Source organism: Cylas formicarius, unplaced genomic scaffold (assembly GCF_029955315.1).
Source record: "Cylas formicarius isolate icCylForm1 unplaced genomic scaffold, icCylForm1.1 PGA_scaffold_10__41_contigs__length_53128322, whole genome shotgun sequence".
NCBI classification, from domain to species: domain Eukaryota; kingdom Metazoa; phylum Arthropoda; class Insecta; order Coleoptera; family Brentidae; genus Cylas; species Cylas formicarius.
The window spans coordinates 49,982,196-50,054,284 of record NW_026844214.1 but is presented as its reverse complement, the minus strand read 5'-3'; the positions used below and the strand labels follow the sequence as shown (position 1 = coordinate 50,054,284).

At 33.5% G+C, this 72,089-nt stretch overlaps 3 protein-coding genes across 4 annotated transcripts in view; 1 reads left to right on the top strand and 2 right to left on the bottom strand.

Annotated features, from left to right (window-relative positions):
• Positions 1–9,151, top strand: part of LOC132704771 (ejaculatory bulb-specific protein 3-like) — a 9,323-nt gene extending 172 nt beyond the window's left edge. The window contains exons 1-2 of the mRNA XM_060675010.1: positions 1–37; positions 8,868–9,151. The exon at positions 1–37 is cut by the window's left edge and continues 172 nt beyond it. Of these exons, the coding sequence (XP_060530993.1) occupies positions 1–37; positions 8,868–9,067 (237 nt within the window). The 3' untranslated portion in view covers positions 9,068–9,151. The remainder of the gene's footprint in view (positions 38–8,867) is intronic.
• Positions 9,152–13,297: 4,146 nt separating this feature from the next.
• Positions 13,298–53,408, bottom strand: LOC132704723 (organic cation transporter protein). Of its 2 annotated transcripts, XM_060674931.1 has the most exons (7): positions 53,246–53,408; positions 42,838–42,949; positions 42,420–42,632; positions 30,946–31,264; positions 14,244–14,439; positions 14,037–14,191; positions 13,298–13,944 (listed from the first exon to the last, which is right to left on the bottom strand). In XM_060674931.1, the coding sequence occupies exons 1-7, from the start codon at positions 53,286–53,288 to the stop codon at positions 13,765–13,767; spliced, it is 1,218 nt and encodes a 405-aa protein (XP_060530914.1). In that variant the 5' UTR covers positions 53,289–53,408; the 3' UTR covers positions 13,298–13,764. The 2 variants fall into 2 exon arrangements, with proteins under 2 accessions (XP_060530914.1, XP_060530905.1); XM_060674922.1 differs by lacking the exons at positions 13,298–13,944; positions 14,037–14,191; positions 14,244–14,439 and adding an exon at positions 23,290–26,780.
• Positions 53,409–54,858: 1,450 nt separating this feature from the next.
• LOC132704174 (uncharacterized oxidoreductase YjmC-like) lies at positions 54,859–70,936 on the bottom strand. Its single transcript, XM_060674069.1, has 6 exons — positions 70,933–70,936; positions 68,495–68,656; positions 68,263–68,451; positions 65,120–65,235; positions 60,547–60,645; positions 54,859–55,026 (listed from the first exon to the last, which is right to left on the bottom strand). Exons 1-6 carry the CDS (start codon positions 70,934–70,936, stop codon positions 54,859–54,861), a joined length of 738 nt encoding a protein of 245 aa, XP_060530052.1.
• Positions 70,937–72,089: the final 1,153 nt, after the last annotated feature.

The following is a 72,089-nucleotide window of genomic DNA, read 5'->3' as shown; positions in this document are numbered from 1 at the left end:
AGGGGCCCATGTGCACCGGACGCCGCTGAGTTGAAACGTAAGGTCGCTTTTTTTTTCAAAGTAAACCAGCCTAAACCGAAGTTTTCACAACCGACCAAGTATACCGTGCGTTTAATTTATCTAGATAACGTTCTAATTGGCTTTAACTTTTTTGTTTTTGGAGATATCGAGGTAAAAAAAAACGCAATGTGGGCTTAGTAGCCAAGTCATTTTCCAAGTGACGTATAAAACAAAACACCATCAAGTTTTTGACATATAAGCCTACATCATATTTTTTAAATAGAAAGCTCTGTATATTATATATCGGTTTAATAATTTTTTATATTTTTGACAACAACAATAATCATTTACAAATTAAAACAGTAAAAATGACAAGACACACTAAAGAAAAAAAAATTTTAACTATTCTAAATACTGCTGTATGTGACCAACATTTTCCTGAACACCTGTTTCATACACTCTAATTGTATGATGTCTTGTATTTAGTAACGTTTCCGGATTGTCTCTTAACCGATTGCCGAAGTTAAGTGGGAGCTGTTGGCTGACCAATCCATAGTTCCTCCGTTCCATATCCAACCCCTGGATTAAGAAAAATTTTTAACTTGCAAACATTGTGAGGAGGCGCACCGTCTTGCTGCTATATAATCAGCGCTGATATATTTAGTGGTAAATCTTGTATATTCTGATTGATTGGTACTCCTGGGTTTTTATTTCGTGTATTTGCCTAGGATTATTTAAAGACCAATATCACGTATTTTGTCTATTACAACCCCTTCTTGTAGTGAACGAACTTTCATCAGTCCATAAAATGTTTTTCAATAAATTATTATTTTCGTTATGTCTATTAAAGAAATCTAAACAAAACTGCATCTTCCTTTGACATTGTTACGCACTTGGTTTAGGAGTTTTACGTAATTTAATTGCATTATAATTATATTCTTTCAAAACTGAGTGGATCGATTCCCGAGAAATACTTGTCTCTTGATGTACTCTAGTAATAGAGGAAACTGGATGTGCCTCATAGAATCCTAATATATTTTCCTTTATTTTCTTCACTTAAAACATTATCATATCTTTTTAGCATTTAATATTTTTCAAAGAAATGTCCACAGGCTACTGTAATGTTTTTCACAAGACTTCTGGATCTCTCCTGCGTCGGTTTTTGCTTAGTTGAAATTGCTGACGTTTCGCCAATCATCCTGTTGGCTTCTTCAGAGCTTGACTGAAGAAGAAGTTTTGTAAAAATCAGCATTTAATAAATTACCGTTTTCTGCCACTGTCTTTGCCAGCCTTATACCCAGACTTATACTGACGACGAGGTGCGGTTGCACTTTTATCATTCAGAAAATATGCTTAAAGCATATCACTCCTTTCACAGATGCTAAATTCGCGAAAAACTATTTTAACAATAATGAATTGGACTATAATTAAACCACGAACGTTATTTACCAATATGTCAAACATAAACATATTTTTATTTGTCAGTCAGGGCACTCTTTGAAATTATAGACAAATTTCCTATTTCTGCCGATTTGTCAAAAACGGAAATGGAAATCGGAATAACATATTCTATTAAACACATATATAATATACATACATAAAAAATTGATATTGTTTCGTTTTATACGTCACTTGGAAAAAAACTTGGCTACTAACCCTACATTTTATTTTTTTGTTTAGCTTGAAAAAGTTACAGCCAATTAAAATGTTATCAAGATAAATTGAACGCACAGTGCTTTAAGCAAATACTTTATACATCCAGTCACACAACCGGAAGTTGCACCCCGTATATTCTTCTTCTTTTTCTTCTTCTCTGGCACTATAACTCATCGTGAGCCTTGGCTGCGTTTGCGATAACTCGCCAATATTGTTGATCCTGTGCACTGATTTCGCATTGCCTTATCCTCATTTTCTTAAGGTCTTCAGCAAGTGCATCCTTCCACCTTTTACGGGTGCGTCCTACTGACCTTTCTCCGTCTGGCCTTTCCCGAAACACGTTGTTAATAAGGCGATGCCCATCTTAGGCAGTTTTGGTTAGTTTCATACAGTTCTTCTGATTTTTCATTGTGTCTGCGTCGCTATCCATTAGTGTTTATCATCTCTATACCGGCCGTATATACTTCATAGTATCTTACGTTCTCACACCAACAATTTATTTATTTCTCTTTGATTTTGCGTCCAGGCTTCACTGCCATATGCAACTACCGGTTTAGACTTAAATAGGTGTTGTACCGCATAAAAAGATCCTTTTTTTGCTAGAATCCTTGCTACTACATTCATCTTTTCTTTGTTGTCATCTGTTATAACCCCTTCTAAATATTCGAATTCCTTAACGGCTTCGAAATTGTGATCGTTCATAGTGATATTTTGTCTGATTTGTTGTCTGGTTTTCTTTGACATTATCATATATTTGTTATTTTCTTCATTGACTTTGACTCCCATTGGTCATGCAGCGCTTTCAAATATTATTACATTTCGAAATTCCGTGTGAATTCTAAACATCTTTTGTGTTCAATTTTTTAAAAATTTATTTAAAATCTTTATTGTACACTTACAAAATGCGGAGTCTAGTCTTACGATTACTCACACTTAGCCATACCAACGGTATCGTTTTTTATTTGTTTATGAGAAAAATGTTGAATACAAAGGTTATAGAAAGAACATTTTAAAATATACAGAGTTATTCATAAATATATGGAAAACAAAACTCATATATCTTTTAACGGAACACTCTGTATACTATTACATTAGTAGATACTACCTTTTATACTCAAACGCCCAATGTAGGGTCGTTGTGGTCAATACCTAGTGTTTTCGGATTTGCCCTGTGTTTAATACTCTATTTTTTTGACACCGTTTCCGACAGTTATAATTTTATTATTCGAACAATTTTATAAAGTACTACATTCATTTGTCCTATACTTGAAGTCTTGAGTTAGATCGAATCGATCATACAGGGTGAGTCAAAATAAAAAATATGAATTTTCGTGAAAAAATCAAATAAGACACCGTATATACTAATAATAAATAATAATAAAAACGTTTATTTAATCAAATACATTAAAATTACAAAGTATAATTTTTTATCCTCTAATAAAAATGATAAAAGTGAAAATGTTTGTGTTTTGGTAGCGATCAAGTGCAAAATCGGGATGTACTGTCAAATATTTTTTTGAAGTTTGTATTTTTTATATTTTATAAAGTGTATAATATTTATAAACCATTTTTGTATTAGGTTAAGTTTGCGTAGCTGTTTTTTAAAGGCTCCACCTCATCCGAGAATTCCGTAGGTCGTCAAAGACAAATAAAGAATTTTTAATTGTTTAGTATGAAGAAATTATTTTAAATACGTTCGTCAGAAGCCCTCTTAATTTTTTAAGCTTTTTATTTTTGAAATTTGAGAAGGTGCCACGTCTCTTTTCCACGCGAGGTGGAGGAGAGACCAAAGCAATCCTACTATACTTTGCTCACTTTGCTACCGATTGAAAGCAGTAAGTATAGGGCCCAAGCAGCTCAGTTTCTCAAAATATGGGCGGGGTATACAAAAAAAATAATAAATAAATATGAGGTTGGAAACCGGGGCGCCAGCTAGGACAATACCCCAACCTATACTATAATTTAGTGGTAGTGACTAGTGTCCTTGCTCACTAGCCACCAAACAAACTCACAAAGTTAACAAAGTTCTAGGCAAATAAATAATAAATAAATTAGACAGGCACGTCAGTTTACATCTCCATATATTGGCTACTGGACCAGATTTTCAATCACAGAATATAAGCAAAATACATTAGACCAGGAGCTCCAAGTTGGGAAACTGAGTATACGTCAAATACTTAAGTATACAATAAACTCAGGAAGCTTGGTTATGATCGATCGTTTACAAATAATTATCCCAATAAAAATGTTTACCCTAACTGATGTTTTAAAAGTTCCAATTTATATTTAATAGACAGAAAATTAACCTCAACGTAAATAGAGGCTTATCTGTGATCCTCGAGTTACCAGCAACGAACGAGTGGGGCAAGCTTTAACACAGCTGTTCTGTATACTGCCTCCGGATTCACCAGTCAGTAGGATAGGCACGAATGCTAATCACTCTTGGACGAGAAAATATGCACTGCAACGTCCGGAACCGAGCTAATTTGAAGACTAGGTAATTCTTGGGTTGCAGAATTCAAAAAACGTGCCGTCCACGAAGGGAAAGAGGCCCCAAATCCAAATGAACCGGAACTAGGGAACCCGGTACCAAATGGAAAACCAAAACCAGACCAACAATCAAAAACCGGTACCAAAAGAAAATCCAAAACCTTACAAAACAAAATAATGAGTTGCGGTGATCATAATTACTTGCAACGCGTGCAATAAATTGTGAAACTTACGCCTGATGATCGTGGGTGGCGGTGAAGAGTGCCAGATGCTAAGTTGGTTAGCTTTAATCCAGCCTAAGCTGTAATGTTGGGGACGTCGAAGCAAAATACTACCAACAAAACGACGATCCGCAACTTCTATACGATTTCAATCCGGTTTGATCCTCGAAAACTACGAGATGCCACAAACTTATTCGTATTGAAATCTTGCAACCACTTTCACCGGCGAACATCGTAAAGCCAAAAAAAAGAAAGACCGATGTAGTTTCACAAAGTTCCAAAAAAAGACCAATGGACACGATGTTTGGTTCCGACATCACTATGGTCAATGGGCCAATAATGACAGGAGTTAATCAACGCAAGGAGACCAAATATTACCTGACTACTACCCGCTATTATCAATAAAAACCAATTATTACACACACTTGAACGAGATTACACAGTAACGTCTTAGGAAATCGAAGACGAACGAGGGCCAAAGGTCGAGTGCTTAACTGTACTAATGGCCGGTTGCATCCGCGTTGACAGAGGATTGAAATATAACCTCTCCAAAGACTTTCGATGGAACCATTGCACATAGGGGACGTTGCTCCTGCCCGGTTCCAAAAAATTTATAGAAATCGGTTGAAATTAGTGTCGTTTAAAGAAAATATTGTTATCTGAAGTGATAGAGACGTAGTGCCTATAAGTTTGGGAAATAGTGTTCGTCTTACGTGGATGTACATGGATTTGTGATGTGTAATTCCATAAGGTGTATGCAAATACGGTTTCCGAATGTCCTATTTTCACGCTGGTAACTAGGCCGGATGGGATCGGATATCCCGTATAAGATAATCGCTGGAGCCGTTTGAAGAATCGGTCCTCATTTTATGACAATTTATTTAGAAGTTTCCGTTTTTGTATACGTGAAAAACAAAAACCTGGAAGATGATGGATTGGTCCAGACCCTTCTCTTAAGAGGGCATTCTTTAGGAGATCTGAATAATGTTAAAAATTGTGTAAGCTGGCCGAATGATCTTATGCAGTCGTAGCCATTAGAAGTAAAGAAGAAAGAACCTCTCCAAAGAGACTTTCGAGGGAACCATTGCACATGGCGGACGTTGCTCCTGCCCGGTTCCAAAAATTTGTAGAAATCGGTCGAAATTAGTGTTGTTTAAAGAAAATATTGTTACGTATATTCGTTATCTGAAGTGTTAGAGACGTAGTGCCTATAAGTTTGGGAAATAGTGTTCGTCTTACGCGGATGTACATGGATTCGTGATGCGTAGTTCCATGAGGTGTATGTTAACACGGTTTCCGGATTTCTTGTATTCACGCTGGTAACCAGGTCGGATGGGATCGGATATCCCGGATAAGATAATTGCGGGAGCCGTTTGAAGAATCGGTCTTTATTTTATGACAATTTATTTAGCAATTGTTTCCGTTTTTGTATACGTTAAATAACCTGAAGGATGATGGATTGGTCCAGACCCTTCTCTTAAGAAGACATTCTTTAGGATATCTGAATAATGTTAAAAATTGTGTAAGCTGGCCGAATGACCTTATGCAGTTGTGGCCATTAGAAGTAAAGAAGTAAGAAAGAACCTCTCCAAAAAGCAACAAGTGTAAATAAATGAAAACCAGAGACAAGAATAGGAATTGCCGTTAGTTCGGAAATAAGAATAAATACAGGACGATCGTCTCGTGCAATCCAACCGCATTCCGCAGTAACACCCTAAATTGCAGCAAAAATGCAAGAGCTTACACTTATTTACATTTATTTTAGGGCCGACAAACCACGCCAAGCAATTAAGCAGTTACAGTGTGTTCGAACAGAATAAAGTAGTGAAGAATAATTAGCAATACCAGTATTTATGATGATTAAGACGGTGTGTAATTGTGATAATAAAACATTCGATAGGTAGTCTCCGAGCGTTATTAACCTACATATGAGAAATATAAGTCGAAGTAGCCAATGACAAATTGAACCCGTTACAAAGGGCATGTATTTAGTTTTTTCTATGTCTAAAGTGAATTTGTTATGTTGGTAGCAGTTCTTTAGCTTTATGAAATGGTCCTTTCTTTGTATCTTAAGATAGTCCCACAATTTTGATTTACAAAATAAAACTATGTCATTAATGTTCTTTTAATTTTAACAAACAAAACTACGAAAATTTGTCAAATTATGAGAAAACATATAAGACAATAAACATAAAAATAAATAGGTAAATTCTTAATTTTGGGGAAAAAGTGTTTCCTTTCTTTTCACTAATTTGGACATTTTGCCTTTCAGTGCAAACGTTAGTTGGCCATGCAAATTTTGTAGGTTGGACATAAAAAGGCAAGTTGGCCATGTAAATAAACAATTATTTAAAACCTGTCCTTTTTGTATTAGTTTTCTCAATTAATTTTTTGTTAGTAAGTTACCTTGCAACTCAACCATGAATTTTTCGATGGAACAAATGCTCGATATGATTTTGGTACTGGGATCTAGCGAGAAGAATGCGTTATTAGCTACGACAATTTACAAGCAACAGTATCCCGATAGAAGGCAGGTCTCAAAAAGAACTCTTGAAAGTCAAGACTGTAGTGTAGTGCGTGCTTAGAGTCACAAAAAACTCACATGTAAGTGTACAAAATATGTACACAAAATTAAACGCAACCTTATCATGTACAACTTGGAAATGATTATCAAATTGGACCAACATTTACGAAAGTGGTCCGATTAAATGGCCACCTAGATCTCCCGATCTAACAAAAATTGATTGTTTTCTGTGGCAATATGTTAGAGACCGGAAATATAAAACTGATTCAAAACAAAAGAGGACATGAAACAGATGGTCACTTTGAAAATTTCAGTCCTGAAATACCAGCCAATACTGGCCAATCGTAAGATCGTGTTAGAGCGTGTATCAAAATTAGTTTATAAGTGTTTTTTGTGGAACTATTAGTAATATTAATATTGAATTTTTAATGTTATCCCTAGCATAAAATACTGTTTAAATTGCTTTATTTATGTTCAAATCTCAGAGATACTAAATTATTGTTGCATTTCATTTTGTATTAACGAATGCCATTTTGTGATAATACGTTACTTTAGGTATATGGAATGCTTAATAAAACTGAAAGAGTATTAACAGGAGTAATAAATGGATGTATAATATACAGGGTGTTCCATTTGTTTTTTCACGAAAATTAATATTTTCCATTTTGACTCACCCTGCATAAAGATTCGAAATAACTTCAAGACAAGTATAGGACAAATGACCAAAAACACTCTATACCATGACAATCCTACATTGGGTGATTGCGTATAAAAGGGAGTGTCTATTAATCGTATAATATACAGGGTTTTATATTTAATAGTATATATCATTGATTTCTCGCATGTTCATAAATCAACCTGCAAAAATTTTGTCACAGTCAAACATAACAGCTCAAATCACCATTATACAGACAAAATGGCTGCATTTCGCTCTTTTATACGCAGACTTCTTAGTACGCCACTCTCAACAGAAAATTACACCAAAAAACTTAATATCAATAAATAAATTGCACTGAACAACGGCTACAATCCGTGGCTTATAGATAAAATTATAAATAAAAAACTAATCCAGACAACAGTAAACTTTATTTATCCGAAACCGAACACAGAACACGGACAACTTAAAACAATTACATACATAGGAGAACCCAGTGAAAAAGTTTCAAAAAATTTGTCAAAATGTGGTTTAAAAATTGCTTTCAGAACTAACAGCACAATAGGAAAATTAAAAAAACAAATAAATAAAACGAAATGTCAAAAGTCTGAAAAATCAGGTGTCTACAGGTTAAAGTGTGCATCTTGTCCTAAAATTTATATTGGACAAACAGATGGATCCTTCAAGAAACGCATTAACTAACATAAAAGAGCGTTTAAAAACAATAGGCTAGATCTAATTATGCTACACACTTAAACACAGTAAAACACATTTTTGGCGACAATTTTGATATTTTACATACAAAAAGTATAAAATAAAATTTATTGGAAGCCACGGAGATTAACAAAACGAGACATTCAAATGTATTGCTTAACGATAATTAGATTTAAATACCTGTCCTTTATTGAACTTAAATTCTCACAACAACATTAACTAGGGTTTTATTGTCATTTCTCGGTATATATGGTATCAGGTAGTTTGTAAATAATACACTTGTTAAAGACACAGTATTGTCGAAACAATTTTCATGTGAAAAATCTGAACTTTTAGTTCTTATTCATTTTGAAGAATAATTGCCCTATCGTAATTTTTCGCAAGTGCGAAAACTAGTAATTTTTTTAGGAAAATTTAAATATTGGAAAAGATGTAAAGGTAATAAAAAACTTGAAGAATTTTAAAATGACTTCAAAACAAAATTTTAAAATAGTGTATTCCATTAAAAAAAAATTATATCGTATTTTCACGCTTTTCTGAGCCGCCCTGTAGACTTATAGATAATTTTAAATTGTGGGCGTAAGTGTAAGGGCGTTCTGTCCTTTAGGCCTATTGCCGGATGCTTTGGAGACTGACTGTTCGAAGTGCAGCGAGGCCCAGCAGGTTGGGACGAAGAAGGTCATCAAACACTTAGCCACTAACAAAAAAGACTGGTTTTCGGAACTCGAGGACAAGTATGATCCCGACAGGACATATCTGGAAAGGCATCGCAGCGAATGGGAAGCTGAAGGGATTAAGTTCGATTAAAGGGCACGCAATTCCGGGAAATGCTATTTCTTACTATTTGTAATCAAGTTTTCAAATAAAAACCATACTTGTCGACATTATAAATATTCTTAGTTTCCTTGGACCTGCAAAAATATGTCGGTTATTAAATTTGTTCAATTCGATTCAAATATTTCTTGTGTATAAGAAATTAAAATTTCTGCAAAAAGGAATTCGCATCAGACATTACTATAAAATTAAAAAATAAAATAGAAAACAAATCGGGAAAAGTACGCAGAGTTTTAGTGTTACTCGTTTCTTTTAAAAATAGTAATGACATTTTGAGCTCCAAATATATTAAAACAGTGATAAAAGTATTATACTCCACGGGACGGAGAGCATCTTGTAAGTGGATGGAAGGTGGTAAACTATTTACAAATCTTCTGGGTTCCTTTTGTGTCGCTTCGCATTCTACTCTGTGCCTGCTTCTGCAGGATGTTTTCTAATTGAATATCAATAGTTCTGGGGGGCAATTGTCGGGACCATTTTAAAAAGAAAACTTCATATGAACGTTTATCCTAAACGTCTTAACTTTTGGGATACAGGGTGGTAAACTTTTCAAAAATAAAATATATTTTTTTAATATCTGTAATACCACTTTTTTTTAATATACCAGTGGCGGGTGTATGGAATTTCACCAGTCTATTTTGGCAGACATTTATGGTACGCCACTGATTTCTCTTATTATTCTCACAATCTCCAGTCATTTCTAAAGAATTTCTTTATTTTCTTTAATCCGATGTACAGTTTTCGCTTATAAAAAATAAAACTTCTCTGCATGGTCGTAACAATATCGCTAATATGACAGCATGTAGAGAATTATTATCATTTTTATTTCTTACTTGAGTCTGATCTGTTTTATTAAAATACTCAAAAAAAAAATCGAAGTAGAATACGAAATATGTAAACTCTGAGGCATATTTTTGAAATCTTTATAATTATTGTAGTAGGCTGTGTCTGAAAGAATTGTTAATTAAATTAATCTACTTAATTAATTAATTTTTGTCAATGGTTTATGGACAAAGTTGCGCATTATCCCATTATATTTTTTCATTGACAAGAGACTAAGACGAAAACAGTGTTTACCAAATAATAACAACATAAATTAAAATGAAAATGAAAAATAAATGTAAATTATGAGTTTGTCAATTTATCTTGATAACGTTTTGATTTGCTGTAACTTGTTTGTTTTCAGAGATATCAAGGTAAACAAAAAAATACGTAGGGTTAGTAACCGAGTTTTTTTCCAAGGGACGTAAAAAACAAAATACTATCAATTTTCTGACATATAAGCCTACAACATATTTTTTTAAATGAAATACCCCGTATATTATATATGTGTTTATTAGAATATCTTATTCCGATTACAATGATGTAATACACTTTATATTTTAGTACACTTGTTTTTGACAAATCGGCAAAAATTGAAAATTTTTATGTAATTTCAAATAAAATTAGTAACCAACGTTGATGGTTGAATTATTGTTAAAACGGTTTTTCACGAATTTAGCATCCACGAAATGAGGGATATGGTTCAAATATACTTTCTGAATAACAAAAATGCAACCGCAGTCCGAGGCTGGCAGAGAAATTTGCAGAAAATGGTTACGTATTAAATGCTAAAAATCTATGCCCGAGACATAAGGTTATAAATGAAGAAAATAAGGCAAACATATTAGGAATCTATGAAGAGCATCCAGTTTCCTCTATTACTAGAGTATATGAAGAGAGAGGTATTTCTCGGGGGTCAATCCACTCAGTTTTCAAAGAATATAAACATAACGCATTTAAATTTCGGAAAACTCAAAAACTAAGTGCAGAACAATATCAAATAATGTCAAAGAAGAATTCAGTTTTTTTTTGGACTCTTTAAAATGAGAATAATAATTTTTTGAAAAATATTTTATGGACTAATGAAAGTTCACTAACGAAAGGGTTGTAGTAGACAAAATAAGTGATCTTTAAATAATCCTAGATAAATACACGAAATAAAAACACGGGGTAACAAAAAATTAATATACGGGTGGGTCCGATATTTATAGATCAAAAGTCAACTGGAGATCATTATTTGCAAGTCTTAGAACACCAAATAGAACAATATATAGAAGATTTGCCCGTAAATATATCAGCGCTGCAAGACGGTGCCCCTCCTCACAATGTTGTGAAACTTAAAAATTTTCTTAACATAGAATATTCCAGAATAGTGAACAGAGGAACTATGGATTGGCCAGCCAACAACCCCGACTTAACTGGATTTTTTTTGGGGACTCACGTGCACAGACCTCGAGATAATGTCGCGGAACTTCGGCAAAGAATTTCAGAGGCAATCAATCGGTTAAGAGACAACCCGGAAACGTTACTAAATGCATGACATCATACAATTAGAGTGTATGAGAAATGTTTTCAGGAAAATGATGGTCACACTCACCAGTATTTAGAATAGTTAAAGAATTTTTTACTTGAGTGTGTCTTGTCATTTTTAATGTTTCTGTCCTACATTAATTTTTAATTAATTATTGTTGTTGCATTCTTTGAAATTATATAAAAATTTCCTACTTTTAGCGATTTGTCAAGTGGCAAACTGATAGGAATTAAGGAAAGACCCGGGCAAGCTGTAAGAATGAAATAAGGCCGAACAGGTGTTCGTACTTTGCTTAGAATTTAATTATTTGGGGTTTTGTTAGGAAAGATACTAAACAATATTTATTTATGTATGTATGTAATTTATGTTTAAATCTAAAATAAAATTACAAATTATTTTTAATACCTACTTAAATTACTTAAAATTATTCACATAATATACCAATGTCACTATCGCTATCATCGCTTGTTCTAATTATTATTTGTTCTATATTATTTGCAATATGGATATACGATTGTTCTGCTTTTTCTATATGTTTAACAGAATTTTCCCAACTTTATGGAGGGATGTTAAAAACTTCGGTTTCTATAAGTTTGAGGACATTGGAGTTAACACGTTAACAATGGGATTAAATATACAGTGGTAAGGAGGAAGCCTTAAAACTGTATGCCCTAGATTTTTTGCATAATTATCACAATTCCTTTTGTAGGTCCAAGCTTTGTAGAACCCCAATTAATTGCTTTTTGGTATAATCTTCGTGAAAATAAATGTCGCTTTATACATGTAGTTTTGGATTGTTGCTTTTGTGTCACATGAGGGAGGGGTCTGTCTACTGTGATAACTTGCATTATCTATTACAATTACGCCATTAGGAGGACTAGTCAATTTGGAATCCAAACATCTTTAAAGCCAGCATGCAAAATAGTTATTCTTTTGCCTCTTTTTGATGGCGCGTTTGTTTTACACTTATCAGTTGATATATCATTTATGATACCCCGTTCCGTTGTCGAACCAGGTTTCATCCAAGTAAATAATTGGCCTTTGTTGTTCTCTGTAAATCCTATTTTTTTCTAGATATTCCAGTCGTCATTTTCGAATTCTAACACATTCCATTAAAACTTGCCTTTTGTCAGTTTTTTTAAATCTAAAACCCATGTGTTGAATACATTTCCGTAAGGTAGTTCTGCCACATTTAACACCGTTTTCATCTATTTCATATAACTGGTATTTACGCCTTATTATATCTTGATTACTTTCATCTTTTCTTTCATGTCAGCATCGCTTCTTTTTTTCCTCGCTGAAATGGGATTATTCACAATTTTCCATATAGTTCATGTTGGAATTTTCGTCAATGTGGCCGTTTCTTCTAAAAATACTTGCTTGCTGGCACCACGTTCAATGAGAGTCAAATAAACATTGTTTATAACTTCCTTAGTCTCAATATAATAGTGTTTTCTACATTTGGGCGGGAGCATCTCCTGAGATACACTAGACTCGCACATATTTTGCATAATTCGCACACGATTCAACACACGCTGCATTACACACGAAATAAGAATGATTACTAATAAACTTAAACTAAGTAGTATACTAAACCAAAGAATATTAAACACAGGTAGGTATAAAATTATTTTCTATTACGGACCACAATTTTACCTGAATTTAAATTCCGAAACTGTAGGTAATAATCTTGTTGCATTGTATGTTAATGACCACCCTTGGATAATCCTATTCAAAAGCAATCGGTCACTTTCTTATATCTATGAACAGACCATGTCCTATTAAACACATATATAATAAACAGGATGTTCCGTTTAACAAAATATGATGTAGGCTTATATGTCAGAAGATTGATAATATTTTGTTTTATACGTCACTACTAACACCACATTTCGATTTTTTTGTTTAACTTGATACCTCTAAAAACAAAAAAGTTACAGCCAATTAAAATGTGAACAAGATAAATTGAATGTACGGTACGGGGTGAATAAGTACAGGTTTTTTCTTTATTTTTGAGTTGTTTCTTTATTTTTTCTGGGGGATCTTGCTTTGTGAGTTGTGTATTGTTTTTTTCTACTCCCTTCTGTAAAATATATAATTGTACATTGCCGACCTAGCGTACGAAAAGTGAATGTATTCGTGTTGTTTTGCAAAAATGCAACACGTTTTGTAAACTTTTTTAGATTGTAGGGACATTATAGATATCTTTTGCTGCCTGGGTTGTGGTTCTGCAGAGTTGAAGGCTCCAGAACCCTCGACTGCCTCAGTCTCCAATATTTTTATTTAGGCAGACCATACGTTTAAAACAATTTAACGTTTATTGCTGGTTTCCAGATATTACATAGCTTTTCATAGCTTTCACGTTTAGCAATTGTGCCAGTTTGTCGTTGCTAAGATGTTGGTCGTCGACATAGCAAATCCCACCTTGACGATCGACCATGTCCATGTGGATTCTCTCGGGATCTCCAGGAACCAATACGGGTCTGGTTAAGTCTTTCTAGAAAACAAGATTTTAGCTTTATAATTCGTTTCCAATGTTCAAGTTGTCTTCTAAATAAGGTAAATAACTATGACGACTATCTTGATTACCGGTTCCGAGCTTCGAATGAAACCCAAATAATCCCCTAATCTGCTCTCAAAATCAGCTGCAAACGCCTCAGGGTTGATGGCTATGAATACGTGACCCAGGTTGGCAGTTGCTTGGTCTTTTCCCCATCTGGGTATCAGTGGTCCGTAATTTGATCCTATAGGAAAAGCGTTAATCGTTCATCTGCATGCGAAAGAATGGTACAGTACCAGATAATATTCCCGTCAGAATTTCGATCATCATGGCCAGTGCTGTACCCTTATAACCTCCGGATTCCTCAGATCCACCTAGCGGCTGCAAGCGGCTACTTTCCATAGCTATTTTTGGGTCGACTTCGGGGTCTCCGTTCTCATTCAGAGCCCACGTGGTCGGTATTGGTTTGTTCATCCTCTCGTAGATTTCGACCTTAAATGGGACAAAGTAGAGTCGGATTGTGGCACACAGGGATTTAAAAACATAAATTTGCAGCTTTATATCCAGAAATTCTTGCTTGAAGCAAAATTAGGTGAAAACCACCGAAGTCCAAGGTTAGTTTTAAAGCTGTTCTGGTAGCTATGGAATATATACAGGGTGAATCAAAGATAGACTAATGTTCTATATCTCATTTGTTTCAAAAGTTATACGTAGTAAATACAAAAGTTATAAAGAATGTTAGGATGCACAATTTAAAATTGTTGGTGGCTCAAAAAAGAGTGATTAATAAAAAACACTTTTTTTAAAATGGAACCCCCATTTTTAAATTTAGTTTTGAATTCCTTTTAAAATTCGTCCCCTATTTTTTTAATTATAATATATACCTAAGCCTAATAGTGTTTCCAATATTATAATTTTTCTAAAAAAACTAGTATTTCCACACTTCACACATCACAAACAAATTACGATAACGCCATTATATTGGAAGGAAGCTTACTCGTATTTGATATTAGCGTTACTCAAAGATGACGTAAAAGATACATGCAACGGAATTTGGATTAGATAATACATGGTTTTCCAAATAAACCAATATATTTCTATCATTTTAAGTATAAATTTTCTATGATGGCACACCATTTTTTTTTTCTGAAAGATCTTACAAAAACCTACAACTTTTATTAAGGAAATCATATGCCTATTTCTAATACTTTGCGATTAATGTTAACTTAACAATATTTACCCTGCCTAGGCTATTGCTATTACATAACAAAATGACAAAATGACATTATCAACTTTTACTGAGTAAATCAATTCATGAAATTTATTGTAGTATCGATAAATTAAAAACAAACTAAGCATGGATTTTCCTAAAGCTGATTCAATTGATATGTTTTAAATACTGGGTGAGGCAGTGAAACTTTACAAGGCGACTTATAGACTGTCTTAATCTTCATGGTGCTAGCTTTTGCTCGTAATTATGGAAGTTACCTGCCGAGGGCAATAAAACTTGGATCCGGTAGAACATTAGAGACAAACTCTCAAAGGTTTTTTGTAATAATCGATTTTTTTTGTTTATTTAAGTGGGTGGTATAACCTTACTAAATTACAATAAGGAAAAACAATGACATTAAATACAATCGAAACTCTATATAGCGAAATTGAAGGGACTGCTTTTTTTTCCGTTATAGAGTTATAGGCACTTGAAAAATAACAATACGCATATATGTTCTATAATATTTAATTAATTTATATACATATTGTAACATCTACTTAGTAAGATTTTATATAAATATTTAAGAACTACATTTAATGTTCCAAATAATCGGCCATTTTCTTTTGATTTTTTTTAGTATGCCAATACGCATCTCGTACTTTGGCTTGTATTTTCACCATTTCTTCGAGAGAGGCATCTTCCCCACGATACATAAAAAATTTATCTAGCAGCTTAACTGAATGAATGAATGGTTGGTGGTGGTCCCAGGTCAACTTCTTCATCTTCTTCTTCCTCTTGGTGCTCGTCCTCGCCATTTATTGCTTGTTGTAATATGGCTTCCTCTGTCAAGTCTGGCGTTGTAGGCAAATTCTGATCTATCACCATAAAATCTTGCAACTCCTTACACTGCTTTATCCACTCGCTTAGTGGCTGATCTTCCAAGTCCTGTTCGCATTCTGTTTCGGTAATAAGTCGTTGAATTGTTTCTGCCGTCACCTCTTTCCAAGCTTTAATAATAAAGTTGACTGCATCTAGCATATGGCTTCCTTAGTTTTTTACTAAAACGCCTGCCGCTTCAGACTGAATGATTTTTTCTTTGCACTTCCAAATCGTGGATACAGTCGACGGTGTAAGTCCGTATCGACGTCCCACATCACTTTTCTTTTCTCCCCGTTCTATCTCCCGAATTAAAGCAACTTTATCATCTATTGATGAAATTTTCCGCTTACTCGCCATGCTCGCCGTATTCACTAAGCCAAATTAGAACTGATTGAAACAATGGTGTGCTTTTAGGATAACCAGGTTCTCGGTAATTAGGTTATTAGGGTAAGGAATTCTGAGAGGGTAAAAGAGTCTATTAATTACTTTGTTACCTGACGTGCCTTTTTTTCTTTCGTTATACAGATTGGATTAATACATAGCTTTGTATGGAGACCTAATAGACCTACAGACCTAAATTCTCTCTATATATAATAAATTCATAACTAAAACTATCTACACATAATTACACTATTCTAAATGTCTAAATTTGTTTCACGATCAGAGTCGTCATTCAGATTAATTATAATAGGATTATGGTAATGTATTTTTTTTTAATTTGAAGGTGCTTTCGTCTGACAGTTTTGAGTGGAATCAACCCATCCTTTGGATACAGTGTCGTGTGTATCGAACCATGTTTTATCAAGGTAAATTATGAATCTGTTGTCTACATTTGTATTTATATTGGATTCATCTTCTTCTAGCTTCTTTTTCGGTTAATCCGAAGTAGGAATAAATTCGCTTTGAAAAAGACAATGTATTTTTATACGATGAGTTTTATTGTTATTATTATTCCTTTCCTTCAATTCTTCACTATTAATATATCGATAATAATGGCGTTAAATTTGTTGTTGTTAATAGCTTTACCAATAACAATAGGTAATAACGTCGTTAAAGTATATTGAAGAGGGTCCGTCGAAAGTCAACCCAATAAAGATTGAGACCCTGATAAACATATACGTCGATATACAAGAGAAAGTGATCAACTGCAATATTAACAGTTTTAAGCTATTTATATTTAAAAATTTATGAACAAATATAAAATGCAATTATTTCTTGCAAGTTTATCTTAGTGGAAACACATATTGAATATTTTTTGGTTAATCTACTGCTATAGTCAAAATAACTTAAGTATTGTTTTATTTATTATTATTTTTCTATTCGAAGAAAATTTGCTCTCTCATAAATATAAAATAAATTGTTTTTTGTAAGTTTATTTTAGTGGCAATACATTTTGAAAGTAGTTTTTTTGTTAATCTACTATCATAATCAAAAAATCTTATATTGTTTTATTAGTCAAAATATAACTGCACCTATTATTGTCCTATTCGAAGGAAATTAAGATCAATTTGTTCACCTAACATTTATTAACTGTTTAAATAACAAATTCACGGTTATAACAAATTATTAAACAATAACAATTACTAATAAGAAAAACTAAGTGCCATTAAAATAATCCTAACATTATACTTCATCATCGCTGCTTTCGTCTTGTGCAGATTCGGGGCATTTGTCTTTTATGGAATTATTACTTGGTAAGTTCATGTACCAGCGATGATACTCATTGGGAAAAACTCCAGTTCGGTAAAGTGTAACTCAGTCATCCTTTTTGTTTTTGGATATTGGCAATGGTTCTGAGTAGCACTTTTTTAAATCTGATCCTTTCGGTGTACTACTGGGTCCACCCTTTACTTTTCCTCTTTTCCTCTTACATTTAGAACTTTGTATTCTTCATCGTAACTGTACCCGAACAATATTAATTTTTTTGTTCCGGAGTTGTTTGATCTTCAGACATTGTACTCTTTGACCACTTTCGTCTCGAATCGTATTTTTAATGTTGTTTTACTGAGTTCTCTAAGATTAATAAAATCGTCGTACCTCAGCTGCTAAACATTACATGCAATAGAAATTTTATTTTTTCCTCTCTTAAATCGTACTACTGTCATAATTGTTTTCCAGTAATTTAAGCAAAAGACTGGGATACCTTTTGGTACGTTCTATTGCACTATGCATCGAATCTGCTTCCATGTGTGAATGGCCTTTTTATAAAACTTGAACGATAAATAAAAAAAGGACAACTATGTATTCGGAGTTTCAGAGCAATGATATCGGGAGAACTTGGTCATTTTCCTTTGTAAGTTTTTTACATATGGACTTGAACAATGGCAAAATATCAACTTATGGAATTCATTTATAAAAAAATGAAGATATATTACGTTTTGAATATTTTACTTATACAAATTGAGTTCTAGAAAATTTAGACTTTCTCTTGTATACCGACGATATACCAGCTAGATAATTTCTTCGGTGTTTAATAGAACAACTCGATTCTAGTGGTAGCATTGAATCTGAAAAAATGGTAAACCCAACCACTAGCCATAAGGAAAAAGAATTGGAAAATTTACTTCAAGTTCAAAATAATTCCCAGGGCAGTAGCAGTAGTACCTAGCTAATGTGGTACAACGCACTCTATCGTTAATCGTGAATATCATCCCTTCGATATGGAACTACACCAAGAACTTCTAGACCGCGATTTTGAACCAATGGTAAACTTCTCTATGGTTATAAATGAAGCGTTAGAGGCCGATCCAATTTTTCTGGCTAAAACAATATTTTCCGATGAAGCTACTTTTCTCAGTAATCCTGTAAGCATGTATGCCATTCCGGGTACGAGAAATGCCTAACCAAAACCATTGATCACTTAATGTGTGATGTGAAATAATACACTTTACATATGCACACACACCCATATACAAGTTATCGGAACATATTTTTTCGCGAACCACTTAACGGGTCTAGTTATTGAAACTTTTTGCAGAGCGATTTGCCTCAACTTCTTCAAGAAGTTGATAGCATTGAGATCCAACAAGTGCGGGTTCAGCAAGATCTAGTTCCTCCGCATTACCGTCGAAAAGGTGGACAATTTTTAAATAATCTTTACCTCGCAGCAATGGATCGGTAGAGGTGGATTTATTGGATGGCACTCTCGATCATGTGACTTAACACGACTAGAGTTGTTTTTATAGGATATGTTAATGATCGTCTTTATGTGAATCATCCTACAGAAGTGTAAGACAATAACACCATTAAGTGCATCACCTGTATCCAAGTAGAAGGCATATTTTTGAACATTTATTGTACCATAATTTGTAGTAACATTATTTACTTTTCCTGTGAATCTAGAATTTGGCCGTCATTTTCAGCAAAATTGCTAGTAACCCTCCGTTGCTTTATCTAAGAGTCCAACAAAGGTCTCTTCTTCTTATCAAAGCCCTATTGGCTAATAGTTTTGTCATGGCCACTTAACATTATAGTAATAGTCTTAGGCAAAAGAAGGGTAAAATAAATAAATAAAAATAAATCGCCAAGTGTTAAAAGTAGGTATATAACACGCTTAATATTTTGAATACTCTAATTCAAGTTGTGTTGCATATATCGCTTACGTCATCTTCGAATAACGCTAATATCACCTAGTTTTTTTTAAATTAAAATAATGGAAAAACTATTAGGTTTGGGTATGTATTGTTATTAATAGAGAATGTTGAAGAATTTTCGTGTGTTTCATTAGAAAAAAACATATTTTCATTCCTCTCGCTTTATTGGGCCTCCCTGTATACTTTAAAATAATTTCAAATCGTGCATTCCAACACTCTTTGCAAGTTTTGTATTTACCATTTCCTCGTCATTTTCACACAACAAAAAGCAAAATTTTATAAATTATTTTTATTACAGTAAAAAAATAGTTTCTTAAGTTAACAGACTATATTAAGTGATATAAGTACCATAGATTATTCTAACCAAAAATTAACACAACCAAAATTAGAATATAATAAATTATTTATATAACCAGCTAAAAATAGTTTTCTTAAGTTAAGACGAGCTATTCAAACATACGCACCATACATTAATCTTAAGTGATATATACAATTTTTTAGCGAGTTCCCAATTAAACAAACGGATGGAAAAGAATTACAGACGATGAAATCCATAAATCTCTTCTGATAAAATGGTGCAAGGGGCCAATTTATGGAAATGCCGTAATAAGCAGAGAGTCTGTTACAGAGAGCCATATACACAAAGATAATTTCTAAACGGCCGTTTAAAATAGAATAAACCTATTTTATTTTGTGATTCAATAAAGAATAAATAGACGGAAAATAAGTTTAGTAATTATTAATTTATAAATAATTGACACAACACAAAACCTCATTTTAGGTAAACAAAATTTCTATGGGAAAATATCTCGATAAGTTTATAGTTCAAATAAATTGGGAAAAATGTAAAGGTGGCGCCTATTATTAAATTAAAGAAAATAGAGTTTCTAGTGAAAAAAATTAATTTACTAAATATTAAATAATAAATAATTGCCACAAAACAAAACCTCATTTTAGGTAAACACAATTTGTTTGGGAAGATTTCTCGAGAACTTTATCAAGTGCCGTCTATAATCAAATTAAAGAAAATGGAGTCTCTCATGGAGGAAAATAAATTTTCACAGCGCAAAACCTCATTTTAGGTAAACATAATTTCTTTGGAAAAATATCTCGAGTAATTATTAGGCAAATAAATGGGGAAAAAATATTAAAATTCGAATTCAAATTTAAGGAAATATTTTTAGCTCTTTTTCTGCCTCCCGTCGTTAATTCTGAATCGAAAAATACAGGCAGTCTGGAATATAAAAGTACAAAAATGTAGATAAGTACAGGGTGGCCCATACCTTATCTCGAAATCTGTGAGTTGTGAAAAGTGAATACAAACGTTGTTTACAGTAAAATGATCTTCAATTTTATTGTATTATTTTAATTGTCACTCAATTATATACGTGGACGCCAATTGTAACACCCTATATTTTATTACATTTTTAAAAACCCCTTTAAAAGACGAATTCAGTGATGTATATAAATATGTATATATCGATGCACCGTTATTAGTGAATATATTCGGAATTCAGGTTTCGTTGGAAAGGATTTGGTTACGTATCATATTAACTTTTAAAACATTTTTCTGCGCAATGTCTTAGGAAATAATGCTTTTCCTCAGACAACATTGAAATATTTTTATCAAATATGCGGTGTTGCCATGTTTTGCAATATGTTTTTTCAATTTTTGTAATCAAACACCCTGTATAATCTTCATATTTTTGTATTGTGCACCGTTTCGAATTTGTTGAAGATTTTTATCAGTTCCCAGGCAATTATTTAAATTTCTTAGTTTTCTGGCTTAATTGTGAAAGCATTTTTAATATGTTTTTTTAATGAAATTGCTGGTTATTTTAAACACTGTTAAATATTATAAACATTCTTTATTAGATAATAAATAAATGAATAAATATTTCAAATAATCATTTTAATTTAGTTTAATTATTTTTAATTTAATCATGAAGCTATATTTGCGGCATCGATAACATTAACATAATCGACAAAATATTACTGCAGCCGTGAAAATAAACTTTGTGAATTTGAGACAAATAAACGTGGTATAAGATCGGTTTATAAGGAACATCTGACAGCAGGTTTTTTAGATTTATTAAGAAATAATATTGAGCCTCTTATTCGGAATACTATTTTTGAAATAGAAAATCTAATTTGGAAACAAGATGGTGCTCTTTATTGTCGAATGAAAATTTTAGACAATAGATCGTGCACAATAGACCAGCAAGAAGCCCTGATTTAAACCCACTGGACTTGTTTTTGTAGGGCACTTTAAAAGAGATAGTATATAAAAATAAAAAATTAATTGCCACCAATTATATATTAATAATACGATAATAATAATAATAATATGCTTAAACTGTAGACAACGACAAATTAAAATTAAAAATAATACATCACATTTTGTATATCCACATAATAAACAAGTTGAGCGGGATTAAATGCCGTAAATCATTGTATTATTGAAAATTTAATCGAAAATTATTAATTTTGCTTTTGAAATGGTGTGTCCGTTGTTACTGTTTATTACTATTATCGATAGAGCAATTTCAAAAAATACATATTAGAGACGCTTTCAGGATATATATCGTTGGATCGGTCTTTTAAACTGCTATTAAAAATGAAAAAATATACAGCGTGTTTTGTAAAGTTTTTTTTTGTTTTTCTTTGTATACTAGTTTTATTTCCAGCGGTAGGAAACTTTTTCATTTACTGCTTGTTGAGGATCTGACAGAACATGAATACTACTTTCAGCTTTTAGGGGTTAAACTTGAACTTTTTGTAAAATTTTCAGCTCCTCTTTTGTGACCATAAGGTTAGCAAAATGTTGTGATACCTTCTGTATTATTTTGTTGCGTTGCGTAGGGTTCGATTACTTTCTGATCTGGCCCTGTATACTAATCCCGAGAGCGGAATTGAGTTTCACGGGAAATGCAAAATTTTCAATTTGGCTCCGTAGCTTAAAAACTAAAAGTAGCATGAAAATTTTGGAAACGGCATATTTAGTATCACGTATAAATAGTAGGGGACACCGGGGTTGGTTGTGACAGTGGCCATTACAGCTAAAGGCGACTTGCCAACGTGGCATAAATACTCAAAAATATCCTATTCTCTGCCTCTGTCTTCCTTCAGTATAATTTTAGTGTCATAGTTAATAACTTTGGATGCAAAGGTTCTTTTGGGAAAGCGTATGTATCAAAATAAACCTTACGGCACGCAGAGTTTATGGTGATGTTTGGGTTTATATCCTTGTTTTTTATATTGTTTATGTAGTTGTGACAATCAATTTGAGGCAGGTTGTGACTGGCACATCTTACCTCGCTTGTTATTTATTTTAGAAATATACCTAATGAGGACTTATGTGGAAGTTCGTCCAAACTGGGTTGAAAATAAAATTGGGTTTCTTAGACGGCATTCCGCTCTGTCTCTGAGAACTACTGAGGCAATAAGTCTTACCAGGGCAACTAGTTTTAATAGAACTAACGGCGAAACTTTTCTTTCACTATTACAGGAAGTATTAGACCGTCACCAGTTTGAATCTCAAGATATCTACAATGTTGATGAAATGGGATCACCACGGTCCAAAAGCCCGATCGGATAGTTGCTAGGAAGGGGGTTAAGCAAGTGGGATATGAGTAAGATCACGTCAAGTGGACCCCGCATTTACCACTATGTATCTATCTATATATCTATATATATTTTTTATAAGTACTTATGATGGAAAATTGATCCCTCAAACGATTTTTTAAAACTTTGATTTTGACAATTTTTTTATATAATGAAAATTTTAAGCACTTTTAATTAAAAAATGGATTAAAAATCAACCCTAACAGATAAATTTATGAAATTGTCAGCATCCAGGGTCAAATGTCTATATTTTAAGAATATATTAACGAGTTAAAATTATTTGTTTATTGTCGTATTGTTAACTAAGTTTTAATTTAACACAAATGCTTTACATATTCAAGTTTAAGATTTCGGAAGAAAATTTTACTGCTTGTCATTAGTTTAAACAAAACTGCATTTTATCAGTGATAATTTTAAATAATAATACAAAATATTATTATAAAACAAATAAATAAAAATTTAATAAAATTAATTAAATTAAATAAAATTTTATTTTTTTTAACAATATTAACAAGCATAATAGACTAAATAGAACAAAAAAGCTTAAATAATTAAATTGAAAGTTTGTCGTTAGTTATTTTTATTTTTTTTAAACTTACTTTTATTAAATAACTACTTCTTCATCCTTTGAAACGAGCAGTCTAGTGATAAATTTTCCAATGGTTTGTAATAATGGAATTGGCGAGCATTTTTTATTTTAGTTAAAGGTTCGAATCGTGGTTAGTATTTTTTTTAAAATAACTTTGGGCCCACTGAAAAAAGGAAAGTGGGGTTGTTATGTGCTTGTTTTTATCGTGTGGAAGACTAGCACGATAAGCTTGTCTTTTTACACTCCCTGCTAAACCATCACACGCTCATTTGTCATGAGATGTAGCGAAAGAAGTCCAATCAGCATCAACACCAAAATCATTTTTATGATTAACTAAATTGGTAAAATTATATTTAAATAATAATTAAAACTAATTTTTTAATCACATAATTTCATAATTCACTCGGCCCATTTTAAATCACAGAAAATATTATTATTACAATTAAAAATTATAATACTAAAATATTAACTAAAAAAACACAAGTCAACAACACTTCAGCTTTTATTTTTAATAATTATTTCATGTTTTGCGTATAAACTAGGATACACGAAAATCAAATGAAAATCGTAACGGACCGGTTTTTCTTTTGTTAACTAAAGATAGAGTGTTGACTAGTAAATTTAAAAATAATTAATATAGACCATAACAGTTTTAAAAAATTTACGTTGATTATATAAATAAATTATATAAATAAATAAATAAATAAAAATAATAAAAAAATTGATAGTATCCTTTATAACATTGTTAAAAAAAATAAGATTGTATTAATAATAATTATTATAAAATAACAATCAATAATAACATTTGTATAATAAGAATATTTTGTATAATTATTTTAAATTATCACTGATAAGTCCTGCAATGCAGTTCGAGACGCTAGGCGCCCGGAGCGCTGTCATAAATAAATTCATTTTATTTAAACTAATGACGAACAGTGAAACTTTCTTCCGGAATCTTAAACTTAAATGTATAAAACATGTAACCGATAAAAAAAGCATGATTTTTTTTACCAAGAAATCAATTAAATTTTCCAAAAATCCAGAAACTGTCGAAAGAGGGTTCAATCATAACCAGTCTCCCGAATTGCCTCCCCAACCAATATTGGATAAAAATGATTCCCCAAAAACCGTAGAAAGTGGTGCTGTACCCAAAAGCACAAACTTAACATCCGATTTAAATCTATATATTGCTCCAAAAAGTAAGGTAGATGTGACAAATTTATGCGACATCTTTTTCACCTCAAGGTATACTTTCGGAACCAGAGGCGGGCAAAAGGACGAACACCAAAAGAGGACACAAATGTGGCCCTGCGGCTATTTGGACTGACACCCCCAACAAGAACGAGTTAGAAGAAGAATATAAAAAGAAACAAGAAAAGGAATTGCAAAAAGAAAGCAACAAATAGAAGCAAGGGCATATAGAAGAAAAAGATAACTATAAGGGCCTCATCAAGCAGCTCTGATGAAGATGTCAAGGAAACATTTTGTCTGATTTGTGGAGAGCATGACTCGAATTCTCTTACAGGGGAAACAAGAGTTCGATGTACCAAGTGCAAATATTGGGTTAATATAGATTGCACAGATAAAGATCCGTACTTTATTTGCCAAAATAGTATGTAATGTACGTAGTTGTGTCACAACTAACCCCAGCAGTGTCACAAGGAACCCCTATTTGTGACATAAAGACTAGCTGTTGTTTTTTTGTTGAATACCTCTTAATTTTTATTTGTATTTACAAATGTTTGTATTTTTATATGGAACACATGTTGTAGAATACAAACAACAACAAGAACCGGCGTTAGCTTGCTTTAAAAAATAATAAAATTACTTTTTTAAAAATGGCACAACCAACCCCGGTGTTCCCCACCCACAGTATCGCTAATCAAAACTGCAACTCTCTATATAGATAACCCTCCATAGTACGCTTCGAGTAACCCAGTACACCCGAGGGAGAAAATACCCACTGAACTCAGCGGTTATGGAATTAAAATCATTTAAGGGGCTGGAGTTGTTCCACTGTCGGCTTCATCACCTCCTCGCCATCTATAACACCTCGAAAACAGGTGGTAAAGCAAGTATCCCCCACTCCGAAATTCTCACCGTCTTCTATACTCTGCGGCATGGCCTTGTTCAACGTCTCGGGCAAGAACAGAGTGAGGAAACCGGAAATCAAAGCCACCACCGCGAAAATAACGGAAGGCAGCTTAGGATCGAACGAATCCAGCAGGGTTATGAGGGGAGTGAGCGCACCGGAAGTCCTCGCGCACATGGAACCCAAACCCATGGCCGAGTTTCTCACCACCGTCGGGAACAGTTCCGCCGAATAGTTGTAGACCACGGCGAACGAGCTGGCTATTAAAAATTTCCCCAAAACGACGAACGCGAGTGCCGAATTGCTACCCGTGGGTAGATTCGCAGCCACGATACAGCAAACACCTCCAACCATCATGTCGAATGCAATTATTCCACGTCTTCCGTATTTATCCATTACGTACACCGTCAGTACGTAGCTGGGTAGTTCCACGAGCCCCATGAGGAATAGTATCAAGTACGGATTGCCTTTCATACTGCCCGTGTTCAAAGATAAACCGTAGTACACCAGGGAATTGGCGAACCAGCACAGGCAGACGTTCAAGGTCATGGTACGAAGACGCGTAGATTTGAACAGATCCGTCATGCCGGCTTCTTCGGTGTCTGATCGGATCGCAGCTTTACCCTTACTGACGAATTCCGCAGTTTCCAGGTTGACCGGGTTGTTGTTCATTTTCAATGCTTTTTTGACAATGTCCACGGCCTCTTTCGCTCGGCCGTTGGCCCAGAGCCATCTCGGCGACTCGTCCATCAGCCAGAAGTGGAAGACTAGCAGCAGGGCGTGGCAACCGTAGACCACCTGGAGCAGCTGGCGGTCTTTTATCACGGCCCCCCACGCGGCGACCTAAAAACGACTGAGCTGTCACGAAGAAAAAGGAAACAATGGCTTTACTTGGTATCGTCTGTTCATAGATATAAGAAAGTGACCAATTGCTTTTGAATGAGACTTTCCATGGGTGGACATTATAATACAATGCAACAAGATTATTACCTATTTAAATTCAGGTAAAATTGTTATCCGTAATAAAAAATAATTTTATACCTACCTGTGTTTAATATTCTTTGGTTTGGTATACTGCTTAGTTTAAGTTTATTAGTTATCATTCTTATTTCCTGTGTAATACAGCGTGTGTTGGATCGTGTGCGAATTATGCAAAATATGTGCGAGTCTAGGAGATGCTCCCGCCCAAATGTAGAAAACACTATTCTATTGAGACTAGGGAAGTTATAAACAATGTTTATTTGACTCTCATTGAACGTGGTTCCAGAAAGCAAGCGTATTTAGAAGAAACGGCCCCATTGACGAAAATTCCAACATCAGCTGTATGGAAAATTGTGAATAATCCCATTTCAGCGAGGAACAAAAGAAGCGATGCTGACATTTTCTCGAATGTACATAATACTGCGTTAAATTTACCAGTTGTACGAGGAACAAAGCGTGCCTACATTAGATATCTTAATTAGGAGGCTTGAAAAAGATGAAACCGGTGTTAAATGTGGCAGAACTACCTTATGCAAGTGTTCAGCACATGGGTTTTAGATTGAAAAAAATTGACAAAAGGCAAGTTTTAATGGAATCTTTTAGAATTTGGAAATGGCGACTGGAATATCTAGAAAAAGTTAGGATTTACAGATGAAAACTGGTTCGACACTTATGATACCCCGGAAAAGGGTTGGGTTGACTCAACTGATAAGTGTAAAACAAACGCGCCATCAAAAAGAGATAAAAGAATAACTATTTGGCATGCTGGCTCTAAAGATGGTTGGATTCCAAATGGACTTTCTCTGTCTGCGAAAAATAAAAGATTCTTCTCTGGATTACCATGAAGACACCACCGCTCATTTATTTCAAAGTTGGTTTTAAAACAAACTAGTTAAAAACATTGCTCCTAATAGCGTCATTGTAATGGAGTAATTGTAAGTTATCACAGTAGACAGTTGACTAAAACCCCTTTCTCATGTGACACAAAAGCAACAATCCAAAACTGCATGTATAATAACGACATTTATTTTCACGAAGATTATAGCAAAAAGCAATTAATTGAGGTTTTACAAAGCTTGAACCTACAAAAGCAATACGTCTGTGATAATTATGCACTGCATGCATACAGTTTTAAGGATTCCACCTTAGCAATGTATATTTAATCCAATTGAACATGGTTGGCACCAACTGAAATCTGCCATTCGTCCTAACAATGTTTTTCCCCGTGTTAACTCCAATGTCCTCAAACTTGTAGAAACCGAAGTTTTTAACATCCTTCCACAAAGTTGGGTAAATTCTGTTAGACATATATAAAAAGCAGAACAATCATATATCCTTATTGCAAATAATATAGAACAAATAATAATTAGAACAGGCGATGATAGCGATAGTGATACTGATATATTGTGTGAATAATTTTAAGTAATTTAAGCAGGTAATAAAAATAATTTGTAATTTTATTTTAGATTTAAACATAAATATATTTCCTAACAAAACACCAAATAATTAAATTCTAAGCAAAGTACGGACCTGTTCGGCCATATTTCTTACAGCTTGCCCGGGTCTTTCCTTAATTCGTATCAGTTAGTCACTTTCTTATATATATATAAACAGACTTCATCCGATATTCGGATGTCTGATATATCGACCTTCTAGGCACTGATAAGCAAAATCAACATGTTAGATTGCTTAGCAACTACACATGAGCCTCTCACACAGTAACTTGGTTAGAAATAACATTGTCAACGATTGTATGGTAGTGGCAAGATGACCATCGTTCTGCTATCCACGTGTCACTTCAATTTCCTCAGTCCACAAATTTCCTATGTCGCTGGAGAATAATTTTAATTTTAAAAGAGGATCTTGGCTCTGCCTACTCATTGTTTCATGACAAGCTCTACTAAATTATTACCATATATGTTCCATGTTTTGGAAAGTCGGCTGGTTTAATTCAATTACTACGTACAATATCAAAAAGAAATCCGTAAATCAGGCGTAACGTTGGGCCATTCTGTTTACAGAAAATCTACCTTCATGCATGATCCCGTGACCATCCTGCTCAAAAATCATCGCTTATTAACTCCCTTGTTTACAGAGCCTTAAAAATATCTCAACCTGAGTCACTGAACCCAGAATTAAAACACCTTACATCTGCTCTTCGCTCTAATAACATCCGCATTATAGATATTAAGCATTCCATCATAAAATACACTGGAAGTTTCTTTAACCTTCATGGAGGCGACATCAAACACAGAAAGAAGAAGCTGGTGAGATTACTTTGTACACTGATTTTTTGTTACGCTGTAGATACTGTTTTGCATGATGGTAATGACCAAATTCTTTCTCACTTGAAATGATTTACATCAACTATTTAAGAAACATTTATTGTTTGCAGCGATGCGTGCCGACTACCATGACGGTTTAATACGTACTGTCTGTTACAAGGGCGCGACGTTGTCACGTCTGCAATTAAATTAAAGCATAAAATTGGGGCGATAGGCTCTAACACATACCATAACGTTATCCCCAATTTTCTTAATATATCTCATCATGTCAAAACTTCATCCGCTTATAATTTTTATCATTTCATACCCAGAAAGAAATAGAACAAAACAATAAGACTCTTCTGTCTCCACATCTTGAAATCGCTTGTTCCCATCCGAGTTCGATACCATGATTTATGATAATGCTAAAAATCTTCGTTTATCTTCTCACCAAAATCACATTCAATAATTTAAAAAACTAACATCAACACTAATGAAGAAATCAAACTCTTCTCAACTGGCAAACACTGTGGTAAATGTATCATCACACCAACTTTTTGACATGGAAAAATCAATTCTTGTAAAAAGTTCCAGCTGCGTCCTTGACCCATGTATTATCGCAAAAAACAAGAGAGCCATAAAACTATCTCAACCCAAGTCACTGAACCCAGAATTAAAACACCTTACATCCACTCTTCTCTCCAATAAATTCACTACATTACATCCTTCCAAAGAGCCCGAAAGCACTTGCCACTGTTGTCCTTTTTTACATTCCAAACATCACTGACCACATATCAAAACTTCTTTAGAAACATAATGTCAAAATCAGATTTACCAGTTGTTCAAAAATCTCTCAAGATCTTCGATTCCTCAAAGATAAAATTCCGTTTGAGATGCCAAGACTATGCGGCAAAGAAATTGGAGAGACCGGACGAACAATATCAATTAGGCCTAAAGAACATGAAATAGCCTTAAGACTAAGACAAATAGTTCATCGGCACACAATCACGAAACCGGATATAAAATTTTAATCCAATCCTAAAATCTATAGATATCTCTAAGCAACCAAACTATGTTAACCGCGACTCAGGTCTTTACCTTTCACCAATATGAGAATCAGAGGAAATGTTCATGCACCTTCTTTAGCTCCTCTCCCCTTAAACACTATATAAGCGGGTACAGAATAGATTTCGAGTCAGTTGTCAATCTCAGTTAAGCTATGAAGAAGACAACAGTATGATTGGTGAAACGTTGCCAACTTCGATTAAACAATAACCGATGCAGGAGGAATTGCAGTATTACAGTAGTCTGTGTTTTTTCGAAAAACTTTGAAAATTCTAAAAAAATACCAAAATTTTTTCCGTTAGATCGTGCGTTAATTTTAACAGTCACACAAACGGATTAATTGTAGAATTTCAGGATTTTTTGTTTAAGTGAATACTGTATTTAATGTAAGGATTCGTATTTTTATTAAGTGGACCTTATTTTGAATTTGCCATACACAACGAAGGTAAAATACTATTTTGTTTGCATTTTGTATCGGTATATTACTCAAAAAAGCTTTTAGTCACGTCCCTCAGCGAATGTTACTTTTTTATTTTTTACACTTCTAATACTTTAGGGGTCTGTGTTGACATTTCAAAAATAAATTAGCACAGGGTGATCGAAAGTAATGTTAAAAATTCGAAATGAAAAAATCGTTAGACTATCTATGACGCTACTTGAGGAATCATTATTTATTACGAAAAAAATGTCAATCTCACCAACATCATCCCGGTTGCGAAGGCGGCTTGAAACGAAATCCCACACACTGATCTCTTACTGGGCCCCACCAGTTCCATCGTCAACACGAAACCTGGGATGTAGCTGCCAGCGGAACCGAATATTCCATAAAGGTAAGTCACCACGAGAAATGAGTAGTACTCTGGGGTGAATGCCACCGCTACGCCCAGCATCAGCTGCAGCACAGCGGACCAACAAAATATCGGTTTACGACCGTATTTGTCGGCCATGTTGCCGAGTGTTACCGCCCCAGTGAACACCCCGAACATGTACATCGATTGGGCAACAGCGCCCATCCATCTGAAACGAAAAGCAACAAAAAAATTGACTCAAAATCATCAGCATGTTAGGTTCGAATCAGAGGAACGGGAGGAATGAAAGCTGAAAGCTGTGGTATGCAAGGTAAAAGCAAGATTTACATAAACGATGACTTCACACCACAGACATCTGAAAAAGTTTCACTCGGTTTTTGCTGCAAATGGGAAACTATTTTTGTTGAGATGTGATGCAGATGACCACGAGTTTTAGCGAAGATAATTTTTTTTTTCAGGAAAACAAGCTACTTTAATACTATATACAAAAATTCCGGATTCCTCCTGTGTCGGTTTATGGATTGTTCAGAAATTAACTGAAACTGGAAGAAGGTGACTAAACATGAGGGAAAAAGGATGGATATGTGGGGTACCACAGGGATACGTCCTTGGAATATCTATTACGATGACGTTCTGAGACTTTCGGTGCAGCATAGAGTAAAACTTGTACTGAATATAAATTAAATATATTTAACATTTTTTAGTTTCACCCTATAGCAACTCTCCGAATAGTTTTTACTGTTAACGAAAGGGAAGGAATTATCTAATTTGAATCATTGGCTTTCTAAACAGTTTTAAAAATCTCCGCCGCCACTGGTCGTTCGGCTCTTAACTTATTCTTTTTTTTTTAATTTTTTTCGTAAATATCTGTAGTTTTGCAATTTACGGCAACATTTTGCGTTAACAAAATTGACACATTAATTAAAAACATTTTTTTTATTTCAAACTAAAACCAATCTAATCAAATTACTCTTTTAAATCAGGAGGGGATCGATAATTTGCATGCTTCGCAAAAATGGCATACAATTTGCAGTAAGTGCGCCTTATATTTGCCTCGATGTAATGCTAATTTTCACAACTATTTGAAGTGGCGCAGATAACACCTGAGTTGTAAAACATGTGCAAGCGATTTTTTTTATTGGAAGCAATAAAATTTTTCACGGCCAGCGACAACGCATACGTTTTATTTAAAATAATCGCCACAATTAGAAAAAAACATGCCATCAACAAACAAGTCAGGATTTCAAATAATGCACAGGGTGTTTCGTTTGGGAAAATAAAGTTTCGACCCTATTTGTGAGTCACTATGTAGATAAATTAAATGTACGTTGGTTTTGCAAACCACAACCAAATTTGTAGCTTTCTATTCACATTTTGGAGAAAAAATAATTAAAAATAATATTTCGAATACGTATAGGAAAGTATTCAGCAAAAATAATTAGAAGTAACCGGTAAAACCATAAATCAAATATAGAGAACGCTATAGTCGGCCATAAAACCAAGAAATATAGTATTTTACAGTACCTTAACAGCAGACCTTCGTGGTAAAACCAATCCCAGCAGATTGTTAATCCGCATTTTTGAAACGTATATGGACCGTTTTAAATTTGATTTTCGATTTTATTTTCGAATAAGTAGAAGCGTTTATTTTAACACCGTTCTTAAGAGTTTAATTTAAACTGCAATATGTTCGTATATATTACGAAGGTTTTTGACTGTGATCCAGGCTGTTTTCACTGGATGGTAGGTATGGTCTGTTCATAGATATAAGAAAGTGACCAATTGCTTTTGAATGGGATTATCCAAGGTTGGTCATTAACATACAATGTAACAAGATTATTACCTAAAGTTTCGGAATTTAAATTCAAGCAAGCAAGCATCTTTAGAAGGAACGGCCACATTGACGAAAATTCCAACACAAACCGTATAGAAAATTGTGAATAATCCCATTGCGGCGAGGAAAAAAAGAAGCGATGCTGACATTTTCTCGAATGTAGATGAAAGTGAGTTATACGAGGAACAAAGCGTGCCTACATTAGATATCTTAATTAAGTAGCTTGAAAAAGATGAAACCGGTGTTAAATGTGGCAGAACTACCTTATGGAAGTGCATTCGACACATGGGTTTTAGATTTTAAAAAATTGACAAAAGGCAAGTTTTAATGGAATCTTTTAGAATTCGGAAATGGCGACTGGAATATCTAGGAAAAATTAGGATTTACAGAGAACAACAAAGGCCAATTATTCACTTGGATGAAACCTGGTTCGACACTTATGATTCCCCGGAAAAGGGTTGGGTTGACTCAACTGATAAGTGTAAAACAAACGCACCATCAAAAAGAGGTAAAAGAATAACTATTTTGCATGCTGGCTCTAAAGATGGTTGGATTCCAAATGAACTTTCTCTGTCTGCGAAAAATATTAAAGATTCTTCCCTGGATTACCATGAAGACACCACCGCAGTTGACTTAAACCCTTTTCTCACGTGACACAAAAGCAACAATCCAAAACTACATGTATAATAACGACATTTAAGTAGGTAATAAAAATAATTCGTAATTTTATTTTAGATTTAAACATAAATACATATTGTTTAGTATATTTCCTAAGAAAACACCAAATAATTAAATTCTAAGCAAAGTACGGACCTGTTCTGCCATATTTCATTCTTACAGCTTGCCCGAGTCTTTCTTAATTCGTACCAGTATTCCATTTATCTTAACAACCATTAATAACATTTTTGTATTTTCGGATGCTAAATAAATTGTTTTGAATGTTTACAATTTTCTAATATATTCAGAAGGGGAAGTAGGAGCCGGAAAAAAAAAGTGACATAACCAAAGTTCCGAAGACAACTGTAAGAAAAATTGTTGCGAATGGGATATTCAAGAGGAAAGTGAGAGAAGATGGTGGTACTTCACGAGTTTTTAAAGAGCAAGACACAGATCTAGTTAGGAGTACAATCTCCGACACTTATAAAGTGAATGGCGTTTTAATCCTAGAAGAACTGTATAAACAAGTAGTGTCAGACTTACACATTAGTTGTGCCAAAGATTTTCAATTCCAAACAATTAATAAACGTCAAGAAGTAATGGAATCTCAAAGAATTTCGCAATGGAGGATGGATTATTTAAATGCAAAAAATGTAAAAAAAATGGTGTGATAACACCGACAAGTGTGTACTAGACGCCCCGCCTTCACATGGAAAACGCATAACAATTCTTCATGCTGAGTTGAGTGGAAGATACCTTATTTTTGTCAGATTCAAGTGTGGATTACTATGAAAACATGACCGCGGAAATATTTGAGGACTGGAATGAAAGTAAACTGTTGCCAAAACTATCTCCAAATACTGTTATTGTGTTGGATAATGCCTCGTATCATTTAGGCCAGATTAGAAAAATTCCAAATACTTTTTCAAATAAAGAAGAAATTAAAGAATTTCTAAACGAAAATGATTTATATTTTAAAGAGAGATACACGAAAAAACAACTTTTGCAATTATTGAAAATATCGTTGTATATTTTACCCGATTGAGATGATTTGGTTCGAGTTGAAAGCGCATATAAGAAGAAATACCACAGCACCAAAATTTTGTGATAGTACCATAAGCCTAATTCGGCAAGAGGTAGCTAAAATATCAGTACAAAGCTGGTCTAACTGTGAAAAACGAGTGATAAAAGAAGAAAATATTTACCGAGACCGATTAGTGGGGGAGGTGATCATTGAACTAGGTGACGACAGTAGCGATAGTGACGATTTTTTAAGTGACTTATACTTTGTTATTATTATACTTAATATTTTGCATATTAATAATGATACTATGTAGAAATGTAATGAAATAGAGCGTACAAGGTGCAAAAAATTTTGTTTCATCGCGATAACGCACTAGCGGGTTCGTCGATTGTTGTCATGTCCAAAGTCCACAAATTGAAATATGAATTGATGCCACAACCTCTCTACCCTCCAAACTTAGCCAACAGTAAACACTACCGGCTTGGCGGTATGGAGTATGCATCCGTGGTATGGTCTACATATGGATAACATCGAAGCCGTTCAGAAAGTAGTTTTAAGATCTTTGACTTCAAAGGCGCATATCAGTATCTATAATGGATATCAGATCAATTACAGTATTATAGCTAACGCTTCAATATTGATACTCTTCAAACCCAGAGTTGAACTGAGGTGACTTTTACTTGATGAAAATCCATTTAAGAAAATAAATTAGAACTAAAAGTTCAGATATTCACGAAATTATATATTTTTACATGACAATTGTTTCGACAACACTGTGTCTTTATCAAATGTAATATTTACAAACTACCTGCTACTATATATACCGAAAAATGACATTAAAACCTCAATTAATGTTGTGAGAATTTAAGTTTAATAATGGAGAGGTATTTAAATCTAATTGATCGTTAAGCAGTACACCTGAATGTCTCATTTTGTTAATTTCCGTGGCTACTTTTTGTGGCTGTATGTAAAATATCAAAAGTGTCGTGAAAAAAGTGTCTTTCTGTGTTTAAGTGTGTAGCGTAATTAGAATCTAGACTATTGGTTTTAAATGCTCTTTTATGTTCGTCAATGCGTTTCTTGAAGGATCCACATTCAATAGAAATTTTAGGACTAGATCCGCATTTCAACCTGTAGACACCTGATTTTTGAGATTTTGGACATTTCGCCTTATTGTTTTTTAAAAATTTCCCTATTATATTGTTAGTTCTGAAAGCTATTTTTAAATCACACTTTGATAAATGTTGTGAAACATTATTAACTCTGTTCTCCTATGTATGTAATAGCTTTAAATTGTTCATGTTCTGTATTGGGTTTCGGATAAATAGAGTTTACTGTTGTCTGGGTCTGTTTTTTATTTACAATTTTATCCATAATGGACGAGTTGTAGCCGTTATTCAGTGCAATTGATTTAACGATATTAAGTTCTTTGTTGTAATTTTCTGTGTATTAAGAAGTCTGTGTATAAAAGAGTGAAATGCAGCCATTTTGTGTGTATCAGGGTGATTTGAGCTGTTATGTATGACTGTGTCCGCGTGTAACGCTTTGTGGTAAATGAAAAAATCTAATTTGTTTTGCGTCTTCGTAATAGTTAAGTCTAAAAAATTAATAGAGTTATCCTGTTAAATTTCGATAGTGAATTTTATACGATTACGTAATGAGTTAATGCAATTTAACAAAGAATTCAATTGTCTACCCTTCTAACAAAGCAAGCAAAGACATCATCTATCCACGTATCTACGCCACCATAGAAAACTTTTACTTAAATAATGTTCTAGTATGATATTTTCCAAATTATCCATAAAAATCTCGGCTAAAAAAGGACTAAGTGTGTTGCCTATAACCAAACCTTCCTTAGAGATGTAAATCTGTCCATTAAATTCAAAATAAAGATACTATTAAGCAATCTAATAAATCTTGTTTCACCAATGGGTGTACCTGTTTCCGAGTGATGATGAAATCTACTACATCAGGGATGTCAAACTCGCGGCCCACTACGAACATTTTTGCGGCCCGGCCAATATATCCGCAAATAATAACAAATACGTGTGAGTAGCGTCCGACTATGGCCGACGATAGCCGAATGTAGCCAAACACATGGTCTCAGTTCTCTGAACATAGTTTTGTACGATATGCATGAATCAGTGCAGGTAATAGGAATAATTTTGTTTTAATATAAATTATAACTTAATTCATAGTACTCTCATTTATTTATACAGTTATTCCGTTTCTCTGGTAAGTTAATGTTAACATTAATATTTTATTAAAATGTTTTTTTTATACATTTTCTTAAAATGTATTATTTTTTCTTAACAACGGCATATTTATTCCAGCCCATTGCATTCAGTATGTCTGCATTAAAACCAAGTGGTAGTAAAATTAAACGAAAAATCATTGACGAACATAGGATATTCCAAGTAAAATGGGAATTAGAATACTTTTGCTGTGAAGTTGAAAGTTTGAAAGAACTCAAATTAGGACTGAAAAAGCAACAGTTGATGTTTAGTAAAGTATTGCAAGAAAGTGAAGCGGCTAAACACTCGAAGCCTTTTACTGACGGTGATTTCATCAAGGAATGCCTAATAAAAGCTGTAGAAATTGTTTGTCCTGGAAATGTGAAGCCTTTTCAATCAATTTCATTATCTCGAAATACAGTTGCGGAAAGAATTACTGATTTAGCCGCCAATTTAAGTGATCAGATTAAAGCAAAAGCATCTAATTTCGAAAGTTTCTCCATTGCCTGTGACGAGAGCACGGACATTAGTTTCAAAGCTCAATTAGCAGTGTTTCTTCGTTCTTGTGACAAGAATTTTAACATTTTTGAGGAATTACTGGAATTAATACCGATGCCTGGTACTACCACAGGACAAGATATATTTACTTGTGTTTTTGAACTTCTGCAGAAATACCAACTATCTTTGGCAAAATTAAATTCTGTCGCTACAGATGGCGCTCCATCAATGACCGGGAAAAACAAGGGTTTCGTCGCATTACTAAGAAAAAAAATTAGTGAAATTCACGGTTCAAACATTCATCATACGCATTGTATTATACATCAAGAAGTTCTATGCACGAAGGTAATAAACATGGAGAATGTTTTGTCATATATAAAAAAAGTTATAAATTTTATAAGATCTCGAGGCTTAAGTCAGTGTCAATTCACTGCTTTCTTAAGCGACTTAGATAGTGAATATTCGGGTTTATCCTACTATACCGAGGTACGTTGGTTATCTTGCTCCAAGATTCTCAAACAATTCTGGGATTTCAAAGAAGAAATACGTCAATTTTTAAAAATGAAAAATCAAGACTTAAGTTTACTTTCCGATCCAATATGGATACAAGATTTATCTTTCTTAGTTGATATAACCAAACGCTTAACCGAATTAAATTTATCGTTACAAGGGAAAGATCATATTATTACAAAAAGGTTTGACATAATTAAAGCATTGAAATGTAAATTAGTTTTTTTGGGAAAAACAACTCAAAAATGAAGATTTGACACACTTCCCGACGTGCAGCATGAACAAAACGAGTTTAGATGATACTTGTTCGTATCAAAAATACGCAGAAAAAATTGCAAATTTAATAGCTGAATTTGAAATGAGGTTTAACGATTTTAGTTCCCTCGAAGACAAATTTTTATTGTTTTCTTCGATTTTCTCAATAAGTATAGACTCAGTACCAAGCCATATGCAAATGAAGGTGATCGAGATTCAATGCGACTCAAATTTGAAAGAAAAATTCATTCAAGTGGGCGTGCCTGAATTTTACAAATATTTACCAGCCAGATTTGAAAACACTCGAAAAATCGCATATAAAATTATTTCCATGTTTGGTAGTACTTATCGGTGCGAGCAGTTATTTTCAGTCATGAAAGGTAATAAGTCTCCTATTAGAAACCGTATCAATGATGCTCACCTTGGGTCAGTGTTGAAAGTTATCACTGTAAACACAATTTCTCCAGAAATAGGAAAGATAATAGCAGAGAAGAGATGTCAAGTATCAGGACGTAAACATTAAATTTTTCTTTTTCGTTTAAATATATATATATATATATATATATATATATATATATATATATATATATATATATATATATATATATATATATATATATATATATATATATATATATATATATATATATATATATATATATATATGCTGGAACTGTTACATAAGACACGACTGGTCTAATGGGCATATCTTGTTTCAAAACTCATGTGTCTGTTGAAATGCGGATATTGTCCTAAAATTTATATTGGCCAAACAGGTAGATCCTTCAAGAAACGCATTAACGAACATAAAAGAGCCTTTAAAAACAATAGTCTAGATTCTAATTATGCTACACACTTAATCACGGAAAAAAACATTTTTGACGACAATTTTGATATTTTACATACAGCCACAAAATGTAGAAAATTAAATTTTCATATGTATTCCTTAACGATGAATTAGATTTAAATACCTCTCCATTATTAAACTTAATTTCTCACAACATTAATTAAGGTTTTAATGTCATTCTTCGATATATAGTAGTAGTTTGTAAATATTACATTTGTTAAAGACACGTTTAAAATCTGAACTTTTAGTTCTTATTTATTTTGTTAGATCCCACAGTAATTTCTGAAGATTCTGAATGGTTGATATTATTGTCTAGCTCTTTTGCATAGCATACCATTTAACGCATATTACAGAAGCTGTGATAACTCAATGTTCCGCATACCTAAAGTGACCATTTATTTTTTATCTCAAAACGGGACAAAAAAAATTAAGCTTCAGGTTAAACGTCTGGCGGGAAATTCAAATTTTAAACAGTATTTTTTTTTAATTGTAGGCAAATTAGGCAAAACTTAGATAGTGTTTCCCGACAATAAAAAATATTTATTGAAGTTACTCTAAATCGATATTTAAAAACAGTTTAAAATTTAAATTTCCCGCCAGACATTTACATTTAGCCTTCAGGCTAACAAAGAAAATAAAAACAACTTTTTAATTTTCTTTATTTAGAATAAGTGTTACTTAATGGAATTATACACTATAATTCTTTTCATATTAATTAAGTAATTAAAAAAATAATAAGTAGTGAAAAAGTAAAATCGATCACCAGCTTTACTAATCAAGGAACTTTGATCTGTCAATAATTATTAAAATCTATGCAACGCATTTTTTTTAAATTGTTTTTATACTTTTCAGAGGAACAAATTTGCTTTAATAAAGTTTGCGATGACTTTAAATAAGAATAAAATTCTTGGCACGTTTTTTTTACATTAACCTTAGTTATCAACATCGCTTTCAACACTGGAACCTGTAAATGATTTTTTTCGGATGTCCACTCTTTCTACTGGAGCATTTGTTCCAGGTAGACATAAAATGTATTCAATTAAAATGCAAAAATTTTCATGTTTAAGATTGTTAGAACGAAAGTGTTTGAATACTTCCATCCAACGAGTTTCTGTTGAGACTTTTAAATTACCCCATTCGGTAATTTTTTGGGTAGTGACGTAGTTTGAAATTAATGTGAATTCGTCAAATACTTCTGTATCTTTATTACAGTGAATATATCCCTTTTCAATCAATATATCCACTGCGTTTTGAATATCTTCCCACGCGAGTACTTTTCTTAAATCTGCCCAATTAAATATCTCTATTTCTTTAGTAAAAAAGCAAGTCTACTGTTCCAAGTATGCACGGCTAGTTTTATATAATTCTGTTGCCGTATTTTTCACCAAGTCTTCATTAATATTAGTGCGATTATCTTTTAGCTTCACAATTAAACTACGAACAGTAAATGGAAGAAACCGGTTCATCTGTTTCTGTGCCAAATTGTCTTTGAGATGATTGATTTATTTTGCCGCATCAAATGCCGATACAGTCTGACCCTCGACCTTCAATGCAGCTTGACGAAAACTTGCTGACTGAGCGTGTAAAAAATTAAGCCAAAATTCTGACGTGGGATCTTCAAAAAAGAATTTCAACAATTTGGGACATTTTTCAATGCTCAAAAAATAGTCTTTTAACGGTTGGAACATTTTTAAAACTCTCTCCAAAGCAAGCATAAGCGCAAGCCACCTGGTTTTACTGTAGTCAAGCATTTGGTGATGTTCTACTTCAGCTTCAGCGCAAAACTCCTTGAGAGCTTCCACTCGAACCGTGTAAATATAAAAAAATGAATATATTTTGACAATAATGCTTTCGTAGTCTAAAGGTAGATCATCTGCAGCGGATTTTATTGCATTGTGAATTATATGGGCTCCACATCCAATACCTATCAACGGTTTTTTCAGAGATGATTGTAACTTGGCTAATACATTGTTAGTTCCTCGCCTAGCTACACCTCCAAAATTGACATTAGCATTGTCACCACAAAATGCCACGACTTTTTTTGTCAAATTATTATCTATTAATACTTGATGTAAATAATCTACAATGATGTCAGAAGTTTCACCTGGTTGCTCTTGGATGTCTAAAAGTTTTACTTGCACACCTTCATAAGGTTGAAAAAAGCGCACTACGAAAGGATAAATTTTTTTGTTACCGTGGTTTGAAGCGTCGTTTAAAATTGTTATACAATTGGACTTATTAAGATCATCTTTTAAACTGTCGATCGCTGAACGCCCTAAAACATTTACCACAATAGCTTCGGTTTTTGTACGCGCGCATGTGAATTTCGGAACGAAAACTGCGGTTTTCTTGTATGGTGTGATAAACCCAGACGCCCTCTGCAGCAGCAATATCCAAATCCTTTGAAGTTGGCGCGTTTGGGTTCTTGAAAAAGTTTAACATTGAAGAATTGGAAGCAGCGGCACGATCGGCATTTTTATGTTTTTCTGACTTCAAATGCTGTTCAATATCACCAGCACCACTACGGGAAACACTAAACTCTGTGCGACACTTTTCGCATCTGACATCTGAAGGCGTATTAGTTTGCTTAATAAAAGGGTATTTTGCTTGTAAGTTGAGATTAAATGAACGCTTGCGTTTCGGCATAACTATAGGCAAAAATCCAAAACAATATAAAAAAATAATTATATAGCAGTTTATCACTAAACTACTTCACAAACGTTACGTAAAAACAAAACAATAACGAGAAGTCTGAGTGCGTGCGCGTGAATAGCCTAATAAACAATAAACAGTAACGAACAGCGTGCGCGGGCGGGCGGGGGGAATCACCGATCGACAGTGATGCGAATCGTCTGTGAATCCCCGCCCGAGCGTGTGTCGTGAGCTACATGATTTAAATTTTCGCGCTGTTTCACAAAACGGGACAATTTTGCGTCCCGGAGCTTTGTTTGGGGACAACGGGACAGGTGACCTATAAAATGGACAGTCCCGTTCAAAACGGGACGTATGGTCACTTTACGCATACCTTACCATCGCTCAAATTATGGAATTTATTCACCCCATACTAGAATGCTGAAAGAGCGCAACTGGTTTGTCGGCTGCCTCCGCTCATTCCGTTCTGATGTGTTCCGCTTGAGTGCTGCCACTTAATTCTATTTATTGTTAATGTTACATTTTGTTCTCGTTTCTAATTGTTATACTGCTGCCTTTCTCTCTTTGCCTTTAATGAATGTAAAAGTTTTGTGAATTGGTTAAACCGTAAATGAATAAATAAATAAAAGATTTAAGAGCAACGAAGCAGTTATAGTTATCGAAGCTGCAAATTAGTATTTTGAGGAGCTTGACAGAATCTACGTTTAAAACTGGTATAACGAAATTAGAACATCGTTAGATTGAAAAACAAAGCAGAAAAAGAAAAATTAAAAACATCGTTTTCTCGACCCTCGTATAATTAATAACGATAATTAATGATGTCATAATGTTAATTGTCATATTCTATCTCACCTTCGATCACAGACAAAGTCCCATTCTATCGCACGAGACGACTTGTAGTACAGGTCGTCGTACGTCCACGAATTGCACCTAAAGCTGGAATTAGTGGTCGAATTTAACAGCAAACAGCTGTCAAATCTCTCGTCCGATACCCTTGGAATGTATTGCGACAATACAGAGTCGTTTCTGTATATCATCGTCGTGTTTTCCCCCGGCAATTGGCACCTGAAAATGATGGAAAATCGTCGAAACTTGGAACATAGGGGAAAGGAGGGAACCAAATGACCCAACGTTTATTTTAAGAATGACGGAATCAAAAAAATATAAAAAGACTATAATTAAAAAGTTTGAAGTTTAGATTTATTTTTTCATTGTTAAAAAACCTTCTAAAAAATAATGGAAGTGGATTGAACTACTTCGAGGGACTTACCGGTGATCTGGGACAGCAGCAACCGTTACCAGTGACAACATGTTGAGGCCAGCTGTGACAGCCGACAAAATATGAAGCGTGAACTGCCATGCTTGATAATTGCCGAAATCCCCTAAAAAAATCACACAAGATCATCAAATGTCAAATACGTTCACTGATTTTTGGATCGTACATCGAATCGCAATTTCAGATTAACGTATAAAATATCCCAATTAAATATTTACTCTAACTGCGTAACATAAATATATAAAAAGTAAGTCAACGATAGATTGAAGTTTATTGTCGCGTTGGTTTCAAAAGTTATGGGAAAATTGAAAATACAAAAGTTGTAAAAATTTCCGGATCCATAATTTCAAATTAACGCAATAAAACTTTTTTTTTAATGGAACACACCATTTTTATATTTTGGTTTGAATTCCTTTTAAAATTCTCCTACTTTTACATTAACAAAAATGCATACCTAAACCTGATATCTGATATATGTAACGGAACTTGAATGAAATGCTACCGGTTGCTTAAAAAACACTAATATATTTGGATCATTTTAAATTCAAAAATCTCGATTTTCTCATATGGCACATATAAAGTATTATTTTTTCTGATGGAATTTTACAAAAACCTACAACTTTTAATAAGTTTATCATATACTGTGAAAACTCCCTATAGCGAAGCTCTGTATAATATAAAATTCTGGAACAAATTTTGGTGTACTATTAGATCTCCATACAATCAGGTCTATCATAATCTTCATCGTGTTGGCTTTTACCCACAATTATGGAAGTTACCTACCAACGGCAATAAATTGAAGTTGTCGACTTCGGTAGATATTTAAGGACCACAACATTAGGGCAGACAGTTTTGGTAATAATATAATTTTGTTTTGTTTATTTAGATCGCTATGATCTTATTAAATTACACTAATAACCCCACAAATAGAAATCAATTGGGGTTATATCTCGTGACCTATTTAGGCCAAGGAATAAGTCCAATTCTAGCAATCCGTTTATTGTTGAAAATGGTTGGACTGAGGTGGCTTTTAATTGATGAAAATCTATTTAACACAAATAAATTATAACAAACAATATTCAGATTTTCACAGCTAATTAATGATTTTAGACAGCAGTTTCGGCAACACTGTGCGTTTATCAAATATAAAATATGGCAACATTCCGACATCTATATGTATATGTAAATAAGCAGGTAGTAATACATTTTTAATTTTCGGTGTAGTGTTATAAATTTAAATCCAATCTGTCATTAAATAACAGATTCGAATTTCTCATTCTGTTAATCTAAATAGCTTACAACAAATTTGGTTTGGTTTTGGCATAATTAGAATCCTAACTTATAATATTACACGCTCTTTTTCGCCAATAAAGAGTTAAGTTGTTTATGGTTTGATTACGAAGTTGCTATTAAAGGTAATAACGACAATATCGTAAACAAACCCGTATTAGCCAATTTAATAAAATCTCAACTTAAAACTGGCAGTAAACTCCAGGATCTTTCACATTTGTCTATTGTAAAATCAATCAAAAATACGGCTTCCCAAAATAATATAAGAGCAGATGAATAAAAGAGAGTCATTGCAATCGATTCTCTAGAATATCTTGCAAAAACCAAACAGTTTCTTAAACCAGACATACCAAAGCATACTATATGATCCCAACGAAGTATATCAAAAACAAATTAAAACTGTAATTACTGACTCATCACTTTTTAATGACAGTGAAATACCCGTTAAGAATCATGAATTCTCAACCTCCAACGTTATATTCTTTAACTAAATCACACAAACCGGATATGCTAATATGGCCGGTAGTTTCTTTTCTAACCCTATCAGTTGTCAAAATTAATAAAAATTTTAGAATATCATACTGCCTTTATACCTAGATGCTATCAAAAATTCATTCGAACTAATTAACAAGGGTGAAGACATTAAAATTCCTCCCATGGCGATTCTAGTTTCAATTCAAAATTATTTCGAATTTAATGGTCAAATTCATATTTCTAAAAAAGGATTTATTATGGGAAACCCACTTAGTCTACTACTGGCAGAAATTTTCATGGACAATTTAGAAAACATCATACATAAACATCCTCCCAGTAAAAGATTTCTCTGGTGGTATAGATACGTAGATGATGTTTTTGCTTGTTTTGTTGTCTTTTTTGAAGCATATTAACTGCATACATACCTTATCAAATTGACCGTAGACACAGAAATAGATAACTCTCTAAACTTTCTGCACTTAACCCTAACCCTAACCCTAAATAAACCCTCACACACGGACACAGTAATACATAATGACTCAAATCACCCTTATACAAACAAAATGGCTGCCTTTTATGCTTTTATCCACAGCCTACTTAATATACCACTTTCCACAGAAAATTTTGAAAAAGAATTAAATGTTATAAAACAAATAGCTATTAACAATGGTTACGAGCCCTCTTTGATAGTTAAGATTATAACCAAAAAGTAGTTTCAAATAACTCTGAACTCTTTCTCTCTCTCTCTATCAAAATTTATATCGGACAAATATTTAAAAAACGCATTAACAAACATAAAAGAGTGTATAAAAATAAAAGCTGGGATTCTAACTATTTATGTAAATTCAGAAGCGCACAAGTTTGACGATAATTTTGATATTTTACATAATGGGATTTGATTTAAATGTTGTTAAATTTAAATTTATAACCCTACACCTCTAATTAAAAATCTATAATAATATTGCTCATATTTTGTAAAATTGCGGTGTTGCAGAAATAGCTGTCATAAATCATTGAATAAAAGTGAAAATTTGAACATTTTTTGTTCTAATTTAATTGTGTTGAGAATGGTTGTCAATGAAACGGATATTCTGCCTACTTATGAGGTCAAGCTCATCTCGAAAGCCATTCAGAATTTCAGTAACAATTGCAATGGCGGCTAGCGTGCCATATTAAAAATATGGACTAATAATTCGATGAACGACTACACCGCACTAAACGTCCAAGCTGACACAAACTTGTGGACCTGAGGCATGTACTAGCAACAAATTTTCTCTTGACAAATAATTATGATTTTTTGTATTATAAATTCCAGAATTTGAAGCGTCAGTATTCAAAATATCCTGAAAATTATTTATGTTTTGGCATTGAAACAAAAAGTTTTCTCTCTGGCTCCACTGCCAAAAGTACCTGGAATTTTTAAGAACAAAATTTGTGTTTTTTTTTTCAAATCCTTTGGACAGTATAAAAGGATAGGTTGGAATCTTTGACTATGTCTCGAATAGAATACGCTTCAAAATATCTATGAACACCAATTTCCACGTCTTTCTAACGATTCGATAAAGAGGCAGAAAAAATTGTTCATGTGGTGGCACGCGCTGTGGATATACTTTTATGCATCGTTTTCTTGCCTTTGCAGACGATTTACTTCATGCCAAATAGCTTTCTAACATGTCGCACTTTCCCGAATAAGTAAACTTAATTTAAATGATAACAATTTATATGAAAATACTAACAATTAACATTTTTTAAACTAATTTTGTGACAACCAGTTTTCTATTTGGCAAGGCTGTCATTATTTTCCACAGCCTTCTTTGAATAATTTTTGCTGCACCTTTATCGAATCTCTAGGAGTAATGAAACCGTTTTTGATATACGGAGACGAAAATGATTTATAATAAATGAAGATGTTGAAATTTGTGTTATTATTATTGATCCTTGGGCCCAAATAAAACAATAAAAAGAAAATGGAGCTTTATTTCGCAACCACGCATAGCCATTTAGTCTAAGCGAGAAATATGGTGATAATTTGTCCTTTTTGTTCGGCTTGTGATTTGCAATCGTTAGAGTAAAAAATATATAGAGCGTTCCATTTTACAAGGGTAAATTTTTTCGCAAACCCTACATTGAATTGTTTTTCTGTTTTCACCATCGTAATCAGTGGCGTGCTACTAGTTTGCTACTTTAATTGACTTTGTATCTCTACTCATAGCAAAGTTACACTTAGATCAGCCGGTATAATAATTTACGAGCAAATATTTATCCAATGTCTCTAAGCAAATCTAGACTGCGACATTGCCGAGTGTTTACGTTATCGACGACAAAACCGAACCAAAAACAACAGATTAAACTATTGAAAATGCGTCTAAAACAGCGTAGACGATTGCCAAATTAAAAATTTGTTTATTATGACCTTTAATACGAGGTCGTCACATTTGAACGATACCGGCGAACATGCCCTTGCTTCTTTGTGTGTAAATTTCTCAAACTGTTTAAAAACTGCGAATTGTTTCCAGTCATTCGAGGCTATTTTTTTAAGTTGCAAGCACGTTTGCTCATAAATCAAAATCGATGATAGAATATTTTTTACTTTATAGAACTTATGATTGCCGCCCAATAACTAATTCCGAGGAAAACAGCTGCGGCAGGGAAAAAATAAAAGCAAAGCGACGTATTTAACCAGCTGCAATCAAAAACCGAATGGGTTCGATAAGCCATTAATTCGTGATAAGGATATCCGCTGACAAGACGAATCAGAACTAATATCAGTGGCGAATTTTGCTATCGTTTTTCGTATCCCAGATATACGGGACCCGGGAATTTAACATTTATTTTTAGTTTTTAATGGTAGTTTTGTTTATTTGACGTTTATTTTTGTTATCTGGAGTTTCGTTGTACCCTGAAAATTAAAATTGAATATATGTTGTGCATAATAGGTAGATAGAATTGATAGAATTTTTAGAGTAAAGAAAAAGTGCAAAATCCATTTTTTTGCATTCTTATCCGTTTTGTACAAAACGAATATATTAAATTTTTCGTGTTTTATTGAGAAATAAAGTACCTTTTTTTCCCAACAGTGTTCCGACAATTTAAGATCCTTTTTGACAAAATATTGCAAACTTAACATACCGAACGAGTCAACTGCATCCCATTTTGGACGCTTTCAGGTAGTGTCTCAGTTATTTTTATAGCGCGGTTTGATGTGTCGAATGTCGAAGTGCTGGATGTTCGACAAAATAAAAATTTGAAGTCGATATCCACAAATTTAGAACACTTACCAGATTTCTTATATATCACGGAATATCGGGAAACCCCTTTACGATAGGTGAAAACCTTAAATACATATATACGGGCTACATCGTGATACAAAAGAAACTAATGCTAATTTTCCTGTACATTTTTGAAAAACTTTAAGGTATAAAGTTTTATGGAGCCGAATCTTATGCGTCTTCGCATTGAAGATTTTTTTCAACAGCGTAAACCGTTTTCGAGAAATAATTTTTTTCTTTGTCAATTGCAAACGGGGATTTTAATTTTTTATCCCCCTATCCCCCAAACCCCTCCAATCTCAACAAGTTCAGTTAGGGGACCAATCGCCACTTATCGAGTTTCATAGCAACATTCAAAAAACAGTCGAAAATCGAAAAAAAAATAGACGCCGATGCTTGAACGCAGCCATTTACATATCCTATGCACCTCGTGGACGGATAAAGAACAGCCAAATTTGAAGAGTGTAAAAACTAGGACCTACAGTTATCGGGATCTCGAGTTTAGTGAGGAGCGAAGAAGAAGAAGAGCGAAACATTTTATTATTCTTAGATAACGCAGCATCGCATCCCGTGAGGTAAAATTACAAAACATAAAAATTATCTTCTTGCCTTCAAATATGACGTCAGTATATTAACCTCTTAATCAGGGTATCATACAGAGTGTTAAATTCTATTATCGTGGACTCACACTGAAGCGCATTTTATCAAAGATGGATCAAATAATATCCGCGTCGGATTTAGCAAAGACTGTAAATATTTTAGAGGCATTTTATTTTATTAAGTCAGTCTGGAATAAAATCCAAAATTGTTTGAATAAAGCTGGTTTTCAAAAAATAATGATTTTTTTCTATATCAATGGCATGGTATCCAGAAGGTAATATTTGAAACGATGTGTTAGGGAAATGAATATAACGCAAGAAACTCTTGGGAACTATGTTGGAATCGACAATATTACAGCGACTGAGGAGACTACTTTGAACATTGAAAATGCAATTGAAAACATGAAAGAAGCTGAACCAGAAGAAGACAGCTATCAAGAGTATGATAGTGATACGACTATAATGAAGCCTTAAAAATAATTGCAGATCTAAGTTTGCACCTGTAACAAGCGGACCAAACTAGAGGAGTCGTGAGTATCCGGTTATATGAGTTTTCACTATACCTATTTTTAATACTTTACGATTTATTTTAACTTTTCCAATATTTACATTTTTTTATGTCTAGCACTACTGCTATAATTAGTTGGCCATAACAAAACCATTAGCCAACAGGGCTCTGATAAAATTACAAAATGAACAGGAGAAAGTGGAGCGATAGATAAAGTAAGACAGTTATTCGCAATTTTGGTGGAAATAACGGGCAAAGTTTAAATTGACTTGAACCTGAACGTTGATCACTGCCATGTTCACGATTTCTCTGTATCTTTGCCGACATGGAGTAACTCATCTTCGTTAAGGTCTGTCCATTCTCTCAGGTTTCTTAGCCATGAAAGCCTCACGCTCAATAAACTTTCCTTCCATTTTACCATTAAGGATAAGTCGAAGGAAATCATATCGAGGTCTTTTAATTATATGGCCTATGTATTCAGGTTATCGTCACTTGATAATATTTAGAAGTAGTATGTCGTGTCCCATTCTTCGAAAAACTTCCACATTTCTGGTTCTTGTGGTCCGGGATATTTTAAGCATTCTCCTGTATGTCCACATTTCAAATGCTACAAGCGTATATGTTTGGCATCCATACATTCATCCATCCATCCATCTTAATATTTAGTGTATTATTTCTTGCTTTTTTTATGCGGCATCTTATTTCATTTGAAGGATTTATATCTTGATCAATAAAGAAGACGAGATATTTAAACTTTGTCACTCTTTTCAACGGTTCTTTAAAACTAATAGTTAATAGGTTCTGGTCAACATCTACTTCACTCACAATCATATATTTAGTTTTATTTATTTTTACGTTTATGTTAAGTTTCATTGTATCTGTTTACTAAGTTTTGCAGGTTTGCGACATTTTCTGCTATAATTACGGTATAGCCGGCATATTATGAACTGTTTCTCCTCCAACTGACCACTTAGGGATTCTGTGAATATGTTTTCGAAAAAAAAAACCTTGAAGAGGGTGGGGGACAGTATGCAACTCTGCCTCACGCCACGTTCAATAGTAACTGGCTTCGATTCACTGCCGTTCACGATATACTTCAACCAGAAATATACTGCTTTTACAACCGATGCCGTGATTAACTTTGCCTATTGTTTGTTACTTCAAATTACTCCAAAACCGCAGCCCCTTATAGAACATCCTGCCTAGCAGACCCGTTACATATAACCGTTCCAGGATATAAGCGGAATATAATTTTTTAAAGTGTTTATTATTAGAGCTGTTTGTGGAAAAGTACATTTCTCTTTAAACTAACCAGATAACGTTCTTGCTTTGGCGTACGATTCAAAAATAAAAGTGGAAAATAAACATTCATTGTATCTGATGCCTTTTTTTTTCCTCTTAGTTTTATTTATTTATTTTTTTAGAGTGTACGTTTGTGTTAAGTTTAAGACCAACTGATAAACGGTGGAGCGTCTGAGTATTAAAATGGTTTACTTTAACAATTCAAAATAGGTTTGACTCAGATGTTTTACGTCGGTTTTCGCGGTTATGGAGTTTTTATTTCTTTCGATATCTTTGTGTGGTTGGTTCTGTAGAAAGTATTTTTGTGTCATGGAAGTTAATATATATATATATATATATATATATATATATATATATATATATATATATATATATATATATATATATATATATATATATATATATATATATATATATTCTCACGTATTGATTCACGGATGGAAAAATGTGATGACACTATATTCCGGGATATCATCCGTTCGCTCGTTGAACTCCGACTGGAATCCTGCAAATCCTGCATCCGACTGGAATCCTGCAGACGTTTCGCCAAAATCTCACTTGGCATCTTCAATGCTCGCGCTCCGAAAACACTTCGAACACGGAGCAGATTTAGATTTGAATTTAGAGGACGAAATTAATAATAGGTGCCAAACTTTCAAGTATCAACAATATCGACAATACACCGAGATGGTACATGTTTAAGGGATATAGAGGCAAAAATAGCACTAGGAAAACAATCTACAAGAGCACTTCACAGATTGATATGGAACGGTACTCGTAGTAAAGAAAACAAGAAAATAATCTTCCAAAGCATAATACAAAATATCACCTGATATGGAGCAGGGAGTATGGAAAATGACAACAACGATAGGAATTAAAATAATAACGGTCGAATTGGACTTTATGAGAAGATGTCTCCAAGTCACAAGAACTGCAGAAATTTGGCAACAAATGGGAATAACATGTTCGATAACAAGGAAATTAGAAAACAGAGCATTCCAATGGCATGGTCACATACAAAGAATGCCAGAACACAGATGGACGAAACGAGTACTGGAATGGGGACCTCCAGGGAGAAGACGAAGAGGACATGAGAGTAGGACTGGAATATGAGAGAACTGTGGAAAATTAAAACGGCGAACTCGTAATGGAAAGTGCCTAAGAAGAAGTAAAATTCCCTATTCTTTTTCTTCATTTGTAGCATTCCAGTTTAGCACTTTTGGTTTTTTATATTGAATACTACCACCAACATCAAACCGTTCCATTAAACACTGAAGACATTGTCTAGTTGCTATACGTCTATTAGGGTACTTCCCCTTCTAAAGTCTTTCTGCCAACAAAGTATGCTTAGTTTGTCTTTAAATTTATTGGTACCACAATAATTAAATAATTAATAAATATTGAAAAAACTATTAGGTTTAGGTACGAGGTTAGCGCCAAAATTTCTCGGCCTGACATAGATGCAGCTCCAGCATCACGATAAAACTTTGTCTTCTTTTTAACATATATCTTAGTAGGCTATGAAAAAAGAATTGAAGTCTTGTCAAATAGTTTTTTATTAACAGCATGTTAAACAAAAGGTGTCCGAAAAAATGTCGCAAATAACGTAAATTGAGTATAGAGCAGTCATAAAGTTTTTGACAAAAGAAGGGTTAGCACCTAAAATTACTAAATAAAGGCTGCATGGTGTGTACGGCCAATGTTCTCCTTCGTATTCTGTAGTAAAAGAATGGGCGAAACGTTTTCAAATAGGGCAGGAGTCCCTTGAAGCTGATTTAAGAACTGGTCGACGAGTGGAGGTCATAACAGAAAATATTGTTGCGATTGTGGCATTGAGTGATCAACGTTTAAAGATCAAGGAAATCTCAGAAATTACTAAGCTTTCTGATACAAGTGTTCGTTGCATCCTGCATGATCATTTAGGTATGCATAAGGTTAGTGCAAGATGGGTTCCTAAAAACCTTTCGGCTATTCAAAAACAACGCCGTGTCGAGTGTGCGCGGTCTTTTTTGGAACTCTGTGGATCGGAACCGAAGCCTGTGATAGAAACTATTGTGACGGGAGATGCAACTATGGTTCTCTATTATGACCCTCTATCGAAAAAAGAATCAATCAATCAAGCATCTCCAATTAAATTCAGAGTCTGCCAGTCAACAAAAAAGGTGATGGCCACGATTTTTGGGGATTGTGAAGAAATTCTTTTGATGGATTTTAAAGAAACTAATACCACTGTCAATGGTAAACATTACGCAACATTATTACATAAATTGCGAGACTGCATACGTGTGAAACGTCGAGGAAAACTGACCAGAGGCGTGCGTCTTTTGCACGATAATGCACCTGTCTATACTGCTGGTGTTGCAAAAGCTGCCATTTTAGAGTGTGGGTTCCAACAGATAGATCATCCTCCTTATAGTCCAGATAGGACCCCCAGCGACTATTATTTGTTTGGATATTTGAAAAAGGACTTACGTGGACGGCGGATTAACGACGAAGCTGAGTTAAAAGAGGCTGTTTTAGCTCATTTTGCAGAAAAACCAAAAGAATATTTTTTTTAATTGATTGAGTTGTTAATAAAGAGATGTGATAAGTGTATTGAAGTTAAGGAGGATTATATTGAAAAATAATAAAAAATTGTTACTCTGCTCTGTTGCTTTCATATTCAGGCCGGGAAATTTTGGCGCTTCAAAATTCAATTAATTAAATAAAATTTTAAAATATGGCGTTCCATTTAAAAAATTTGCGTTTTATTCGTCACGTTTAAAACAATCTCTACAACTTTTAACTTTTACTGTTAAGTCGATCTCATTATCTCAATTTTCAGGCCGTGTTTACAATCGACCGGCGCTTGGAAGACTTCGCCTTGGTATTAAAACGCGATCTAAATTCCAACGTTACGACGAAAACGCGACGTTCACCTTTTAGCGTTAAGATAAGGCCTATATATAAACCATACTTACCGAGATGGTTCATAAGGGCGTCCAAGTCGTACGTTCCGTCCATGATGGTCCTCGAAACGTTCTTATCTCGACCGGTGCGAGCGATAGCACCACTATTTTACCGCGTAACCGTAAACACGGAACTTTTTAACGGTAAATCAGAATTGACATTTCGGTAACGCTGTTTTCGGAGCACTAACCGAAAAACAACAATGCACTTTCACGTCGTTCGTGTTCGCGCCAAACTGGCGAGCAGAAACGAAGCGCGCCTGCGCGAAAGTAAGCGCGCTTATTTTAAGCCAATAATGTAAATAGGCGGTTTAAGAGGATCGATCGAGACGCTGATCGGTGCGCCGATATCGCGTTGTCGACGCGCCGAGCGACTTTTCCTTTTTGGACGGTTAAATATACAGGGTGTCAACGGTTTTTTAAATTATTTTCAAATTTATTTATTTTTTACAAATTCTTCATAAACGAAAATTTCAAATTTTCCGCTCCTTGTGCTGGTACGTTATTTCAAAAAAGTAGCTATGAATTGTATTATACCGACATTTTATTTGTTAAATATCTAAACTTCTAAATGTTTTGTATTTTTTTAAATTCTCGCATTAAAATGTTACCTTTTTCAAAAACTTCTAAGTAAAGCGAAGTATCAAAATTTAAAATAATAACATATTCGGTAGCTAAAGCTCAAATTGATTACGCTACTGCAACCGATCTAATAAATAATTTAAAACCAATTTATAAAACTCGATCGAAAAGTTGTCTTTAGAACAAAGCAATGTGCATTTGTAAACCAATAGAACAATATTATTTATTGAGATAAGTAACTAATCCATAAATTAATGTTTGTTGTTGTAGATAACGCTTCGAGCGACTTTTCCTTTTTGGAAGTTTAAATATACAGGGTGAGTCAAAGTTTTTTTAAATTATTTTCAAATTTTAATTTTTTTTACAAAATCTTCATAAATAAAAATTTCGAATTTTGCACTCCTAGTCCTGGTATATATCTAAACTGCTATATGTTTTGTAATTTTCTTTTAATTCTCGCATTAATATGTTACCTTTTTCAAAAAGTTCTGAAAACAATTGAATACATAAAACTCATAAAAACTGTAAAGCAAAGTATTAAAACTTAAAATAATAACGTATTCAATAACTTTTCAGTAACATTTTCTTAAAGTGAATTGTTTTTCTAACTCTCTAAGAAATAAGCTACTATTTCAAAATTCCTAACCTTCAAAAAATCAATAAGAGATTTTCCTGATGAATATCTGGGGCACCCTGTGTTACTTATACGAACAGCTCACCGAAATATACAGTTACATTGTTTGTACCAAAAGAAAACCGAATCAATGACTAATTTTCGGTCTACTTATACTAGTATCACTCATTTAAAAGATAATTTTGTAAAATATGAAAAAACAAACAAAAACCATCCCTAACCCTTTAGTTTTACAGTTTTCCATTTTCGAAAATTATTCATTCAATTTCCATAATATTTGTCCGATGGAATATAGTTCCTTTACTTTTTACTGTTAACGAACTTCCAAAAATTTTTAAGTTTTTCTCTTGAGGTCGATTCAGTCAGAAATATATATTCCTGGTAACACTGCACTTTTAAAAATTTACATTTAGCACTTAGCACCAAGATACCGTTTATGTGATTTCTTCTTATCAATTACTGTATCTTTAAGCTCTCGGGAAAACCAAACTGGACACTTCGTAGCCGAAAACTTCTTTAATGGAACGTAAATATCGATAGCTAAATAAACTATATCGTAGAACACGTTGACTATATCCTGAAGAGTTTTGTTGGTAAATAACTTGTTACTTTCGAAAATCGATGAAATCGAATTTTCGAAAGTATCTGCGCTCGTATAAAAATTTTATATCTCGGCAACGGTTATGGGGTCGCCGTTAATACTTCACAGAGGGTGCTCAATTTAAGATGTTCCCATGCTTTGTCTCATTAAGTACGACACTGAAGAACAAAAGTGTCCTATTAGACGCTTATAGAGAATGACTTACGGTAAAAATATTTTTGGCCATGCGGTGTTGCCGGATATACTCGTCACGCAGATCGACTATCGTTTTTTAAATTGAACACCTGGTATATTGTTTCATTCTTAGATGCGGAGATAAAAAATACTTTTTAAGAAATTGACAACAAACAACCCGATATAAAATAGTAATTTAATTAGCAACCCGTACAGTTGAACACTTGAATTTTTGGTTACGGTCCCTATTAAATTGCTTTATTATAATATCGTATGAGCATTAACTTATCGCCGACAGGGCTTTCGTAAGATAAGGCCCAATTGACAACATATAAAAATCCATGTCACGTGGGAATTTTAAAATGAGCAATTAATTTGCCATCTAGAAGTACGAAACTATGGTATATCTATAATGACTGGTTTTCGAGTCATAAGGAAAAAACCAAAATATTGCAATTAAAGAAAATTAAAGTAATCACATTTCATCTGGGTAGGAGGCCTTGGTCGGCCATGGTGGAGTTATATCCAGAAAAAATGGTGATCTCCTTCATTCCTGAATTGAATAACCATGATGTCCACGAGATGTGGTTTCAACAAGACGGCGCAACATGTCACACAGCCCGCCTAATTTCACGTTTTGGACCTGTGATTTGGCCTCCAGATCTTGTGATTTAACACCGCTAGACTACATTCTGTGGAGCTATGTTAAATCATTGGTTAATGCGGATAAGCCACAAACGCTTGACCATTTGGAAGACAACATTCGCCGTGTTATTGCCGATATACGGCCACAAATGTTGGAAAAAGTCATCGAAAATTGAACGTCCAGATTGGATTACATCCGCGCCAGCCCTGGCGGTCATATGCCAGAAATCATATTTAAAATGTAATGCCATCTTTCGGATAAATAAAATTTATGTCAATCGAATAATCCATAGTTGTTTTATTGCAACTTAATAATAATTATTGCACCCCTTATAATTACAAAATAATTACATTACAATCTCTTCTCCCTCGTGATGCACCATTAGTGAGATGATATTGGTTAGAATACAAGAAGATCCAGATTGTTTGAAAATAGTGATTTGGATCCTCGAGTCAAAATTTTCACGAAAGGGTATTTTTAACAGAAGGAATAATCATTCTTGGTCATCGGAAAATCACAAATTTATACGAGTAAAGGGATTTCAACATACATTTAAGGTCAACATATTCGTTTGATGATGGATAATAAAATAGATTTTTGTATCTACAGCCAGAATTTGTTGAAGAAACTTCCAATTTTTGTAATAAAAGCTATATATAGGCAATGATACAAAATTAAATCCCAAAAATAAGAGTGCTAAATACCAGGTGTTCTACTTAAAAAGATTAACTTTTTTTATTGATTAGAATTTTTTTTAATGACCTGTTTTTCCGCAAAAAATGGAAAAGTTCATATATCTCAAAAGTTACTAAAAATTTCATATGCTATGTAAGAGCAAAAAATACTCAAAATCAAGCTAGTAGTTATAATTTTAATAAATCTTCATAGCATTCAACTAAAAAAAATAATTGTCCCGGCACAACGGAACACCCTGTACACATGAAAATACTATAAATAAAATATATACTCAGGGTCAAACACTTATTGAATTTAACATTTTTTCCTCAATGTCGTATTGATAGAGATAAGGTATAGGAGCATCCTAAATAGACCCTAGTTTTTCCAATATTTAAATTTTTTCTAAAAAAATACTAGTTTTCACACTTGCAAAAAAGTTAGGATAGCGCCCTTATTTTTAAAGGTTTAAAAATATATTTGATATCAACTTTATTCGTCAAACACATATGCAACGGAATTTTAATTAGATGCTACAGGGTAGGTATACTGATCGTCACGCCTTTTTAAGCCACCGTATATACTTTAAAATAACAATGTTTACAACTGCTGTATTTACCATTTTCTTATAACTTTTGAAACCAATGAGAACTTTATCGTTGACTCACTCTGTACAGTGTGAATCGAAAAGATGGCAGACATTTTTTATTTATAAATTGAGCATATTTTTTTTTAGAACTTGGTATGTATAATATCATACTCCTTAAATTTTCTCTAGTAATTCTTTCTCTCTTCCGAAATATCAAATTTTAGTGATATGAGACCGATTAGTATATTACTAGTATTATCAAAAGTTATTGAAAAAATAAGTAATTATTAGATTAAAAAGCATCCTTGATTATTCGCTAGATTAAACCACGAGCTGTTACATGCAATTATCTCAGCAACAGACTCCAATATGTTGAGTTTCAGGATTCTGTATTATCTGCATAGTCAATTACGTGTGGTGTTCCACAAGGTTCCATGCTTGGACCTCTTCTATTACACATAATTTTATAATCAAAACTAACCAAAAGTTTTTCATTGGTTGCTTATTCAGAAACGGATATTTTATGCGAGTACCTATTTGAATATTGCTTTCAGTGTCTAGGGGTTGAACATGAAATTTTTTTTATTGTTTTCAATCATAAGGTCCAATTTTGTGATACTTTCTGTATTATTTTGTTGCGAAATAAATGTTATTACTATTATTGCAAAGGCTCGGCAAAATAAATTTTCGTGCATACCTCGTTCGTTAATTTCGTTTAGTTAGGGTGAACTGACATAAAAATGTGACATCGCTAGTTTTCTTGTTATAGCTATACTTTGAACAAAAAAACAAAAATATGAAACCAGATTCCTTGTAAATATTTCAATAATGTTCCTTTGTTAGCGACTTAGAATAGTATGAATGTAGATCTAAACCTCGTAGCTACAAATTTTCTATTATAATGCATTATTTACTAATTTTTTGGACCTTAAAAAGTACAGTTGTTTCTAAAAACAAACAAGTGAAAAAATTATGCTTTATTAAATAAATAAAGTTTTATGACCATAGCAGTACATTGATCAATTTTGAAGGACAATAGGACAGTACAAAGGAAATTCAGTGGAATTCCAGAACAACTTGATTCGAGCATATACGGGGTGCTATAACGCTGCACTAACTACACTAACGCATATTTTTATTATTTGCCATTTTTAATTATCCTATAGCATATTAATCACTTGAAGTAATTTTTGTTTCTTGATAAAATAACGGCAAATTATCTTTTATTTAGATTAATGAAAGTCTACGCTAATGTCAATGTGAACGTGTTCCTTTCTAATCTATAGCCTACTTGTTCTTAACGAACTGTTTTTGATTCAGCAATTGATGAAACCTACAGTTTCCAACATATTTGCATTATAATTTTTTTATACTTTATAAATAACTTTATATGATTAATATAGTATGGGCATAATGAATAAAGATAAATAAAAATATGCGAATTCTCAAATGAAATTCTGAATAAAAGTTAGTGACATACATTGTTGCCGATTTTTTGCAGAGATCAGTTTATCAATTAAGATGTTTAACCGATATTTAAAACCGAATTTAAAATACTTTGAAGTTGTTAATATGTCATAGGCATAATGAATGACAAGTAGCAAACATATGCGTACATGCCCAAATTAAATTACGAAAATGGTATTAAAAAAAATCCACGTTTCGAGCCCTTCGCAGCCTTATAGATTTGTTGGTGTCTGTGATGAAAAGAAGGCTGAAATATCAAGAAGGCGTCACTTCGATATCTTTTGAATAACATAGGTCTACAATGATTTCGATGTTTGCTTATTTGTTTTTTTTTGGGGGGGGGGGGGGGCTTTTCCCATATTTTTGTTCACATGCTCACATCATTTTTTTATGGCACTCTATATCTTAAAAATGTTATTTTATTAATATACATAGCTATGACATGAATATGTTTGTTCAATGATTTTTAAATGAATTGAGTGTTATGAAATTAAGTATGATTTGGCAACACTGCATAATATTAGATTTCAAAGCAAAACAGAGTTGGCGCAGAAGCGTCAATACATCGTTGTAACTCAAGAATCGTAACCCTAATAGGATTGCCCAATCCCATATGACATATGTTCGCCAAAATTATCGATGGCACGTGGTCGCATGTGACGTAAGCGAAGTCCTCTAACGGATTTGTGTATTCTGTCAATGCATTTGAAGGCGTAATAAACCGTTGTATTTTGTGTTCTTTGAACAATTAAAATAATTTAAACTGGTGAGTGGCGCGCTTATGTTTGTGTTAATTGTATTTCTGTAAAAAAAACTTAGACAAAACAGTGTTTATAAGCTTTAACAAATACTTTAAAATTGTATGTGCTTGAGTGGCAGCAACTGAGAAAAACAGTATTTTTAACCTTAAAAAAAGAATTAAAAGTCTTGTGTTCGTGCTGCTTATTAGCGGTGTTATTAATTAGGAGGTAAGCTCAAAATATTACACATAACGATATAGGTAAGAAATACATTTCTTTTACCATTCTCAGTGGGATAAGTTACATCAAAAAATAGTTAGGTATGCCTGGAACGAGATGTGCCATGTATGGGTGCAATAAGAACTATTTTGATGAAAAATCAAGTTCTCGAAAATGTAGTTTTCATCGCTTTCCCAAAGAATTTTTTTCTGCAATATTGGCAAAAAATACTTACGTGATACAAATAAATGCATATAATTTTTGAAATCAATGTAATTTAATAAGCAACGGAAATTTAGAAAAGAAAAGGCCAATTGAAAATAACTTACGTGAAAAAAACGACACCCGAGAGCTATTTAATATTTTAATTTTAATTTTAGATATTATTTTGAATATTTAATTTTAATATTTTTGATGATTTAAAACACAAAATTAGAGTTATTTCAACCAAATAAACATTAATATTAGAAAGTAAAATGTTAAAATTTAACATTTTACATTGATTATATTATATTATTTTAATGTAAATGTGTAAATGTTCAAATTTGATAAAATTTTTATTTATGAAAATTTTGGATTGGGTTGGAAACATCTTTACGGCATATTTTGAAGCAAATGCAGTAATGTAGATTTTTTCTACAGTTCTCCGTTTTCTTATAAACGAATACAACTTTTTTATTGAATGCCCGTGTCGGGCAATACGTCCTATATCTAGGTTGGTAATGAAGTATATTGAACTGTTAACCATTAAATGTTTCTCAAAAATCGGGCCCTTGACAAGTCTACTTTCCTCTATCTAGTTCAAAAATAGGTTTTTCCTGTTAAATCACCCTGTATACTGTTGTTTATTCCACGGGAAAAACACTTTTTTTTAAATCGATGCAAAAAAATGATAAAACAAAACAATCAACGAAATTAATTTCTTTCGCGCCTCACTTGCTTTTATCAAGAAACACTGCGTTTTTGACAACCTGACAAACACTTACCTTTCCTAATGCTACCGTCGACGTAGCCATGTCAAGGACGAAAGAGTCGCCATTTTTAGCAGATGCGCCAAACGACAGGGGACTCGTACCCAAAGACGCCTAAAACAAATGGCGGATATAGTCGTGACTTAAGGTTTTGACCAATTTTAAATTATTGTACGACCAAAAATATAGTGCATTTATTGCTTTGACGTTTTAAGTACTTGAGAGTACCTTAACAGCAGACATTTGCAGGATCGTGGTAAAACCCATCCCAACAGATGTTTACTCTGCATTAAGCAGGTCTTGCCAGAGATGGACCGTAACGAATATTTGTAGAAACTTGAAATTTTTCTATGAAACGTAAATGGACCGTTTTAAATGTGATTAAGCATTGATACATGATGTAATTTCGAATAAGTAGAAACGATTATTTTTAAACATCGGGTGATATGAATCGTTCTTAAGAGTTTAATCTAAATTACATTATGTTCGTATATATCACGGAGGTATTTGACTGTGATCCTTCCAGTAAGTACGTATTGATGTACCTGATTCTCGAGGTTTGACCCTACCAGGCTCTTTTCATTGGATAATTCAAAGGATAAGGGTAAGTAAAGTCTGTTCATAGATATAAGAAAGTGACTAACTGATACGAATTAAGGAAAAACCCGGGCAAGCTGTGAGAATGTAATATGGCCGAACAGGTCCGTACTTTGATTAGAATTTAATTATTTGAGGTTTTGTTAGGAAAGATACTTAACAATATTTATTTATTTATGTATGTATTTATGTTTAAATCTAAAAATAAATTATACTTAAGCTACTTAAAATTATTCACATAATATATCAGTATCACTATGGCTATCATCGCCTGTTCTAATTATTATTTGTTCTATATTACTTACTATATGGATATACGATAGTTCTGCTTTTTCTATATGTTTAACAGAATTTGGCCAACTTTGTGGAAGGATGTTAAAAACTCCGGTTTTTAAAAGTTTGAGGGCATTGGAGTTAATACGGCAGATTTCAGTTGGTGCCAAACATGTTAAATGGGATTAAATATACATAGTGGTAAGGTGGAAGACTTAAAACTGGATGCCCCAGATTTTTTAATAGTTATCACAGACGTATTCCTTTTGTAGGTTCAAGCTTTGTAGAACCTCAATTAATTGCTTTTTGGTATAATCTTGGTGAAAATAAATGTCGTTATTATACATGTAGTTTTGGATTGTTGATTTTGTGTCACATGAGGAAGGGGTTTTAGTCAACTGTCGACGTGAAAATTTGCATTGTCCATTACAATTACACTATTAGGAGGAATGTTTGGAACTAGTTTGTTTTTAAACCAACTTTCAAATAAATGGGCGGTGGTGTCTTCATGGTAATCCAGAGAAGAATCTTTAATATTTTTCGCAGACAGAGAAAGTCCATTTGGAATCCAACCATCTTTAGAGCCAGCATGCAGAATAGTTAATCTTTTACCTCTTTTTGATGGCCCTTTTGTTTTACACTTATCAGTTGAGTCAACCCAACCCTTTTCCGGGGTATCATATGTGTCGAACCAGGGTTCATCCATGTAAATAATTGGAGTTTGTTGTTCTCTGTAAATCCCAATTTTTTCTAGATATTCCAGTCCCCATTTCCGAATTCTAAAAGATTCGATTAAAACTTGCCTTTTGTGAATTTTTTTTAATCTAAAACCCGTGTGTTGAATACACTTCCATAAGGTAGTTCTGCCACATTTAACACCGGTTTCATCTTTTTCAAGCCTCCTAATTAAGATATCTAATGTAGGCCCGCTTTGTCCCTCGTATAACTGGTAAATTTTACACAGTATTATAACTTAATCACTTTCATTTATACTCGAGAAAATGTCAGCATCGCTTCTTTTTTTCCTCGCTGAAATGGGATTATTCACAATTTTCCATACAGTTGATGTTGGAATTTTTGTCAACGTAGCCGTTTCTTCTAAAGATGCTTGCTTGCTGGCACCACGTTCAACGAGAGTCAAATAAACATTGTTTATAACTTCCTTAGTCTCAATAGAATAGTGTTTTCTACATTTGGGCGGAAGCATCTCCTGAGATACACTAGACTCGCAAATATTTTGCATAATTCGCACACGATTCAACACACGCTGTATTACACACGAAATAGAAATAATTACTAATAAACTTAAACTAATTAGTATACCAAACCAAAGAATATTAAACAAAGGTAGGTATAAAATTATTTTCTATTACGGACCATAATTTTACCTGAATTTAAATTCCGAAACTTTAGGTAATAATCTTGTTGGTTTGTATGTTAATGACCACCCTTGCATAATCCCATTCAAAAGCAATTGGTCACTTTCTTACATCTATGAAGAGACCATACCTGATTCTCCAGGTTTGAGTCTGCGAGGCTCTTTTCATTGGATCTTCAGGAGAAGATTAAAACTGTTTTTAATCTTCTTCTGAAGATGCCAACTTGGTTGGCGAAACGCGCGTCGAGTATGGAAAATTTAGTTTCGGTTTGTGGTAAAACACGTTATTGTGTGTTAATGCAGTGCCGAATATTCCAGTCAAGAGTTTAATATTCTTCTTCTTGCATTTTTGTGTCTTCTACATAGTTCTTCGATTTGTAAGGCTTAATTTGTTAAGACTTAAGATTATATCCGCGGTTCGATAGCACAACAAAACGTACATGAAATCTTGAGATTAAGCCGATTGAGATGATTTGGTATGAGATGAAGGCGCATATAAGAAGAAATAACACTGCACCAAAGTTTGGTGATAATACCATAAACGTAGTTTGGCAAGAAGTAGCTGTGAAAAAGGAGTAATAAAAGAAAAAAATATTAATCGATAACGATTAGTGGCGATTGATCATTGAACTAGGTGACAACAGCAGCGATAGTGATGATTTTTTAAGTGACTGAGACTTTATTATTATTACTAAGTTTAATATTTTGTAAATTAATTACGATATGTTTCAAAAATTGCTCGGACGAAAAAGATTGAAAATATACTTATATTCCGCTTGTTAGTGTAGTGTAGTGTAGATTCCTAGGACGGTCCTGGAATGGTGACGGGTGAAGGTCTGTTCGGCAGTGTTCTATAAAGGCTTGCGGTTTTGGAGTAATAAAGAGTAGGTAAAGTTAGTCACGGAGTCGGTTGCGAAAACACAATATTTCTGGTCGTGGTATACCTTCTTATACATGGTGTGTTCTAATTGAATGTCAATCATTAAGTCGGCGGCTTTTGGTTCCATTTTAAAAAAGTGGGGGTTAAGTTTTCAAAAATAAAATATATTTTTTTTACATCTGCAATACCAATTTAAACATTTTACGCACTTTGACTAAGAAATAGTATTTACAGATGAAGCTAACTTTTCCAGAAATGCAATCAGAAATTTCCACAGTAACCATATGTGGACCGATAGAAACCTACATGCAGATGTAGAATTTAAATATATAGAACATTTGTTGGTAGACGTTTGGGCTGCTAGAAAGGCTAAATGGCCAGATTTATAGCCGGTTTTTAGAATATTGATAGAAGAAGTACCATATTTAGTTAGGAACAGAATGTGGTTCATGCATGTGGCGCGCCTGCTCACTTTAGTGTTGCAGTAAGATAATATTTAACTTTTTCTTATAGGGTCATTTTAGAAGTCTGGTTTATTGTACCCCATTTAACATTGTAGAAGAGCTGCGCGGCAATATGACGAAAAGAGCTGAAGAGTGTATTCTTCAAGGTGGAGGACACTTTCAACAACATATCTAGTATGTTCTACTTTTTCTCCAAAAAGGTTGTTATTAATTTATTAACAGGCAATTTTGTTAAAGATTATTAATAGTAAGTAGTGTTTTTTTAAATAAGAATCGCTTGTTATTGATCTTGTTGTTAGGATGTTATGTTATTTCATTAAAACTGTAAATGTAAAAAGAAACGAATTCAATTTTTTTTTCTGAATGACACTAGTTGCTAAGTAAAAACAAGATATTTTGTTTTACATAGATGTTTTATTTTTCACAAAAAATTCTCGAATTAATTATTATTATTATTATTATGTTTTCCACAGGACTTTCCTGCATTTTAACTTTTCTCCGATTCTCTCTCAGAAGGACAAAAAGCTGGTTGGACTTTGAGTTAGCCTGCAAAACGGTAGTTCTTTTTTTTTCAAATGTTCATTACTTCGCGTACTATTCCCGTAGTTTCTATCAGAAAGATTTTTTCCATGATGTTGATTGTACTTTCTCTTATTTTCAGGTCTACTAGGACAATAGAAATTCAGAACGCCCGCCACTGATGTGTTTAAAAAAATTGTGTTAATGCCTTTTGATACACAGTACATGTGTGCCAAATTTCATTAACATGTCTAAAATGGTAGTAGAGATATTAAGAAAATATATTTTATTTTTTGAAAGCTTTACCACCCTGTATCTCGAAACTTGAGACCTTTATGAAGTTTTCTTTTTAAAATGGCCCCAAAAATCGCCCTCTTAATTTTTGACATTCCATTTGAAAACACCATCTATTATATTAACTTCTTTAAAAAGTGCACTAGACGCTTGTTTATAGATATTCCATTATAGTAATCTAACCGTCTTGGATCTAGTTGGTACAGTGACTAAAGATGTGTTAGTGCCACTGATTCCGATACATCCGTGCTCTATGGCTTGTAGTGTGTACATTCCAGCTATTCCGTAATGATTTGATCCTAAAACAAAATTCAATGTAATAAATTATAAGACTTTTTGATTTATAGTTTTTCTTAGATCTGATTGATGGCTTTCCAAACTTCAAATAATAGTAAAAAGAATTACTTTGTACACTGACTTGTTTGCTACGTCGTAGAGACCATAGAGTTATCCCTAATTTTCTTAAAATATAACGTCATGCCAAGACCTTATCTGTATATAGAAGGAAGCAAAGAATAAGACCAGTCGTCTATATCTAGACATTGCAATTGCTTTCATCTTGTCCCCATCTCAGTTTGATACCCTTTTAAACTTGATTCATGACAAAGCTGAAAATCTTCGTTTATCTTCTACCCAGAATCACATTCAAAAATTTGAAAAACTAACGTCAACACTAGTAAAACCTTCAAACCGTTCACAACTACCAAACCCTGTAAATGTATCATCGCACCAATTTTCTGACACGGAAAACTCAGGTTCGAACTTCGTCCTTGTCCCACGTATTATCCCGAAAAAGGAAATCATTTTAAATGTCGAATCTATCCTTAACAAACTGGCATCCCCAACAGCTAATGAAATCCTTAAAAAATCAAATCCTGACATCGTAATTCTAAAAGAAAATAAAGGAAATGCTATGGTGGTCATGAACAGAAGTGAATATCACGAAAAGATTTTTTTTAATTAACAGGGAACCTAATATCAGAAAATTTTTTCAACTATTCAAATTGAGTGCATAAATTTCTGAAATTAAAATGCCCGTGTATTTCAAACGCATGGCACATTATCAGAATTAGTTCGACTTTCAAACAAAGCGTAGGTTCGAAACCTAGCTACTGAAAATGATCAATGTTTTGCTTACTTTTAGTTACCCGCTAACCTAATATCAGAAAATTTTGTCAAATACGTGAATTGAGTGCTTAAAATTATGAAAATTTAATGCCCGTATTTTTCAAACTCATGGCACATCATCGGGAGTAGTTTGAGTTTCAAACAGATTTAGGCTTGGCCTGTCGGATAAGGCGTCTGACTAGAAATCAGATTCTCATTCGCAGCGTAAGTTCGAAATCTACCTACTGCAAGCGACCATCAAAAGCTAACCTTATCTGTTATTAAGGCTTCTCCACTATCATAATCTGTGAAAAAAGCACCCCAAATGATTCTAAAATTTCTCTTCTCTGCGGATTCTCTAAGATTCACAAAGCAGGATTACCCCTTCGACCTATTGTCAGCACCTTTGATTTTGATATTTTATAGCAAAATATGTAGCTACTATATTAAAACCTTTTATGGGAAATCCGATAGTTTGGTACTTAATTCTTTTCATTTCATTGAACAATTGAAAAGCATTACATTAGTTTCGTAGGATATTCTGATTAGTTTCGACGTAGACTCTTTGTTTACTAAAGTCCCTATTCCTGAAATTCCTAACATTATTTCATATAAAACAGAAAAATTTCATTGGTCTAGGAGAAGCATCCAACCGATTTGATATTTGCTGGCGATGACTGTGGTCACTTCCGAGCGAACTGAGCGTTTGACTTGCAAACGAACTCTTTTTGAATGTCAAAAAAACAAGTGTAGCCGTTGAATTAAAAAAGCACGCTAAATTTTTAGGACTAGAGCTCGACGAAACCCTATTTTGCGGGACTCAATGCCAATTTCTTTCTTCAAAGCTGCATAGTTATTGTGTTTTGACTGGAGAGTAGATAGTAGATAAATTTCTAATATGCTCACATCTCTTCGAGATTACTTTAGCGTGTGTATACATATTAGAACTTTGTTTATGGGTATATAAAAATAAAAATACTTTACAAAAAAACGGAGATTTCCATGACTATAATACATGTATGGTATGGTATGGTATACTACTTAATTTATGTTTATTCGTAATCATTCTTATTTCGTGTGTAATATAGCGTGTGTTGAATCGTGTGCGAATTATGCAAAATATGTGCGAGTCTAGTGTATCTCGGGAGATGCTCCCGCCCAAATGTAGAAACCGAAGTTTTAAGATCCCTCCACAAAGTTGGGCAAGTTCTGTTAAACATATAGAAAAAGCAGAACAATCGTATATCCATATTGCAAATAATATAAAACAAATAATAATTAGAACAGGCTATGAGAGCGATAGTGATACTGATATATCGTGTGAATCATTTTAAGTAATTTAAGTAGGTAATAAAAATAACTTGTAATTTTATTTTAGATTTAAACACCAGTATCAGTAGTCATTTTCTTATATCTATGAACAGGCTTTACCGATTATCTAAATAATAAATATACTCTTTGGATAGGTAAGCAAGGAACTATCAAATGGCCTGCCAACAGTCCCGACCTGAATCCTTGTGACATATTTATGTAAAACTTGTTATAATAAGCCTGGAAGTTTACAACTGATAAGAGAAATAGTTAACATCGGTTTACAAGATCTAAAGAGAAAATACCGCGGATTTTATCAACTCGTGGAAATTGAAAGGAAATATTGGCCCATGTATAATGGAGGTTATGTGGAAAAGGTTTAACATTAATTATTAATATTCTTATTGTTTGAGTAATATAATTTTATTATCTGGAGTTTTTCTTCCTCAGTATATTTGAAATATCTTAAGTTATTTAACTTACGCGGCAGATATTTACTTTTGATTAGTTGTCAAAAGTAGAACATTGTTAGAACAATTGCAACCATAGAAAATATGGTTGCTACAAAGGCAGGCTTGACCACGTGAAATATCTGAAAAAACTTCTAAATGAAAGGTCGATAAACTATATGTTTTTGAAATCATTTAAGCTAATAACATGTAGGGCATTAGATTTTTAAAAAAATATGTTGCTGTCACTTTGACAGCTTACGATCATCGTTTGATTTTTCTGACATTGAGCAAAAATCTTCAAACCCTTGTATTTAATTTTTTTTTCTTTCTTAATATAATTAATAAATAATTAATTAATTACAGAGTAGCATATCAGCCAGTTTCAGTTAATCTCTGAAAAAGCCAACTAGTTAGGAATCCAAAAAATTTGTAAGCGGCAGCAAAAAGAAAAATTACCATAAGCCGACACCATCCCAATTCCGACTTGTTTGGCTTTTGCTATTGCCAAGTCCATGCAATATTTGCCAACCACAGAACCAAGGCCGTTGTTGCCGTTAACTAAAGCTGTAGCTACCGTTTCTTTTTCGATGCTCGGTATCGCGTTGGGATCGCATCTCTTCGCCATGATGTCCTGTATGTACAAATCTACAATGGACGAGTGCGGTGAAACAACTCAACAAAAACCTACTCAGTCTGTTTATCCCGTGACTGTAGTGGCCTCTGTAGTCTGCTTCGACAAGATTTGTCGCCACCGTGGAAGCATTTTCGCTAGTAGTTCCTACGGCTTTGAAGCAGTCTTCCACGAATCTTCGCACTTCCTCCAACGGAATTACCGTCAACGTTTCTTCTTCTATGGTTATTCGAAAATAGATTTAAAAATTTTACAAAAGAAAATTTTGAAGAAATTTCAGTTGTTTCCGATACTTATTTTCATTAAATTAACCTACGAACAAGAATTTCAAATACTAGTAGTCTGTGGGCCTGGGCCTGTTTTTACAAATTATTTATAACAAGCTGAATTTTTCTGTGTAGCTTCGTTTCTGCAAGACGCCCAACTATTTCCTCTGCGAAAAAGTTCGATCGTAATAGTTAAGAGATTGGGCAGGTGTGAAATAAAATAGTGTCTTACAAAAAAAATGATATGATCTTTGTTGTCCCCAACCGAATCAAGTGCCATTTACTGGTGCATACGAATACATTACGAACTAGCTAATTTTTATATCTAAACATAATTAATAATCGTACAATTCAGTGGCCATTTTATCCTAGAAGCTACATAATAAGTCTTCTTAGACCTACATTTGAAAATTGTCAATTCCATGGTGGCACTTTTTTCATTACAAATTGTAGGACACAAATAAAAAAATATGGTTGGTTATAGTGTCCTACAAAAAATTGATAGTTATCAGATATTATTATTATAAATTTGTTGATCATCCGTCCAGCTAATACTTTGCTCTTATTTTATTTATACGTTAGGTTTGTACACCGTGTGCCAAATAAAACGATCAGTTTGACAGATGCGCCTCAGTTTATACGGGGTGTCCCAAATAAGACAAACTTACCTTATTGTCTTAGAATTGATATCTGAAATTTGAAATTTTGCAAATTGAATTCTCCAAAACGACACCGACTGTGGTTAAATTTTGGTTGCAATACCTGGCTCAGTAGCGTAACGACACAATTTTATATTAGGCAATCAAAATATGAAAAAAAAAACACATATCCTCAATTTCTGCCTAAACTATGCAAAATTCGAATAGGAATTTCTTAAGAAAGTGGCCTTTATTTTAACCAAGTATTCCAAAAATGCCGAAACATACAGGGTGTTCCATTTAAAATAACAAAGTTAATGTCGGGGCGTACACTTTTGAAACACCCTGTATCAACAAAATTATAATATAGTGCCATCATATAATTGATAATTTAATGGAGGTCTGAGATATAAAAATTAGCTGGTTGGTGATAAATTCCTATGCTGCAGTAAATGGTACATAATCGGGTTGGGGAACAATAATCATATCATTTCTTTTGTAGGACACTTGTTTAATATTTGTTATAACATTATTTCACGATTAAACCAAGAAACTTAATGTCAGTAATAAATTTTGAATTATCACTAAGTCAACGTGTTTCGCACCTGCCCAATCTCTTAACTATTGAGATAAAACAGAAGAAAAAGGTGGACGTCTCGTAAAAACGAAGTTACTCAAAAAAAATTGACTAGTTATAAATAAAAAGAAGTGGCACCATAGAAATGACAATTTTCAAATGCAGGTCTGAGAACACCTATTATGTAACTTGTAGGACAATATGACTACTTAATTGTATGATTATTTTTTAAGTTTAGATATAAAAATTAGCTGGTTCGTGATATATTCGTATGCTCCATTAAATGGTACATAATCGGGTTGGGGAACAATAATGATCATATCATTTCTTTTGTAGGACACTTGTTGTTTAATATTTGTTACAACATTATTTCACAAATAAACTAATAATGGTAATAAATTTTGAATTATCACTAAGTCAACGTGTTTCACACCTACCCAATCTCTTATCTATTGAGATATAACATTTTCGCAGAAGAAAAAGTTGGACATCTCGTAAAAACGAAGTTACTCAAAAAAAATAAAAATACTGGTTATAAATAAAAAGAAGTGGCACCATAGAATTGTCAATTTTCAAATGTAGGTCTTAATTGTACGATTATAAATAAAGCTTCGGTATAAAAATTAGCTGGTTAGTGATAAATTCGTATGTTCCAGGAAATGGTACATGATTGGGTTGGGGAACAACAATGATCATATCTCTTTTTTTGTAGAAAAATTGTTTAATATTTGTTAAAACATTATTTCACGATTAAACTAAGGAGTTTGCTCTTAAATAAATGTGTTTCACACCTGCTCAATCTCTTAGTTATTAAGATCGAAGTTTTGTGCACAGGAAAAAGTTGGGCGTCTTGTGGAAACGAAGCGACACAGAAAAATTCAACTTGTTATAAATAAGTCCCCGGCCCATAGACTATAGGTTTCTAGTACGGATGGATACAATTAACTATAGTATGATATAAATAATGAATAATTTAAAGCACCCAATCTTTTTACAATCTAAGTTAATGCTCACCCATTGAATTATTTGAACGCGTCACATAAAATAAGTATAATAACAGTTTGTAGTTAAATATTAGGTCGGTCAAATTTTATTCATAAGTTATGCAAACGAGATAACTCACAGATAAGCGGGAGACATTTCCAAAACACCGAATTATCGCCAAATAAATTAATTGGCTTGCTGGTTGTTACCATATCTCTATATACGGGGTGTTTTACGGTTGATGGTATGGTCTGTCCATAGATATAAGAAAGTGATCAATTGCTTTTGAATGGGATTATCAAAGGGTGGTTGTTAGCATCACCAGTCAACACTCGCCCTCCTGGCTGTTCGCATAATGGGGAGCGCGAGTCTGGGCCGTAGTTCGGCAACGATCCGTGAGAGGGCGCCACCATCCGCACACAACGCTCGCTGAAGCCTGTCAGCCGCCGGGCATTCACTTGCTCCGCGTGTGCCTGGCACAAGCAGTTGTTTACGTCAAATAAACCCCTTTTTACCGTTTAATTTCGGTGCAATCATTAAGTGTAACGTGCTAGAGATTCATTATCTATCAGTGGTTATTAACATACAATGCAACAAGATTATTACCTATAGTTTCAGAATTTAAATTTAGGTAAAATTGTGGTCCGTAATAGAAAATAACTTTATACCTACCTATGCTTAATATTCTTTGGTTTGGTATACTATTTAGTTTAAGTTTATTAGTAATCATTCTTATTTCGTGTGTAATACGGCGTGTTTTGAATCGTGTGCGAATTATGCAACATATGTGCGAGTCTAGTGTATCTCAGTAGATGCTCCCGCCCAAATGTAGAAAACACTATTCTATTGATACTAAGGAAGTTATAAACAGTGTTTATTTGACTGTCATTGAACGTGGTGCCAGCAAGCAAGCATTTAGAAGAAATGGCCCCATTGACTAACATTCCAACATCAGCTGTATGGAAAATTGTGAATAATCCCATTTCAGCGAGGAAAAAAAGAAGCGTTGCTGACATTTTCTCAAGTGTAGATGAAAGTGATCAAGATATAATACGGCGTAAAATTTACCAGTTATATGAGGAACAAAGCGTGTCTATATTCGATATCTTAATTAGGAGGCTTGAAAAAGATGAAATCGGTGTTAAATGTGGCAGAACTACCTTATGGAAGTGTATTCAACACATGGG

What these genes read in the sequence shown, in the direction of transcription:
- LOC132704723 (XM_060674922.1), bottom strand. Translation starts at nt 53,288, where the DNA reads ATGGACGGAACGTACGACTTGGACGCCCTTATGAACCATCTCG. An exon ending in GCTGCTGTCCCAGATCACCG is followed by an intron (nt 42,633 to 42,837) that starts GTAAGTCCCTCG and finishes CATCATTTTCAG; the next exon opens with GTGCCAATTGCCGGGGGAAA. An exon ending in TCGCAACCGGGATGATGTTG is followed by an intron (nt 26,781 to 30,945) that starts GTGAGATTGACA and finishes AGTCGTTTTTAG; the next exon opens with GTCGCCGCGTGGGGGGCCGT.
- LOC132704174 (XM_060674069.1), bottom strand. An exon ending in TGGGATGGTGTCGGCTTATG is followed by an intron (nt 65,236 to 68,262) that starts GTAATTTTTCTT and finishes ATTTTGTTTTAG; the next exon opens with GATCAAATCATTACGGAATA. An exon ending in TACCAACTAGATCCAAGACG is followed by an intron (nt 60,646 to 65,119) that starts GTTAGATTACTA and finishes CATTTGTTTTAG; the next exon opens with GCGTCTTTGGGTACGAGTCC.